Source organism: Echiichthys vipera (assembly GCF_963691815.1).
Source record: "Echiichthys vipera genome assembly, chromosome: 20".
Taxonomy (NCBI): Eukaryota; Metazoa; Chordata; class Actinopteri; order Perciformes; family Trachinidae; genus Echiichthys; species Echiichthys vipera.
This window is the reverse complement of record NC_139845.1, coordinates 27,625,397-27,694,891: the sequence shown is the minus strand read 5'-3', so window position 1 is coordinate 27,694,891 and position 69,495 is coordinate 27,625,397.

Here is a 69,495-nt window from a genome sequence, read left to right as displayed (position 1 = left end):
GCTATCGAAAAGTGAAATCAACCACATATTCTTCATGGTTAGGCTGCTTTGCACATGTATTACTGGGAGATTTGTATGGGAAAGCTTCTGAAACGGAGTTACAATCGCTTCCATGCGAAGGTGGCTTTAAGCGTTTCAGAGCCTGAAAAGGCTGTAAATGAGGGTTTTGAAGCCTTTAACTGCTCCTTAATGCTGGAAACAACATTTCACCTGTAAATAGGCCAAATGCTATCGAAAAGTGAAATCAACCACATATTCTTCATGGTTAGGCTGCTTTGCACATGTATTACTGGGAGATTTGTATGGGAAAGCTTCTGAACCGGAGTTACAGTCGCTTCCATGCGAAGGTGGCTTTAAGCGTTTCAGAGCCTGAAAAGGCTGTAAATGAGGGTTTTGAAGCCTTTAACTGCTCCTTAAGGCTGGAAACGACATTTCACCTGTAAATCGGCCAAATGCTATCGAAAAGTGAAATCAACCACATATTCTTCATGGTTAGGCTGCTTTGCACCTGTATTACTGGGAGATTTGTATGGGAAACCTTCTGAACCGGAGTTACAGTCGCTTCCATGCGAAGGTGGCTTTAAGCGTTTCAGAGCCTGAAAAGGCTGTTAATAAGGGTTTTGAAGCCTTTAACTGCTCCTTAAGGCTGGAAACGACATTTCACCTGTAAATCTGCCGAATGCTATCGAAAAGTGAAATCAACCACTTATTCTTCATGGTTAGGCTGCTTTGCACCTGTATTACTGGGAGATTTGTATGGGAAAGCTTCTGAACCGGAGTTACAGTCGATTCCATGCGAAGGTGGCTTTAAGCGTTTCAGAGCCTGAAAAGGCTGTAAATGAGGGTTTTGAAGCCCTTAACTGCTCCTTAAGGCTGGAAACGACATTTCACCTATAAATCGGCCCAATGCTATCGAAAAGTGAAATCAACCACATATTCTTCATGGTTAGGCTGCTTTGCACCTGTATTACTGGGAGATTTGTATGGGAAAGCTTCTGAACCGGAGTTACAGTCGCTTCCATGCGAAGGTGGCTTTAAGCGTTTCAGAGCCTGAAAAGGCTGTAAATGAGGGTTTTGAAGCCTTTAACTGCTCCTTAAGGCTGGAAACGACATTTCACCTGTAAATCGGCCAAATGCTATCGAAAAGTGAAATCAACCACATATTCTTCATGGTTAGGCTGCTTTGCACCTGTATTACTGGGAGATTTGTATGGGAAAGCTTCAGAACCGGAGTTACAGTCGCTTCCATGCGAAGGTGGCTTTAACCGTTTCAGAGCCTGAAAAGGCTGTAAATGAGGGTTTTGAAGCCTTTAACTGCTCCTTAAGGCTGGAAACAACATTTCACCTGTAAATCGGCCGAATGCTATCGAAAAGTGAAATCAACCACATATTCTTCACGGTTAGGCTGCTTTGCACCTGTATTACTGGGAGATTTGTGTGGGACAGCTTCTGAACCGGAGTTACAGTCGCTTCCATGCGAAGGTGGCTTTAAGCGTTTCAGAGCCTGAAAAGGCTGTAAATGAGGGTTTTGAAGCCTTTAACTGCTCCTTAAGGCTGGAAACAACATTTCACCTGTAAATCGGCCAAATGCTATCGAAAAGTGAAATCAACCACATATTCTTCATGGTTAGGCTGCTTTGCACCTGTATTACTGGGAGATTTGTATGGGAAAGCTTCTGAAACGGAGTTACAGTCGCTTCCATGCGAAGGTGGCTTTAAGCGTTTCAGAGCCTGAAAAGGCTGTAAATGAGGGTTTTGAAGCCTTTAACTGCTCCTTAATGCTGGAAACGACATTTCACCTGTAAATAGGCCAAATGCTATCGAAAAGTGAAATCAACCACATATTCTTCATGGTTAGGCTGCTTTGCACATGTATTACTGGGAGATTTGTATGGGAAAGCTTCTGAAGCGGAGTTACAGTCGCTTCCATGCGAAGGTGGCTTTAAGCGTTTCAGAGCCTGAAAAGGCTGTAAATGAGGGTTTTGAAGCCTATAACTGCTCCTTAAGGCTGGAAACGACATTTCACCTGTAAATCGGCCGAATGCTATCGAAAAGTGAAATCAACCACATATTCTTCACGGTTAGGCTGCTTTGCACCTGTATTACTGGGAGATTTGTATGGGAAAGCTTCTGAACCGGAGTTACAGTCGCTTCCATGCGAAGGTGGCTTTAAGCGTTTCAGAGCCTGAAAAGGCTGTAAATGAGGGTTTTGAAGCCTTTAACTGCTCCTTAAGGCTGGAAACGACATTTCACCTGTAAATCGGCCAAATGCTATCGAAAAGTGAAATCAACCACATATTCTTCATGGTTAGGCTGCTTTGCACCTGTATTACTGGGAGATTTGTATGGGAAACCTTCTGAACCGGAGTTACAGTCGCTTCCATGCGAAGGTGGCTTTAAGCGTTTCAGAGCCTGAAAAGGCTGTTAATAAGGGTTTTGAAGCCTTTAACTGCTCCTTAAGGCTGGAAACGACATTTCACCTGTAAATCTGCCGAATGCTATCGAAAAGTGAAATCAACCACATATTCTTCATGGTTAGGCTGCTTTGCACCTGTATTACTGGGAGATTTGTATGGGAAAGCTTCTGAACCGGAGTTACAGTCGCTTCCATGCGAAGGTGGCTTTAAGCGTTTCAGAGCCTGAAAAGGCTGTAAATGAGGGTTTTGAAGCCCTTAACTGCTCCTTAAGGCTGGAAACGACATTTCACCTGTAAATCGGCCCAATGCTATCGAAAAGTGAAATCAACCACATATTCTTCATGGTTAGGCTGCTTTGCACCTGTATTACTGGGAGATTTGTATGGGAAAGCTTCTGAACCGGAGTTACAGTCGCTTCCATGCGAAGGTGGCTTTAAGCGTTTCAGAGCCTGAAAAGGCTGTAAATGAGGGTTTTGAAGCCTTTAACTGCTCCTTAAGGCTGGAAACGACATTTCACCTGTAAATCGGCCGAATGCTATCGAAAAGTGACATCAACCACATATTCTTCATGGTTAGGCTGCTTTGCACCTGTATTACTGGGAGATTTGTATGGGAAAGCTTCTGAACCGGAGTAACAGTCGCTTCCATGCGAAGGTGGCTTTAAGCGTTTCAGAGACTGAAAAGGCTATAAATGAGGGTTTTGAAGCTTTTAACTGCTCCTTAAGGCTGGAAACGACATTTCACCTGTAAATCGGCCGAATGCTATCGAAAAGTGAAATCAACCACATATTCTTCATGGTTAGGCTGCTTTGCACCTGTATTACTGGGAGATTTGTATGGGAAAGCTTCTGAACCAGAGTTACAGTCGCTTCCATGCGAAGGTGGCTTTAAGCGTTTCAGAGCCTGAAAAGGCTGTAAATGAGGGTTTTGAAGCCTTTAACTGCTCCTTAAGGCTGGAAACGACATTTCACCTGTAAATCAGCCGAATGCTATCGAAAAGTGAAATCAACCACATATTCTTCATGGTTGGGCTGCTTTGCACCTGTATTACTGGGAGATTTGTATGGGAAAGCTTCTGAACCGGAGTTACAGTCGCTTCCATGCGAAGGTGGCTTTAAGCGTTTCAGAGCCTGAAAAGGCTGTAAATGAGGGCCTTGAAGCCTTTAACTGCTCCTTAAGGCTGGAAACGACATTTCACCTGTAAATCGGCCAAATGCTATCGAAAAGTGAAATCAACCACATATTCTTCATGGTTAGGCTGCTTTGCACCTGTATTACTGGGAGATTTGTGTGGGAAAGCTTCTGAACCGGAGTTACAGTCGCTTCCATGCGAAGGTGGCTTTAAGCGTTTCAGAGCCTGAAAAGGCTGTAAATGAGGGTTTTGAAGCCTTTAACTGCTCCTTAAGGCTGGAAACGACATTTCACCTGTAAATCGGCCAAATGCTATCGAAAAGTGAAATCAACCACATATTCTTCATGGTTAGGCTGCTTTGCACCTGTATTACTGGGAGATTTGTATGGGAAAGCTTCTGAACCGGAGTTACAGTCGCTTCCATGCGAAGGTGGCTTTAAGCGTTTCAGAGCCTGAAAAGGCTGTAAATGAGGGTTTTGAAGCCTTTAACTGCTCCTTAAGGCTGGAAACGACATTTCACCTGTAAATCGGCCAAATGCTATCGAAAAGTGAAATCAACCACATATTCTTCATGGTTAGGCTGCTTTGCACCTGTATTACTGGGAGATTTGTATGGGAAAGCTTCTGAACCGGAGTTACAGTCGCTTCCATGCGAAGGTGGCTTTAAGCGTTTCAGAGCCTGAAAAGGCTGTAAATGAGGGTTTTGAAGCCTTTAACTGCTCCTTAAGGCTGGAAACGACATTTCACCTGTAAATCGGCCAAATGCTATCGAAAAGTGAAATCAACCACATATTCTTCATGGTTAGGCTGCTTTGCACCTGTATTACTGGGAGATTTGTATGGGAAAGCTTCTGAACCGGAGTTACAGTCGCTTCCATGCGAAGGTGGCTTTAAGCGTTTCAGAGCCTGAAAAGGCTGTAAATGAGGGTTTTGAAGCCTTTAACTGCTCCTTAAGGCTGGAAACGACATTTCACCTGTAAATCGGCCAAATGCTATCGAAAAGTGAAATCAACCACATATTCTTCATGGTTAGGCTGCTTTGCACCTGTATTACTGGGAGATTTGTATGGGAAAGCTTCTGAACCGGAGTTACAGTCGCTTCCATGCGAAGGTGGCTTTAAGCGTTTCAGAGCCTGAAAAGGCTGTAAATGAGGGTTTTGAAGCTTTTAACTGCTCCTTAAGGCTGGAAACGACATTTCACCTGTAAATCGGCCGAATGCTATCGAAAAGTGAAATCAACCACATATTCTTCATGGTTAGGCTGCTTTGCACCTGTATTACTGGGAGATTTGTATGGGAAAGCTTCTGAACCAGAGTTACAGTCGCTTCCATGCGAAGGTGGCTTTAAGCGTTTCAGAGCCTGAAAAGGCTGTAAATGAGGGTTTTGAAGCCTTTAACTGCTCCTTAAGGCTGGAAACGACATTTCACCTGTAAATCGGCCGAATGCTATCGAAAAGTGAAATCAACCACATATTCTTCACGGTTAGGCTGCTTTGCACCTGTATTACTGGGAGATTTGTATGGGAAAGCTTCTGAACCGGAGTTACAGTCGCTTCCATGCGAAGGTGGCTTTAAGCGTTTCAGAGCCTGAAAAGGCTGTAAATGAGGGTTTTGAAGCCTTTAACTGCTCCTTAAGGCTGGAAACGACATTTCACCTGTAAATCGGCCAAATGCTATCGAAAAGTGAAATCAACCACATATTCTTCATGGTTAGGCTGCTTTGCACCTGTATTACTGGGAGATTTGTATGGGAAAGCTTCTGAACCGGAGTTACAGTCGCTTCCATGCGAAGGTGGCTTTAAGCGTTTCAGAGCCTGAAAAGGCTGTAAATGAGGGTTTTGAAGCCTTTAACTGCTCCTTAAGGCTGGAAACGACATTTCACCTGTAAATCGGCCAAATGCTATCGAAAAGTGAAATCAACCACATATTCTTCATGGTTAGGCTGTTTTGCACCTGTATTACTGGGAGATTTGTATGGGAAAGCTTCTGAACCGGAGTTACAGTCGCTTCCATGCGAAGGTGGCTTTAAGCGTTTCAGAGCCTGAAAAGGCTGTAAATGAGGGTTTTGAAGCCTTTAACTGCTCCTTAAGGCTGGAAATGACATTTCACCTGTAAATCGGCCAAATGCTATCGAAAAGTGAAATCAACCACATATTCTTCATGGTTAGGCTGCTTTGCACCTGTATTACTGGGAGATTTGTATGGGAAAGCTTCTGAACCGGAGTTACAGTTGCTTCCATGCGAAGGTGGCTTTAAGCGTTTCAGAGCCTGAAAAGGCTGTAAATAAGGGTTTTGAAGCCTTTAACTGCTCCTTAAGGCTGGAAACGACATTTCACCTGTAAATCTGCCGAATGCTATCGAAAAGTGAAATCAACCACATATTCTTCATGGTTAGGCTGCTTTGCACCTGTATTACTGGGAGATTTGTGTTGGAAAGCTTCTGAACCGGAGTTACAGTCGCTTCCATGCGAAGGTGGCTTTAAGCGTTTCAGAGCCTGAAAAGGCTGTAAATGAGGGTTTTGAAGCCTTTAACTGCTCTTTAAGGCTGGAAACAACATTTCACCTGTAAATCGGCCAAATGCTATCGAAAAGTGAAATCAACCACATATTCTTCATGGTTAGGCTGCTTTGCACCTGTATTACTGGGAGATTTGTATGGGAAAGCTTCTGAACCGGAGTTACAGTCGCTTCCATGCGAAGGTGGCTTTAAGCGTTTCAGAGCCTGAAAAGGCTGTAAATGAGGGTTTTGAAGCCTTTAACTGCTCCTTAAGGCTGGAAACGACATTTCACCTGTAAATCGGCCAAATGCTATCGAAAAGTGAAATCAACCACATATTCTTCATGGTTAGGCTGTTTTGCACCTGTATTACTGGGAGATTTTTATGGGAAAGCTTCTGAACCGGAGTTACAGTCGCTTCCATGCGAAGGTGGCTTTAAGCGTTTCAGAGCCTGAAAAAGCTGTAAATGGGGGTTTTGAAGCCTTTAACTGCTCTTTAAGGCTGGAAACAACATTTCACCTGTAAATCGGCCAAATGCTATCGAAAAGTGAAATCAACCACATATTCTTCATGGTTAGGCTGCTTTGCACATGTATTACTGGGAGATTTGTATGGGAAAGCTTCTGAACCGGAGTTACAGTCGCTTCCATGCGAAGGTGGCTTTAAGCGTTTCAGAGCCTGAAAAGGCTGTAAATGAGGGTTTTGAAGCCTTTAACTGCTCCTTAAGGCTGGAAACGACATTTCACCTGTAAATCGGCCAAATGCTATCGAAAAGTGAAATCAACCACATATTCTTCATGGTTAGGCTGCTTTGCACCTGTATTACTGGGAGATTTGTATGGGAAAGCTTCTGAACCGGAGTTACAGTCGCTTCCATGCGAAGGTGGCTTTAAGCGTTTCAGAGCCTAAAAAGGCTGTAAATGAGGGTTTTGAAGCCTTTAACTGCTCCTTAAGGCTGGAAACGACATATCACCTGTAAATCGGCCGAATGCTATCGAAAAGTGAAATCAACCACATATTCTTCATGGTTAGGCTACTTTGCACCTGTATTACTGAGAGATTTGTATGGGAAAGATTCTGAACAGGAGTCACAGTCGCTTCCATGCGAAGGTGGCTTTAAGCGTTTCAGAGCCTGAAAAGGCTTTAAATGAGGGTTTTGAAGCCTTTAACTGCTCCTTAAGGCTGGAAACGACATTTCACCTGTAAATCGGCCGAATGCTATCGAAAAGTGAAATCAACCACATATTCTTCACGGTTAGGCTGCTTTGCACCTGTATTACTGGGAGATTTGTATGGGAAAGCTTCTGAACCGGAGTTACAGTCGCTTCCATGCGAAGGTGGCTTTAAGCGTTTCAGAGCCTGAAAAGGCTGTAAATGAGGGTTTTGAAGCCTTTAACTGCTCCTTAAGGCTGGAAACGACATTTCACCTGTAAATCGGCCAAATGCTATCGAAAAGTGAAATCAACCACATATTCTTCACGGTTAGGCTGCTTTGCACCTGTATTACTGGGAGATTTGTATGGGAAAGCTTCTGAACCGGAGTTACAGCCGATTCCATGCGAAGGTGGCTTTAAGCGTTTCAGAGCCTGAAAAGGCTGTAAATGAGGGTTTTGAAGCCTTTAACTGCTCCTTAAGGCTGGAAACGACATTTCACCTGTAAATCGGCCAAATGCTATCGAAAAGTGAAATCAACCACATATTCTTCATGGTTAGGCTGCTTTGCACCTGTATTACTGGGAGATTTGTATGGGAAAGCTTCTGAACCGGAGTTACAGTCGCTTCCATGCGAAGGTGGCTTTAAGCGTTTCAGAGCCTGAAAAGGCTGTAAATGAGGGTTTTGAAGCCTTTAACTGCTCCTTAAGGCTGGAAACGACATTTCACCTGTAAATCGGCCAAATGCTATCGAAAAGTGAAATCAACCACATATTCTTCATGGTTAGGCTGTTTTGCACCTGTATTACTGGGAGATTTTTATGGGAAAGCTTCTGAACCGGAGTTACAGTCGCTTCCATGCGAAGGTGGCTTTAAGCGTTTCAGAGCCTAAAAAAGGCTGTAAATGAGGGTTTTGAAGCCTTTAACTGCTCCTTAAGGCTGGAAATGACATTTCACCTGTAAATCGGCCAAATGCTATCGAAAAGTGAAATCAACCACATATTCTTCATGGTTAGGCTGCTTTGCACCTGTATTACTGGGAGATTTGTATGGGAAAGCTTCTGAACCGGAGTTACAGTCGCTTCCATGCGAAGGTGGCTTTAAGCGTTTCAGAGCCTGAAAAGGCTGTAAATAAGGGTTTTGAAGCCTTTAACTGCTCCTTAAGGCTGGAAACGACATTTCACCTGTAAATCTGCCGAATGCTATCGAAAAGTGAAATCAACCACATATTCTTCATGGTTAGGCTGCTTTGCACCTGTATTACTGGGAGATTTGTGTGGGAAAGCTTCTGAACCGGAGTTAAAGTCGCTTCCATGGGAAGGTGGCTTTAAGCGTTTCAGAGCCTGAAAAGGCTGTAAATGAGGGTTTTGAAGCCTTTAACTGCTCCTTAAGGCTGGAAATGACATTTCACCTGTAAATAGGCCAAATGCTATCGAAAAGTGAAATCAACCACATATTCTTCATGGTTAGGCTGCTTTGCACCTGTATTACTGGGAGATTTGTATGGGAAAGCTTCTGAACCGGAGTTACAGTTGCTTCCATGCGAAGGTGGCTTTAAGCGTTTCAGAGCCTGAAAAGGCTGTAAATGAGGGTTTTGAAGCCTTTAACTGCTCCTTAAGGCTGGAAACGACATTTCACCTGTAAATCTGCCGAATGCTATCGAAAAGTGAAATCAACCACATATTCTTCATGGTTAGGCTGCTTTGCACCTGTATTACTGGGAGATTTGTGTGGGAAAGCTTCTGAACCGGAGTTACAGTCGCTTCCATGCGAAGGTGGCTTTAAGCGTTTCAGAGCCTGAAAAGGCTGTAAATGAGGGTTTTGAAGCCTTTAACTGCTCTTTAAGGCTGGAAACAACATTTCACCTGTAAATCGGCCAAATGCTATCGAAAAGTGAAATCAACCACATATTCTTCATGGTTAGGCTGCTTTGCACATGTATTACTGGGAGATTTGTATGGGAAAGCTTCTGAACCGGAGTTACAGTCGCTTCCATGCGAAGGTGGCTTTAAGCGTTTCAGAGCCTGAAAAGGCTGTAAATGAGGGTTTTGAAGCCTTTAACTGCTCCTTAAGGCTGGAAACGACATTTCACCTGTAAATCGGCCGAATGCTATCGAAAAGTGAAATCAACCACATATTCTTCATGGTTAGGCTGCTTTGCACCTGTATTACTGGGAGATTTGTATGGGAAAGCTTCTGAACCGGAGTTACAGTCGCTTCCATGCGAAGGTGGCTTTAAGCGTTTCAGAGCCTAAAAAGGCTGTAAATGAGGGTTTTGAAGCCTTTAACTGCTCCTTAAGGCTGGAAACGACATATCACCTGTAAATCGGCCGAATGCTATCGAAAAGTGAAATCAACCACATATTCTTCATGGTTAGGCTACTTTGCACCTGTATTACTGGGAGATTTGTATGGGAAAGATTCTGAACAGGAGTTACAGTCGCTTCCATGCGAAGGTGGCTTTAAGCGTTTCAGAGCCTGAAAAGGCTTTAAATGAGGGTTTTGAAGCCTTTAACTGCTCCTTAAGGCTGGAAACGACATTTCACCTGTAAATCGGCCGAATGCTATCGAAAAGTGAAATCAACCACATATTCTTCACGGTTAGGCTGCTTTGCACCTGTATTACTGGGAGATTTGTATGGGAAAGCTTCTGAACCGGAGTTACAGTCGCTTCCATGCGAAGGTGGCTTTAAGCGTTTCAGAGCCTGAAAAGGCTGTAAATGAGGGTTTTGAAGCCTTTAACTGCTCCTTAAGGCTGGAAACGACATTTCACCTGTAAATCGGCCGAATGCTATCGAAAAGTGAAATCAACCACATATTCTTCACGGTTAGGCTGCTTTGCACCTGTATTACTGGGAGATTTGTATGGGAAAGCTTCTGAACCGGAGTTACAGCCGATTCCATGCGAAGGTGGCTTTAAGCGTTTCAGAGCCTGAAAAGGCTGTAAATGAGGGTTTTGAAGCCTTTAACTGCTCCTTAAGGCTGGAAACGACATTTCACCTGTAAATCGGCCAAATGCTATCGAAAAGTGAAATCAACCACATATTCTTCATGGTTAGGCTGCTTTGCACCTGTATTACTGGGAGATTTGTATGGGAAAGCTTCTGAACCGGAGTTACAGTCGCTTCCATGCGAAGGTGGCTTTAAGCGTTTCAGAGCCTGAAAAGGCTGTAAATGAGGGTTTTGAAGCCTTTAACTGCTCCTTAAGGCTGGAAACGACATTTCACCTGTAAATCGGCCAAATGCTATCGAAAAGTGAAATCAACCACATATTCTTCATGGTTAGGCTGCTTTGCACATGTATTACTGGGAGATTTGTATGGGAAAGCTTCTGAACCGGAGTTACAGTCGCTTCCATGCGAAGGTGGCTTTAAGCGTTTCAGAGCCTGAAAAGGCTGTAAATGAGGGTTTTGAAGCCTTTAACTGCTCCTTAAGGCTGGAAACGACATTTCACCTGTAAATCGGCCGAATGCTATCGAAAAGTGAAATCAACCACATATTCTTCATGGTTAGGCTGCTTTGCACCTGTATTACTGGGAGATTTGTATGGGAAAGCTTCTGAACCGGAGTTACAGTCGCTTCCATGCGAAGGTGGCTTTAAGCGTTTCAGAGCCTAAAAAGGCTGTAAATGAGGGTTTTGAAGCCTTTAACTGCTCCTTAAGGCTGGAAACGACATATCACCTGTAAATCGGCCGAATGCTATCGAAAAGTGAAATCAACCACATATTCTTCATGGTTAGGCTACTTTGCACCTGTATTACTGGGAGATTTGTATGGGAAAGATTCTGAACAGGAGTTACAGTCGCTTCCATGCGAAGGTGGCTTTAAGCGTTTCAGAGCCTGAAAAGGCTTTAAATGAGGGTTTTGAAGCCTTTAACTGCTCCTTAAGGCTGGAAACGACATTTCACCTGTAAATCGGCCGAATGCTATCGAAAAGTGAAATCAACCACATATTCTTCACGGTTAGGCTGCTTTGCACCTGTATTACTGGGAGATTTGTATGGGAAAGCTTCTGAACCGGAGTTACAGTCGCTTCCATGCGAAGGTGGCTTTAAGCGTTTCAGAGCCTGAAAAGGCTGTAAATGAGGGTTTTGAAGCCTTTAACTGCTCCTTAAGGCTGGAAACGACATTTCACCTGTAAATCGGCCGAATGCTATCGAAAAGTGAAATCAACCACATATTCTTCACGGTTAGGCTGCTTTGCACCTGTATTACTGGGAGATTTGTATGGGAAAGCTTCTGAACCGGAGTTACAGCCGATTCCATGCGAAGGTGGCTTTAAGCGTTTCAGAGCCTGAAAAGGCTGTAAATGAGGGTTTTGAAGCCTTTAACTGCTCCTTAAGGCTGGAAACGACATTTCACCTGTAAATCGGCCAAATGCTATCGAAAAGTGAAATCAACCACATATTCTTCATGGTTAGGCTGCTTTGCACCTGTATTACTGGGAGATTTGTATGGGAAAGCTTCTGAACCGGAGTTACAGTCGCTTCCATGCGAAGGTGGCTTTAAGCGTTTCAGAGCCTGAAAAGGCTGTAAATGAGGGTTTTGAAGCCTTTAACTGCTCCTTAAGGCTGGAAACGACATTTCACCTGTAAATCGGCCAAATGCTATCGAAAAGTGAAATCAACCACATATTCTTCATGGTTAGGCTGTTTTGCACCTGTATTACTGGGAGATTTTTATGGGAAAGCTTCTGAACCGGAGTTACAGTCGCTTCCATGCGAAGGTGGCTTTAAGCGTTTCAGAGCCTGAAAAGGCTGTAAATGAGGGTTTTGAAGCCTTTAACTGCTCCTTAAGGCTGGAAACGACATTTCACCTGTAAATCGGCCGAATGCTATCGAAAAGCGAAATCAACCACATATTCTTCATGGTTAGGCTGCTTTGCACCTGTATTACTGGGAGATTTGTATGGGAAAGCTTCTGAACCGGAGTTACAGTCGCTTCCATGCGAAGGTGGCTTTAAGCGTTTCAGAGCCTGAAAAGGCTGTAAATGAGGGTTTTGAAGCCTTTAACTGCTCCTTAAGGCTGGAAACGACATTTCACCTGTAAATCGGCCAAATGCTATCGAAAAGTGAAATCAACCACATATTCTTCATGGTTAGGCTGCTTTGCACCTGTATTACTGGGAGATTTGTATGGGAAAGCTTCTGAACCGGAGTTACAGTCGCTTCCATGCGAAGGTGGCTTTAAGCGTTCCAGAGCCTGAAAAGGCTGTAAATGAGGGTTTCGAAGCCTTTAACTGCTTCTTAAGGCTGGAAACGACATTTCACCTGTAAATCGGCCGAATGCTATCGAAAAGTGAAATCAACCACATATTCTTCATGGTTAGGCTGCTTTGCACCTGTATTACTGGGAGATTTGTATGGGAAAGCTTCTGAACCGGAGTTACAGTCGCTTCCATGCGAAGCTGGCTTTAAGCGTTTCAGAGCCTAAAAAGGCTGTAAATGAGGGTTTTGAAGCCTTTAACTGCTCCTTAAGGCTGGAAACGACATATCACCTGTAAATCGGCCGAATGCTATCGAAAAGTGAAATCAACCACATATTCTTCATGGTTAGGCTACTTTGCACCTGTATTACTGGGAGATTTGTATGGGAAAGATTCTGAACAGGAGTTACAGTCGCTTCCATGCGAAGGTGGCTTTAAGCGTTTCAGAGCCTGAAAAGGCTGTAAATGAGGGTTTTGAAGCCTTTAACTGCTCCTTAAGGCTGGAAACGACATTTCACCTGTAAATCGGCCAAATGCTATCGAAAAGTGAAATCAACCACATATTCTTCACGGTTAGGCTGCTTTGCACCTGTATTACTGGGAGATTTGTATGGGAAAGCTTCTGAAGCGGAGTTACAGGCGATTCCATGCGAAGGTGGCTTTAAGCGTTTCAGAGCCTGAAAAGGCTGTAAATGAGGGTTTTGAAGCCTTTAACTGCTCCTTAAGGCTGGAAACGACATTTCACCTGTAAATCGGCCAAATGCTATCGAAAAGTGAAATCAACCACATATTCTTCATGGTTAGGCTGCTTTGCACCTGTATTACTGGGAGATTTGTATGGGAAAGCTTCTGAACCGGAGTTACAGTCGCTTCCATGCGAAGGTGGCTTTAAGCGTTTCAGAGCCTGAAAAGGCTGTAAATGAGGGTTTTGAAGCCTTTAACTGCTCCTTAAGGCTGGAAACGACATTTCACCTGTAAATCGGCCAAATGCTATCGAAAAGTGAAATCAACCACATATTCTTCATGGTTAGGCTGTTTTGCACCTGTATTACTGGGAGATTTTTATGGGAAAGCTTCTGAACCGGAGTTACAGTCGCTTCCATGCGAAGGTGGCTTTAAGCGTTTCAGAGCCTGAAAAGGCTGTAAATGAGGGTTTTGAAGCCTTTAACTGCTCCTTAAGGCTGGAAACGACATTTCACCTGTAAATCGGCCGAATGCTATCGAAAAGTGAAATCAACCACATATTCTTCACGGTTAGGCTGCTTTGCACCTGTATTACTGGGAGATTTGTATGGGAAAGCTTCTGAACCGGAGTTACAGCCGATTCCATGCGAAGGTGGCTTTAAGCGTTTCAGAGCCTGAAAAGGCTGTAAATGAGGGTTTTGAAGCCTTTAACTGCTCCTTAAGGCTGGAAACGACATTTCACCTGTAAATCGGCCAAATGCTATCGAAAAGTGAAATCAACCACATATTCTTCATGGTTAGGCTGCTTTGCACCTGTATTACTGGGAGATTTGTATGGGAAAGCTTCTGAACCGGAGTTACAGTCGCTTCCATGCGAAGGTGGCTTTAAGCGTTTCAGAGCCTGAAAAGGCTGTAAATGAGGGTTTTGAAGCCTTTAACTGCTCCTTAAGGCTGGAAACGACATTTCACCTGTAAATCGGCCAAATGCTATCGAAAAGTGAAATCAACCACATATTCTTCATGGTTAGGCTGTTTTGCACCTGTATTACTGGGAGATTTTTATGGGAAAGCTTCTGAACCGGAGTTACAGTCGCTTCCATGCGAAGGTGGCTTTAAGCGTTTCAGAGCCTGAAAAGGCTGTAAATGAGGGTTTTGAAGCCTTTAACTGCTCCTTAAGGCTGGAAATGACATTTCACCTGTAAATCGGCCAAATGCTATCGAAAAGCGAAATCAACCACATATTCTTCATGGTTAGGCTGCTTTGCACCTGTATTACTGGGAGATTTGTATGGGAAAGCTTCTGAACCGGAGTTACAGTCGCTTCCATGCGAAGGTGGCTTTAAGCGTTTCAGAGCCTGAAAAGGCTGTAAATAAGGGTTTTGAAGCCTTTAACTGCTCCTTAAGGCTGGAAACGACATTTCACCTGTAAATCTGCCGAATGCTATCGAAAAGTGAAATCAACCACATATTCTTCATGGTTAGGCTGCTTTGCACCTGTATTACTGGGAGATTTGTATGGGAAAGCTTCTGAACCGGAGTTACAGTCGCTTCCATGCGAAGGTGGCTTTAAGCGTTTCAGAGCCTGAAAAGGCTGTAAATGAGGGTTTTGAAGCCTTTAAGTCATTTGTTTTATCATATTTTTGTGGTGTTTTGATCTTTTTTTGGTCGTTTTGTCATGTTTTAGTGGTGTTTTCATCTGTTTTTAGTCGTTTTGTCATGTTCCTTTGGAGTTTTGCGTCTGTTTTTAGTCTATTCATCATGTTTTTGTGGAGTTTTGCGTCTGTTTTTAGTCGTTTCATCACGTTTTTGTGGTGTTTTCGTCTTTTTTTAGTTGTTTTATCATGTTTTTGTGGTGTTTTAATCTGTCTTTAGACGTTTTATCACGTTTTTGCGGTGTTTTCATCTGTTTTTAGTCGTTTCATAATGTTTTTGTGGAGTGTTTCGTCTGTTTTTAGTCGTTTTGTCATGTTTTTGTGGAGTCTTGGTTTGTTTGTAGTCGTTTTGTCAGTTTCTTTGGTGTTTTCATCTGTTTTTAGTCGTTTCATCACGTTTTTGTTGAGTTTTGCATCTGTTTTTAGTTGTTTCATCACGGTTTTGTGGTGTTTTCATCTGTTTTAAGTGGTTTCATCACGTTTTTGTGGTGTTTTCATCTGTTTTTAGTTTTTTTTGCGGTGTCTTGCGTCTGTTTTTTGTCGTTTCATCACGTTTTTGTGGTGTGTTTCTTCTGTTTTTAGTTGTTTTATCACGTTTTTGTGGTGTTTTCATCTGTTTCTAGTCATTTTTGTCATGTTTTTGTGGTGCTTTCATCTGTTTGAGTGGTTTCATCATATATGTGGTGTTTCAGTCTGTTGTTAGTCGTTTCATCACATTTTTGTTGGTGTTTTCGTCTGTTTTTAGTCGTTTTGTCAAGTTTTAGTGCTATTTTAATCAGTTTTTAGTCGTTTTGTCATGTTTCTGTGGTGTTTTCGTCTGTTTTAAGTCGTTTCATCACATATTTGTGGGGTTTTCGTCTGTTTTCATTTGTTTTATCATATTTTTGTGGAGTCTTGGTCTGTTTCTAGTCGTTTCATCACGTTTTTGTGGTGTTTTCGTCTGTTTTTAGTCGTTTTGCCATGTTTTTGTGGTGTTTTGCGTCTGTTTTAAGTCGTTTCATCACATATTCGTGGTGTTTTTGTCTGTTTTTAGTCGTTTCATCACGTCTTTGTGGTGTTTTGATATGTTTTTAGTTGTTTTGTCATGTTTTTGTGGAGTTTTGCGTCTTTTTTCAGTCGTTTCATCACTTTTTTGTGGAGTTTTGCGTCTGTTTTTAGTCGTTTCATCACTTTTTTGTGGTGTTTTCGTCTGTTTTTATTTGTTTTATCATATTTTTGTGGTGTTTTGATCTTTTTTTGGTCGTTTTTCATGTTTTTGTGGTGTTTTCATACGTTTTTAGTCGTTTTGTCATGTTTTTGGTGGTGTTTTCGTATGTTTTTAGTCGTTTCATCACGTTTTTGTGGTGTTTTCATCTGTGTTTAGTCGTTTTTATAATGTTTTTGTGGAGTTTTGCGTCTGTTTTTAGTCCTTTTGTCAGGTTTTTGTGGTGTTGTCTGTTTTTAATCGTTTTGTCACGTTTTAGTGGTGTTTTCATCTGTTTTTAGTCGTTTTGTCATGTTCCTTTGGAGTTTTGCGTCTGTTTTTAGTCTATTCATCATGTTTTTGTGGAGTTTTGCGTCTGTTTTTAGTCGTTTCATCACGTTTTTGTGGTGTTTTCGTCTTTTTTTAGTTGTTTTATCATGTTTTTGTGGTGTTTTAATCTGTTTTTAGTCATTTTTGTCATGTTTTTGTGGTGTTTCCATCTGTTTTTAGTCTATTCATCATGTTTTTGTGGAGTTTTGCGTCTGTTTTTAGTCGTTTCATCACGTTTTTGTGGTGTTTTCGTCTTTTTTTAGTTGTTTTATCATGTTTTTGTGGTGTTTTAATCTGTTTTTAGTCATTTTTGTCATGTTTTTGTGGTGTTTCCATCTGTTTTTAGTCGTTTCATCACGTTTTTGTGGTGTTTTCATCTGTTTTTAGTCATTTTTGTCATGTTTTTGTGGTGTTTTCATCTGTTTTAAGTCGTTTCATAACGTATTTGTGGTGTTTTTGTCTGATTTTAGTCGTTTCATCACGTATTTGTGGTGTTTTCGTCCTTTTTTTAGTCGTTTTGTCACGTTTTAGTGGTATTTTAAACAGTTTTTAGTCGTTTTGTCATGTTTCTGTGGAATTTTTCGGCAGTTTTTAGTCGTTTCATCACGTTTTTGTGGTGTTTTCGTCTGTTTTTAGTTGTTTTGTCATGTTTTTGTGGTGTTTTCGTCTGTTTTAAGTCGTTTCATCACATATTTGTGGGGTTTTCGTCTGTTTTCATTTGTTTTATCATATTTTTGTGGAGTCTTGGTCTGTTTCTAGTCGTTTCATCACGTTTTTGTGGTGTTTTCGTCTGTTTTTAGTCGTTTTGCCATGTTTTTGTGGTGTTTTGCGTCTGTTTTAAGTCGTTTCATCACATATTCGTGGTGTTTTTGTCTGTTTTTAGTCGTTTCATCACGTCTTTGTGGTGTTTTGATATATTTTTAGTTGTTTTGTCATGTTTTTGTGGAGTTTTGCGTCTTTTTTCAGTCGTTTCATCACTTTTTTGTGGAGTTTTGCGTCTGTTTTTAGTCGTTTCATCACTTTTTTGTGGTGTTTTCGTCTGTTTTTATTTGTTTTATCATATTTTTGTGGTGTTTTGAACTTTTTTTGGTCGTTTTTCATGTTTTTGTGGTGTTTTCATACGTTTTTAGTCGTTTTGTCATGTTTTTGGTGGTGTTTTCGTATGTTTTTAGTCGTTTCATCACGTTTTTGTGGTGTTTTCATCTGTGTTTAGTCGTTTTTATAATGTTTTTGTGGAGTTTTGCGTCTGTTTTTAGTCCTTTTGTCACGTTTTTGTGGTGTTGTCTGTTTTTAATCGTTTTGTCACGTTTTAGTGGTGTTTTCATCTGTTTTTAGTTGTTTTGTCATGTTCCTTTGGAGTTTTGCGTCTGTTTTTAGTCTATTCATCATGTTTTTGTGGAGTTTTGCGTCTGTTTTTAGTCGTTTCATCACGTTTTTGTGGTGTTTTCGTCTTTTTTTAGTTGTTTTATCATGTTTTTGTGGTGTTTTAATCTGTTTTTAGTCATTTTTGTCATGTTTTTGTGGTGTTTCCATCTGTTTTTAGTCGTTTCATCACGTTTTTGTGGTGTTTTCATCTGTTTTTAGTCATTTTTGTCATGTTTTTGTGGTGTTTTTATCTGTTTTAAGTCGTTTCATAACGTATTTGTGGTGTTTTCGTCTGATTTTAGTTGTTTCATCACGTTTTTGTTGGTGTTTTCATCTGTTTTTAGTCGTTTTGTCACGTTTTAGTGGAGTTTTCGTCTGTTTTTAGTCGTTTTGCCAAGTTTTTGTGGTGTTTAAGTCGTTTTAAGTCATTTGTTTTATCTTATTTTTGTGTTTTAAGTCATTTGTTTTATCATATTTTTGTGGTGTTTTGATCTTTTTTTGGTCGTTTTGTCATGTTTTAGTGGTGTTTTCATCTGTTTTTAGTCGTTTTGTCATGTTCCTTTGGAGTTTTGCGTGTGTTTTTAGTCTATTCATCATGTTTTTGTGGAGTTTTGCGTCAGTTTTTAGTCGTTTCATCACGTTTTTGTGGTGTTTTCGTCTTTTTTTAGTTGTTTTATCATGTTTTTGTGGTGTTTTAATCTGTCTTTAGACGTTTCATCATGTTTTTGCGGTGTTTTCATCTGTTTTTAGTCGTTTCATAATGTTTTTGTGGAGTTTTGCGTCAGTTTTTAGTCGTTTTGTCATGTTTTTGTGGAGTCTTGGTCTGTTTCTAGTCGTTTTGTCAGGTTTTTTTGGTGTTTTCATCTGTTTTTAGTCGTTTCATCACGTTTTTGTTGAGTTTTGCATCTGTTTTTAGTTGTTTCATCACGGTTTTGTGGTGTTTTCATCTGTTTTAAGTGGTTTCATCACGTTTTTGTGGTAGTTTCATCTGTTTTTAGTTTTTTTTGCGGTGTCTTGCGTCTGTTTTTTGTCGTTTCATCACGTTTTTGTGGTGTGTTTCTTCTGTTTTTAGTTGTCTTATCACGTTTTGTGGTGTGTTTCGTCTGTTTTTAGTTGTTTTATCACGTTTTTGTGGTGTTTTCATCTGTTTCTAGTCATTTTTGTCATGTTTTTGTGGTGCTTTCATCTGTTTGAGTGGTTTCATCATATATGTGGTGTTTCAGTCTGTTGTTAGTCGTTTCATCACATTTTTGTTGGTGTTTTCGTCTGTTTTTAGTCGTTTTGTCAAGTTTTAGTGCTATTTTAATCAGTTTTTAGTCGTTTTGTCATGTTTTTGTGGTGTTTTCGTCTGTTTTAAGTCGTTTCATCACATATTTGTGGGGTTTTCGTCTGTTTTCATTTGTTTTATCATATTTTTGTGGAGTCTTGGTCTGTTTCTAGTCGTTTCATCACGTTTTTGTGGTGTTTTCGTCTGTTTTTAGTCGTTTTGCCATGTTTTTGTGGTGTTTTGCGTCTGTTTTAAGTCGTTTCATCACATATTCGTGGTGTTTTTGTCTGTTTTTAGTCGTTTCATCACGTCTTTGTGGTGTTTTGATATGTTTTTAGTTGTTTTGTCATGTTTTTGTGGAGTTTTGCGTCTTTTTTCAGTCGTTTCATCACTTTTTTGTGGAGTTTTGCGTCTGTTTTTAGTCGTTTCATCACTTTTTTGTGGTGTTTTCGTCTGTTTTTATTTGTTTTATCATATTTTTGTGGTGTTTTGATCTTTTTTTGGTCGTTTTTCATGTTTTTGTGGTGTTTTCATACGTTTTTAGTCGTTTTGTCATGTTTTTGGTGGTGTTTTCGTATGTTTTTAGTCGTTTCATCACGTTTTTGTGGTGTTTTCATCTGTGTTTAGTCGTTTTTATAATGTTTTTGTGGAGTTTTGCGTCTGTTTTTAGTCCTTTTGTCAGGTTTTTGTGGTGTTGTCTGTTTTTAATCGTTTTGTCACGTTTTAGTGGTGTTTTCATCTGTTTTTAGTCGTTTTGTCATGTTCCTTTGGAGTTTTGCGTCTGTTTTTAGTCTATTCATCATGTTTTTGTGGAGTTTTGCGTCTGTTTTTAGTCGTTTCATCACGTTTTTGTGGTGTTTTCGTCTTTTTTTAGTTGTTTTATCATGTTTTTGTGGTGTTTTAATCTGTTTTTAGTCATTTTTGTCATGTTTTTGTGGTGTTTCCATCTGTTTTTAGTCGTTTCATCACGTTTTTGTGGTGTTTTCATCTGTTTTTAGTCATTTTTGTCATGTTTTTGTGGTGTTTTCATCTGTTTTAAGTCGTTTCATAACGTATTTGTGGTGTTTTTGTCTGATTTTAGTCGTTTCATCACGTATTTGTGGTGTTTTCGTCCTTTTTTTAGTCGTTTTGTCACGTTTTAGTGGTATTTTAAACAGTTTTTAGTCGTTTTGTCATGTTTCTGTGGAATTTTTCGGCAGTTTTTAGTCGTTTCATCACGTTTTTGTGGTGTTTTCGTCTGTTTTTAGTTGTTTTGTCATGTTTTTGTGGTGTTTTCGTCTGTTTTAAGTCGTTTCATCACATATTTGTGGGGTTTTCGTCTGTTTTCATTTGTTTTATCATATTTTTGTGGAGTCTTGGTCTGTTTCTAGTCGTTTCATCACGTTTTTGTGGTGTTTTCGTCTGTTTTTAGTCGTTTTGCCATGTTTTTGTGGTGTTTTGCGTCTGTTTTAAGTCGTTTCATCACATATTCGTGGTGTTTTTGTCTGTTTTTAGTCGTTTCATCACGTCTTTGTGGTGTTTTGATATATTTTTAGTTGTTTTGTCATGTTTTTGTGGAGTTTTGCGTCTTTTTTCAGTCGTTTCATCACTTTTTTGTGGAGTTTTGCGTCTGTTTTTAGTCGTTTCATCACTTTTTTGTGGTGTTTTCGTCTGTTTTTATTTGTTTTATCATATTTTTGTGGTGTTTTGAACTTTTTTTGGTCGTTTTTCATGTTTTTGTGGTGTTTTCATACGTTTTTAGTCGTTTTGTCATGTTTTTGGTGGTGTTTTCGTATGTTTTTAGTCGTTTCATCACGTTTTTGTGGTGTTTTCATCTGTGTTTAGTCGTTTTTATAATGTTTTTGTGGAGTTTTGCGTCTGTTTTTAGTCCTTTTGTCACGTTTTTGTGGTGTTGTCTGTTTTTAATCGTTTTGTCACGTTTTAGTGGTGTTTTCATCTGTTTTTAGTTGTTTTGTCATGTTCCTTTGGAGTTTTGCGTCTGTTTTTAGTCTATTCATCATGTTTTTGTGGAGTTTTGCGTCTGTTTTTAGTTGTTTCATCACGTTTTTGTGGTGTTTTCGTCTTTTTTTAGTTGTTTTATCATGTTTTTGTGGTGTTTTAATCTGTTTTTAGTCATTTTTGTCATGTTTTTGTGGTGTTTCCATCTGTTTTTAGTCGTTTCATCACGTTTTTGTGGTGTTTTCATCTGTTTTTAGTCATTTTTGTCATGTTTTTGTGGTGTTTTTATCTGTTTTAAGTCGTTTCATAACGTATTTGTGGTGTTTTCGTCTGATTTTAGTTGTTTCATCACGTTTTTGTTGGTGTTTTCATCTGTTTTTAGTCGTTTTGTCACGTTTTAGTGGAGTTTTCGTCTGTTTTTAGTCGTTTTGCCAAGTTTTTGTGGTGTTTAAGTCGTTTTAAGTCATTTGTTTTATCTTATTTTTGTGTTTTAAGTCATTTGTTTTATCATATTTTTGTGATGTTTTGATCTTTTTTTGGTCGTTTTGTCATGTTTTAGTGGTGTTTTCATCTGTTTTTAGTCGTTTTGTCATGTTCCTTTGGAGTTTTGCGTGTGTTTTTAGTCTATTCATCATGTTTTTGTGGAGTTTTGCGTCAGTTTTTAGTCGTTTCATCACGTTTTTGTGGTGTTTTCGTCTTTTTTTAGTTGTTTTATCATGTTTTTGTGGTGTTTTAATCTGTCTTTAGACGTTTCATCATGTTTTTGCGGTGTTTTCATCTGTTTTTAGTCGTTTCATAATGTTTTTGTGGAGTTTTGCGTCAGTTTTTAGTCGTTTTGTCATGTTTTTGTGGAGTCTTGGTCTGTTTCTAGTCGTTTTGTCAGGTTTTTTTGGTGTTTTCATCTGTTTTTAGTCGTTTCATCACGTTTTTGTTGAGTTTTGCATCTGTTTTTAGTTGTTTCATCACGGTTTTGTGGTGTTTTCATCTGTTTTAAGTGGTTTCATCACGTTTTTGTGGTAGTTTCATCTGTTTTTAGTTTTTTTTGCGGTGTCTTGCGTCTGTTTTTTGTCGTTTCATCACGTTTTTGTGGTGTGTTTCTTCTGTTTTTAGTTGTCTTATCACGTTTTGTGGTGTGTTTCGTCTGTTTTTAGTTGTTTTATCACGTTTTTGTGGTGTTTTCATCTGTTTCTAGTCATTTTTGTCATGTTTTTGTGGTGCTTTCATCTGTTTGAGTGGTTTCATCATATATGTGGTGTTTCAGTCTGTTGTTAGTCGTTTCATCACATTTTTGTTGGTGTTTTCGTCTGTTTTTAGTCGTTTTGTCAAGTTTTAGTGCTATTTTAATCAGTTTTTAGTCGTTTTGTCATGTTTTTGTGGTGTTTTCGTCTGTTTTAAGTCGTTTCATCACATATTTGTGGGGTTTTCGTCTGTTTTCATTTGTTTTATCATATTTTTGTGGAGTCTTGGTCTGTTTCTAGTCGTTTCATCACGTTTTTGTGGTGTTTTCGTCTGTTTTTAGTCGTTTTGCCATGTTTTTGTGGTGTTTTGCGTCTGTTTTAAGTCGTTTCATCACATATTCGTGGTGTTTTTGTCTGTTTTTAGTCGTTTCATCACGTCTTTGTGGTGTTTTGATATGTTTTTAGTTGTTTTGTCATGTTTTTGTGGAGTTTTGCGTCTTTTTTCAGTCGTTTCATCACTTTTTTGTGGAGTTTTGCGTCTGTTTTTAGTCGTTTCATCACTTTTTTGTGGTGTTTTCGTCTGTTTTTATTTGTTTTATCATATTTTTGTGGTGTTTTGATCTTGTTTTGGTCGTTTTTCATGTTTTTGTGGTGTTTTCATACGTTTTTAGTCGTTTTGTCATGTTTTTGGTGGTGTTTTCGTATGTTTTTAGTCGTTTCATCACGTTTTTGTGGTGTTTTCATCTGTGTTTAGTCGTTTTTATAATGTTTTTGTGGAGTTTTGCGTCTGTTTTTAGTCCTTTTGTCAGGTTTTTGTGGTGTTGTCTGTTTTTAATCGTTTTGTCACGTTTTAGTGGTGTTTTCATCTGTTTTTAGTCGTTTTGTCATGTTCCTTTGGAGTTTTGCGTCTGTTTTTAGTCTATTCATCATGTTTTTGTGGAGTTTTGCGTCTGTTTTTAGTCGTTTCATCACGTTTTTGTGGTGTTTTCGTCTTTTTTTAGTTGTTTTATCATGTTTTTGTGGTGTTTTAATCTGTTTTTAGTCATTTTTGTCATGTTTTTGTGGTGTTTCCATCTGTTTTTAGTCGTTTCATCACGTTTTTGTGGTGTTTTCATCTGTTTTTAGTCATTTTTGTCATGTTTTTGTGGTGTTTTCATCTGTTTTAAGTCGTTTCATAACGTATTTGTGGTGTTTTTGTCTGATTTTAGTCGTTTCATCACGTTTTTGTTGGTGTTTTCGTCCTTTTTTTAGTCGTTTTGTCACGTTTTAGTGGTATTTTAAACAGTTTTTAGTCGTTTTGTCATGTTTCTGTGGAATTTTTCGTCAGTTTTTAGTCGTTTCATCACGTTTTTGTGGTGTTTTCGTCTGTTTTTAATCGTTTTGCCATGTTTTTGTGGTGTTTTGCGTCTGTTTTAAGTCGTTTCATCACATATTTGTGGTGTTTTTGTCTGTTTTTAGTCGTTTCATCACGTCTTTGTGGTGTTTTCATCTGTTTTTAGTATTTTTGTCATGTTTTTGCGGTGTCTTGCGTCTGTTTTTTGTCGTTTCATCACGTTTTTGTGGTGTGTTTCGTCTCTTTTTAGTTGTCTTATCACGTTTTTGTGGTGTTTTCATCTGTTTTTAGTCATTTTTGTCATGTTTTTGTGGTGTTTTCATCTGTTTTAAGTCGTTTCATAACGTATTTGTGGTGTTTTCGTCTGATTTTAGTCATTTCATCACGTTTTTGTGGTGTTTTGATATGTTTTTAGTTGTTTTGTCATGTTTTTGTGGTGTTTTCATTTGTTTTTAGTCGTTTTGTCATGTTTTTGTGGAGTTTTGCGTCTGTTTTCAGTCGTTTCATCATGTTTTGTGGAGTTTTGCGTCTGTTTTTAGTCGTTTCATCACTTTTTTGTGGTCTTTTCGTCTGTTTTCATTTGTTTTATCATATTTTTGTGGTGTTTTCGTCTTTTTTTAGTTGTTTTATCATGTTTTTGTGGTGTTTTAATCTGTTTTTAGACGTTTCATCACGTTTTTGCGCAGTTTTCATCTGTTTTTAGTCGTTTTGTCATGTTCCTTTGGAGTTTTGCGTCTGTTTTTAGTCTATTCATCATGTTTTTGTGGAGTTTTGCATCTGTTTTTAGTCGTTTCATCACGTTTTTGTGGTGTTTTCGTCTTTTTTTAGTTGTTTTATCATGTTTTTGTGGTGTTTTAATCTGTCTTTAGACGTTTCATCATGTTTTTGCGGTGTTTTCATCTTTTTTCAGTCGTTTCATCACTTTTTTGTGGAGTTTTGCGTCAGTTTTTAGTCGTTTTGTCATGTTTTTGTGGAGTCTTGGTCTGTTTCTAGTCGTTTTGTCAGGTTTTTTTGGTGTTTTCATCTGTTTTTAGTCGTTTCATCACGTTTTTGTTGAGTTTTGCATCTGTTTTTAGTTGTTTCATCACGGTTTTGTGGTGTTTTCATCTGTTTTAAGTGGTTTCATCACGTTTTTGTGGTAGTTTCATCTGTTTTTAGTTTTTTTTGCGGTGTCTTGCGTCTGTTTTTTGTCGTTTCATCACGTTTTTGTGGTGTGTTTCTTCTGTTTTTAGTTGTCTTATAATGTTTTGTGGTGTGTTTCGTCTGTTTTTAGTTGTTTTATCACGTTTTTGTGGTGTTTTCATCTGTTTCTAGTCATTATTGTCATGTTTTTGTGGTGCTTTCATCTGTTTGAGTGGTTTCATCATATATGTGGTGTTTCAGTCTGTTGTTAGTCGTTTCATCACATTTTTTTTGGTGTTTTCGTCTGTTTTTAGTCGTTTTGTCAAGTTTTAGTGCTATTTTAATCAGTTTTTAGTCGTTTTGTCATGTTTTTGTGGTGTTTTCGTCTGTTTTAAGTCGTTTCATCACATATTTGTGGGGTTTTCGTCTGTTTTCATTTGTTTTATCATATTTTTGTGGAGTCTTGGTCTGTTTCTAGTCGTTTCATCACGTTTTTGTGGTGTTTTCGTCTGTTTTTAGTCGTTTTGCCATGTTTTTGTGGTGTTTTGCGTCTGTTTTAAGTCGTTTCATCACATATTCGTGGTGTTTTTGTCTGTTTTTAGTCGTTTCATCACGTCTTTGTGGTGTTTTGATATGTTTTTAGTTGTTTTGTCATGTTTTTGTGGTGTTTTGCGTCTGTTTTAAGTCGTTTCATCACATATTCGTGGTGTTTTTGTCTGTTTTTAGTCGTTTCATCACGTCTTTGTGGTGTTTTGATATATTTTTAGTTGTTTTGTCATGTTTTTGTGGAGTTTTGCGTCTTTTTTCAGTCGTTTCATCACTTTTTTGTGGAGTTTTGCGTCTGTTTTTAGTCGTTTCATCACTTTTTTGTGGTGTTTTCGTCTGTTTTTATTTGTTTTATCATATTTTTGTGGTGTTTTGATCTTTTTTTGGTCGTTTTTCATGTTTTTGTGGTGTTTTCATACGTTTTTAGTCGTTTTGTCATGTTTTTGGTGGTGTTTTCGTATGTTTTTAGTCGTTTCATCACGTTTTTGTGGTGTTTTCATCTGTGTTTAGTCGTTTTTATAATGTTTTTGTGGAGTTTTGCGTCTGTTTTTAGTCCTTTTGTCACGTTTTTGTGGTGTTGTCTGTTTTTAATCGTTTTGTCACGTTTTAGTGGTGTTTTCATCTGTTTTTAGTCGTTTTGTCATGTTCCTTTGGAGTTTTGCGTCTGTTTTTAGTCCATTCATCATGTTTTTGTGGAGTTTTGCGTCTGTTTTTAGTCGTTTCATCACGTTTTTGTGGTGTTTTCGTCTTTTTTTAGTTGTTTTATCATGTTTTTGTGGTGTTTTAATCTGTTTTTAGTCATTTTTGTCATGTTTTTGTGGTGTTTCCATCTGTTTTTAGTCGTTTCATCACGTTTTTGTGGTGTTTTCATCTGTTTTTAGTCATTTTTGTCATGTTTTTGTGGTGTTTTTATCTGTTTTAAGTCGTTTCATAACGTATTTGTGGTGTTTTCGTCTGATTTTAGTTGTTTCATCACGTTTTTGTTGGTGTTTTCATCTGTTTTTAGTCGTTTTGTCACGTTTTAGTGGAGTTTTCGTCTGTTTTTAGTCGTTTTGCCAAGTTTTTGTGGTGTTTAAGTCGTTTTAAGTCATTTGTTTTATCTTATTTTTGTGTTTTAAGTCATTTGTTTTATCATATTTTTGTGGTGTTTTGATCTTTTTTTGGTCGTTTTGTCATGTTTTAGTGGTGTTTTCATCTGTTTTTAGTCGTTTTGTCATGTTCCTTTGGAGTTTTGCGTGTGTTTTTAGTCTATTCTTCATGTTTTTGTGGAGTTTTGCGTCTGTTTTTAGTCGTTTCATCACGTTTTTGTGGTGTTTTCGTCTTTTTTTAGTTGTTTTATCATGTTTTTGTGGTGTTTTAATCTGTCTTTAGACGTTTCATCATGTTTTTGCGGTGTTTTCATCTGTTTTTAGTCGTTTCATAATGTTTTTGTGGAGTTTTGCGTCAGTTTTTAGTCGTTTTGTCATGTTTTTGTGGAGTCTTGGTCTGTTTCTAGTCGTTTTGTCAGGTTTTTTTGGTGTTTTCATCTGTTTTTAGTCGTTTCATCACGTTTTTGTTGAGTTTTGCATCTGTTTTTAGTTGTTTCATCACGGTTTTGTGGTGTTTTCATCTGTTTTAAGTGGTTTCATCACGTTTTTGTGGTAGTTTCATCTGTTTTTAGTTTTTTTTGCGGTGTCTTGCGTCTGTTTTTTGTCGTTTCATCACGTTTTTGTGGTGTGTTTCTTCTGTTTTTAGTTGTCTTATCACGTTTTAGTGGAGTTTTCGTCTGTTTTTAGTCGTTTTGCCAAGTTTTTGTGGTGTTTAAGTCGTTTTAAGTCATTTGTTTTATCTTATTTTTGTGTTTTAAGTCATTTGTTTTATCATATTTTTGTGGTGTTTTGATCTTTTTTTGGTCGTTTTGTCATGTTTTAGTGGTGTTTTCATCTGTTTTTAGTCGTTTTGTCATGTTCCTTTGGAGTTTTGCGTCTGTTTTTAGTCTATTCATCATGTTTTTGTGGAGTTTTGCGTCTGTTTTTAGTCGTTTCATCACGTTTTTGTGGTGTTTTCGTCTTTTTTTAGTTGTTTTATCATGTTTTTGTGGTGTTTTAATCTGTCTTTAGACGTTTCATCATGTTTTTGCGGTGTTTTCATCTGTTTTTAGTCGTTTCATAATGTTTTTGTGGAGTTTTGCGTCAGTTTTTAGTCGTTTTGTCATGTTTTTGTGGAGTCTTGGTCTGTTTCTAGTCGTTTTGTCAGGTTTTTTTGGTGTTTTCATCTGTTTTTAGTCGTTTCATCACGTTTTTGTTGAGTTTTGCATCTGTTTTTAGTTGTTTCATCACGGTTTTGTGGTGTTTTCATCTGTTTTAAGTGGTTTCATCACGTTTTTGTGGTAGTTTCATCTGTTTTTAGTTTTTTTTGCGGTGTCTTGCGTCTGTTTTTTGTCGTTTCATCACGTTTTTGTGGTGTGTTTCTTCTGTTTTTAGTTGTCTTATCACGTTTTGTGGTGTGTTTCGTCTGTTTTTAGTTGTTTTATCACGTTTTTGTGGTGTTTTCATCTGTTTCTAGTCATTTTTGTCATGTTTTTGTGGTGCTTTCATCTGTTTGAGTGGTTTCATCATATATGTGGTGTTTCAGTCTGTTGTTAGTCGTTTCATCACATTTTTGTTGGTGTTTTCGTCTGTTTTTAGTCGTTTTGTCAAGTTTTAGTGCTATTTTAATCAGTTTTTAGTCGTTTTGTCATGTTTTTGTGGTGTTTTCGTCTGTTTTAAGTCGTTTCATCACATATTTGTGGGGTTTTCGTCTGTTTTCATTTGTTTTATCATATTTTTGTGGAGTCTTGGTCTGTTTCTAGTCGTTTCATCACGTTTTTGTGGTGTTTTCGTCTGTTTTTAGTCGTTTTGCCATGTTTTTGTGGTGTTTTGCGTCTGTTTTAAGTCGTTTCATCACATATTCGTGGTGTTTTTGTCTGTTTTTAGTCGTTTCATCACGTCTTTGTGGTGTTTTGATATGTTTTTAGTTGTTTTGTCATGTTTTTGTGGAGTTTTGCGTCTTTTTTCAGTCGTTTCATCACTTTTTTGTGGAGTTTTGCGTCTGTTTTTAGTCGTTTCATCACTTTTTTGTGGTGTTTTCGTCTGTTTTTATTTGTTTTATCATATTTTTGTGGTGTTTTGATCTTTTTTTGGTCGTTTTTCATGTTTTTGTGGTGTTTTCATACGTTTTTAGTCGTTTTGTCATGTTTTTGGTGGTGTTTTCGTATGTTTTTAGTCGTTTCATCATGTTTTTGTGGTGTTTTCATCTGTGTTTAGTCGTTTTTATAATGTTTTTGTGGAGTTTTGCGTCTGTTTTTAGTCCTTTTGTCAGGTTTTTGTGGTGTTGTCTGTTTTTAATCGTTTTGTCACGTTTTAGTGGTGTTTTCATCTGTTTTTAGTCGTTTTGTCATGTTCCTTTGGAGTTTTGCGTCTGTTTTTAGTCTATTCATCATGTTTTTGTGGAGTTTTGCGTCTGTTTTTAGTCGTTTCATCACGTTTTTGTGGTGTTTTCGTCTTTTTTTAGTTGTTTTATCATGTTTTTGTGGTGTTTTAATCTGTTTTTAGTCATTTTTGTCATGTTTTTGTGGTGTTTCCATCTGTTTTTAGTCGTTTCATCACGTTTTTGTGGTGTTTTCATCTGTTTTTAGTCATTTTTGTCATGTTTTTGTGGTGTTTTCATCTGTTTTAAGTCGTTTCATAACGTATTTGTGGTGTTTTTGTCTGATTTTAGTCGTTTCATCACGTTTTTGTTGGTGTTTTCGTCCTTTTTTTAGTCGTTTTGTCACGTTTTAGTGGTATTTTAAACAGTTTTTAGTCGTTTTGTCATGTTTCTGTGGAATTTTTCGTCAGTTTTTAGTCGTTTCATCACGTTTTTGTGGTGTTTTCGTCTGTTTTTAATCGTTTTGCCATGTTTTTGTGGTGTTTTGCGTCTGTTTTAAGTCGTTTCATCACATATTTGTGGTGTTTTTGTCTGTTTTTAGTCGTTTCATCACGTCTTTGTGGTGTTTTCATCTGTTTTTAGTATTTTTGTCATGTTTTTGCGGTGTCTTGCGTCTGTTTTTTGTCGTTTCATCACGTTTTTGTGGTGTGTTTCGTCTGTTTTTAGTTGTCTTATCACGTTTTTGTGGTGTTTTCATCTGTTTTTAGTCATTTTTGTCATGTTTTTGTGGTGTTTTCATCTGTTTTAAGTCGTTTCATAACGTATTTGTGGTGTTTTCGTCTGATTTTAGTCATTTCATCACGTTTTTGTGGTGTTTTGATATGTTTTTAGTTGTTTTGTCATGTTTTTGTGGTGTTTTCATTTGTTTTTAGTCGTTTTGTCATGTTTTTGTGGAGTTTTGCGTCTGTTTTCAGTCGTTTCATCATGTTTTGTGGAGTTTTGCGTCTGTTTTTAGTCGTTTCATCACTTTTTTGTGGTCTTTTCGTCTGTTTTCATTTGTTTTATCATATTTTTGTGGTGTTTTCGTCTTTTTTTAGTTGTTTTATCATGTTTTTGTGGTGTTTTAATCTGTTTTTAGACGTTTCATCACGTTTTTGCGCAGTTTTCATCTGTTTTTAGTCGTTTTGTCATGTTCCTTTGGAGTTTTGCGTCTGTTTTTAGTCTATTCATCATGTTTTTGTGGAGTTTTGCGTCTGTTTTTAGTCGTTTCATCACGTTTTTGTGGTGTTTTCGTCTTTTTTTAGTTGTTTTATCATGTTTTTGTGGTGTTTTATTCTGTCTTTAGACGTTTCATCATGTTTTTGCGGTGTTTTCATCTGTTTTTAGTCGTTTCATAATGTTTTTGTGGAGTTTTGCGTCAGTTTTTAGTCGTTTTGTCATGTTTTTGTGGAGTCTTGGTCTGTTTCTAGTCGTTTTGTCAGGTTTTTTTGGTGTTTTCATCTGTTTCTAGTCATTTTTGTCATGTTTTTGTGGTGCTTTCATCTGTTTGAGTGGTTTCATCATATATGTGGTGTTTCAGTCTGTTGTTAGTCGTTTCATCACATTTTTGTTGGTGTTTTCGTCTGTTTTTAGTCGTTTTGTCAAGTTTTAGTGCTATTTTAATCAGTTTTTAGTCGTTTTGTCATGTTTTTGTGGTGTTTTCGTCTGTTTTAAGTCGTTTCATCACATATTTGTGGGGTTTTCGTCTGTTTTCATTTGTTTTATCATATTTTTGTGGAGTCTTGGTCTGTTTCTAGTCGTTTCATCACGTTTTTGTGGTGTTTTCGTCTGTTTTTAGTCGTTTTGCCATGTTTTTGTGGTGTTTTGCGTCTGTTTTAAGTCGTTTCATCACATATTCGTGGTGTTTTTGTCTGTTTTTAGTCGTTTCATCACGTCTTTGTGGTGTTTTGATATGTTTTTAGTTGTTTTGTCATGTTTTGTGGAGTTTTGCGTCTTTTTTCAGTCGTTTCATCACTTTTTTGTGGAGTTTTGCGTCTGTTTTTAGTCGTTTCATCACTTTTTTGTGGTGTTTTCGTCTGTTTTTATTTGTTTTTATAATGTTTTTGTGGAGTTTTGCGTCTGTTTTTAGTCCTTTTGTCACGTTTTTGTGGTGTTGTCTGTTTTTAATCGTTTTGTCACGTTTTAGTGGTGTTTTCATCTGTTTTTAGTCGTTTTGTCATGTTCCTTTGGAGTTTTGCGTCTGTTTTTAGTCTATTCATCATGTTTTTGTGGAGTTTTGCGTCTGTTTTTAGTCGTTTCATCACGTTTTTGTGGTGTTTTCGTCTTTTTTTAGTTGTTTTATCATGTTTTTGTGGTGTTTTAATCTGTTTTTAGTCATTTTTGTCATGTTTTTGTGGTGTTTCCATCTGTTTTTAGTCGTTTCATCACGTTTTTGTGGTGTTTTCATCTGTTTTTAGTCATTTTTGTCATGTTTTTGTGGTGTTTTCATCTGTTTTAAGTCGTTTCATAACGTATTTGTGGTGTTTTTGTCTGATTTTAGTCGTTTCATCACGTTTTTGTTGGTGTTTTCGTCCTTTTTTTAGTCGTTTTGTCACGTTTTAGTGGTATTTTAAACAGTTTTTAGTCGTTTTGTCATGTTTCTGTGGAATTTTTCGTCAGTTTTTAGTCGTTTCATCACGTTTTTGTGGTGTTTTCGTCTGTTTTTAATCGTTTTGCCATGTTTTTGTGGTGTTTTGCGTCTGTTTTAAGTCGTTTCATCACATATTTGTGGTGTTTTTGTCTGTTTTTAGTCGTTTCATCACGTCTTTGTGGTGTTTTCATCTGTTTTTAGTATTTTTGTCATGTTTTTGCGGTGTCTTGCGTCTGTTTTTTGTCGTTTCATCACGTTTTTGTGGTGTGTTTCGTCTGTTTTTAGTTGTCTTATCACGTTTTTGTGGTGTTTTCATCTGTTTTTAGTCATTTTTGTCATGTTTTTGTGGTGTTTTCATCTGTTTTAAGTCGTTTCATAACGTATTTGTGGTGTTTTCGTCTGATTTTAGTCATTTCATCACGTTTTTGTGGTGTTTTGATATGTTTTTAGTTGTTTTGTCATGTTTTTGTGGTGTTTTCATTTGTTTTTAGTCGTTTTGTCATGTTTTTGTGGAGTTTTGCGTCTGTTTTCAGTCGTTTCATCATGTTTTGTGGAGTTTTGCGTCTGTTTTTAGTCGTTTCATCACTTTTTTGTGGTCTTTTCGTCTGTTTTCATTTGTTTTATCATATTTTTGTGGTGTTTTCGTCTTTTTTTAGTTGTTTTATCATGTTTTTGTGGTGTTTTAATCTGTTTTTAGACGTTTCATCACGTTTTTGCGCAGTTTTCATCTGTTTTTAGTCGTTTTGTCATGTTCCTTTGGAGTTTTGCGTCTGTTTTTAGTCTATTCATCATGTTTTTGTGGAGTTTTGCGTCTGTTTTTAGTCGTTTCATCACGTTTTTGTGGTGTTTTCGTCTTTTTTTAGTTGTTTTATCATGTTTTTGTGGTGTTTTAATCTGTCTTTAGACGTTTCATCATGTTTTTGCGGTGTTTTCATCTGTTTTTAGTCGTTTCATAATGTTTTTGTGGAGTTTTGCGTCAGTTTTTAGTCGTTTTGTCATGTTTTTGTGGAGTCTTGGTCTGTTTCTAGTCGTTTTGTCAGGTTTTTTTGGTGTTTTCATCTGTTTTTAGTCGTTTCATCACGTTTTTGTTGAGTTTTGCATCTGTTTTTAGTTGTTTCATCACGGTTTTGTGGTGTTTTCATCTGTTTTAAGTGGTTTCATCACGTTTTTGTGGTAGTTTCATCTGTTTTTAGTTTTTTTTGCGGTGTCTTGCGTCTGTTTTTTGTCGTTTCATCACGTTTTTGTGGTGTGTTTCTTCTGTTTTTAGTTGTCTTATCACGTTTTGTGTTGTGTTTCGTCTGTTTTTAGTTGTTTTATCACGTTTTTGTGGTGTTTTCATCTGTTTCTAGTCATTTTTGTCATGTTTTTGTGGTGCTTTCATCTGTTTGAGTGGTTTCATCATATATGTGGTGTTTCAGTCTGTTGTTAGTCGTTTCATCACATTTTTGTTGGTGTTTTAGTCTGTTTTTAGTCGTTTTGTCAAGTTTTAGTGCTATTTTAATCAGTTTTTAGTCGTTTTGTCATGTTTTTGTGGTGTTTTCGTCTGTTTTAAGTCGTTTCATCACATATTTGTGGGGTTTTCGTCTGTTTTCATTTGTTTTATCATATTTTTGTGGAGTCTTGGTCTGTTTCTAGTCGTTTCATCACGTTTTTGTGGTGTTTTCGTCTGTTTTTAGTCGTTTTGCCATGTTTTTGTGGTGTTTTGCGTCTGTTTTAAGTCGTTTCATCACATATTCGTGGTGTTTTTGTCTGTTTTTTGTCGTTTCATCACGTCTTTGTGGTGTTTTGATATGTTTTTAGTTGTTTTGTCATGTTTTTGTGGAGTTTTGCGTCTTTTTTCAGTCGTTTCATCACTTTTTTGTGGAGTTTTGCGTCTGTTTTTAGTCGTTTCATCACTTTTTTGTGGTGTTTTCGTCTGTTTTTATTTGTTTTATCATATTTTTGTGGTGTTTTGATCTTTTTTTGGTCGTTTTTCATGTTTTTGTGGTGTTTTCATACGTTTTTAGTCGTTTTGTCATGTTTTTGGTGGTGTTTCTGTATGTTTTTAGTCGTTTCATCACGTTTTTGTGGTGTTTTCATCTGTGTTTAGTCGTTTTTATAATGTTTTTGTGGAGTTTTGCGTCTGTTTTTAGTCCTTTTGTCACGTTTTTGTGGTGTTGTCTGTTTTTAATCGTTTTGTCACGTTTTAGTGGTGTTTTCATCTGTTTTTAGTCGTTTTGTCATGTTCCTTTGGAGTTTTGCGTCTGTTTTTAGTCTATTCATCATGTTTTTGTGGAGTTTTGCGTCTGTTTTTAGTCGTTTCATCACGTTTTTGTGGTGTTTTCGTCTTTTTTTAGTTGTTTTATCATGTTTTTGTGGTGTTTTAATCTGTCTTTAGACGTTTTATCACGTTTTTGCGGTGTTTTCATCTGTTTTTAGTCGTTTCATAATGTTTTTGTGGAGTGTTTCGTCTGTTTTTAGTCGTTTTGTCATGTTTTTGTGGAGTCTTGGTTTGTTTGTAGTCGTTTTGTCAGTTTCTTTGGTGTTTTAATCTGTTTTTAGACGTTTCATCACGTTTTTGCGCAGTTTTCATCTGTTTTTAGTCGTTTTGTCATGTTCCTTTGGAGTTTTGCGTCTGTTTTTAGTCTATTCATCATGTTTTTGTGGAGTTTTGCGTCTGTTTTTAGTCGTTTCATCACGTTTTTGTGGTGTTTTCGTCTTTTTTTAGTTGTTTTATCATGTTTTTGTGGTGTTTTAATCTGTCTTTAGACGTTTCATCATGTTTTTGCGGTGTTTTCATCTGTTTTTAGTCGTTTCATAATGTTTTTGTGGAGTTTTGCGTCAGTTTTTAGTCGTTTTGTCATGTTTTTGTGGAGTCTTGGTCTGTTTCTAGTCGTTTTGTCAGGTTTTTTTGGTGTTTTCATCTGTTTCTAGTCATTTTTGTCATGTTTTTGTGGTGCTTTCATCTGTTTGAGTGGTTTCATCATATATGTGGTGTTTCAGTCTGTTGTTAGTCGTTTCATCACATTTTTGTTGGTGTTTTCGTCTGTTTTTAGTCGTTTTGTCAAGTTTTAGTGCTATTTTAATCAGTTTTTAGTCGTTTTGTCATGTTTTTGTGGTGTTTTCGTCTGTTTTAAGTCGTTTCATCACATATTTGTGGGGTTTTCGTCTGTTTTCATTTGTTTTATCATATTTTTGTGGAGTCTTGGTCTGTTTCTAGTCGTTTCATCACGTTTTTGTGGTGTTTTCGTCTGTTTTTAGTCGTTTTGCCATGTTTTTGTGGTGTTTTGCGTCTGTTTTAAGTCGTTTCATCACATATTCGTGGTGTTTTTGTCTGTTTTTAGTCGTTTCATCACGTCTTTGTGGTGTTTTGATATGTTTTTAGTTGTTTTGTCATGTTTTTGTGGAGTTTTGCGTCTTTTTTCAGTCGTTTCATCACTTTTTTGTGGAGTTTTGCGTCTGTTTTTAGTCGTTTCATCACTTTTTTGTGGTGTTTTCGTCTGTTTTTATTTGTTTTTATAATGTTTTTGTGGAGTTTTGCGTCTGTTTTTAGTCCTTTTGTCACGTTTTTGTGGTGTTGTCTGTTTTTAATCGTTTTGTCACGTTTTAGTGGTGTTTTCATCTGTTTTTAGTCGTTTTGTCATGTTCCTTTGGAGTTTTGCGTCTGTTTTTAGTCTATTCATCATGTTTTTGTGGAGTTTTGCGTCTGTTTTTAGTCGTTTCATCACGTTTTTGTGGTGTTTTCGTCTTTTTTTAGTTGTTTTATCATGTTTTTGTGGTGTTTTAATCTGTTTTTAGTCATTTTTGTCATGTTTTTGTGGTGTTTCCATCTGTTTTTAGTCGTTTCATCACGTTTTTGTGGTGTTTTCATCTGTTTTTAGTCATTTTTGTCATGTTTTTGTGGTGTTTTCATCTGTTTTAAGTCGTTTCATAACGTATTTGTGGTGTTTTTGTCTGATTTTAGTCGTTTCATCACGTTTTTGTTGGTGTTTTCGTCCTTTTTTTAGTCGTTTTGTCACGTTTTAGTGGTATTTTAAACAGTTTTTAGTCGTTTTGTCATGTTTCTGTGGAATTTTTCGTCAGTTTTTAGTCGTTTCATCACGTTTTTGTGGTGTTTTCGTCTGTTTTTAATCGTTTTGCCATGTTTTTGTGGTGTTTTGCGTCTGTTTTAAGTCGTTTCATCACATATTTGTGGTGTTTTTGTCTGTTTTTAGTCGTTTCATCACGTCTTTGTGGTGTTTTCATCTGTTTTTAGTATTTTTGTCATGTTTTTGCGGTGTCTTGCGTCTGTTTTTTGTCGTTTCATCACGTTTTTGTGGTGTGTTTCGTCTGTTTTTAGTTGTCTTATCACGTTTTTGTGGTGTTTTCATCTGTTTTTAGTCATTTTTGTCATGTTTTTGTGGTGTTTTCATCTGTTTTAAGTCGTTTCATAACGTATTTGTGGTGTTTTCGTCTGATTTTAGTCATTTCATCACGTTTTTGTGGTGTTTTGATATGTTTTTAGTTGTTTTGTCATGTTTTTGTGGTGTTTTCATTTGTTTTTAGTCGTTTTGTCATGTTTTTGTGGAGTTTTGCGTCTGTTTTCAGTCGTTTCATCATGTTTTGTGGAGTTTTGCGTCTGTTTTTAGTCGTTTCATCACTTTTTTGTGGTCTTTTCGTCTGTTTTCATTTGTTTTATCATATTTTTGTGGTGTTTTCGTCTTTTTTTAGTTGTTTTATCATGTTTTTGTGGTGTTTTAATCTGTTTTTAGACGTTTCATCACGTTTTTGCGCAGTTTTCATCTGTTTTTAGTCGTTTTGTCATGTTCCTTTGGAGTTTTGCGTCTGTTTTTAGTCTATTCATCATGTTTTTGTGGAGTTTTGCGTCTGTTTTTAGTCGTTTCATCACGTTTTTGTGGTGTTTTCGTCTTTTTTTAGTTGTTTTATCATGTTTTTGTGGTGTTTTAATCTGTCTTTAGACGTTTCATCATGTTTTTGCGGTGTTTTCATCTGTTTTTAGTCGTTTCATAATGTTTTTGTGGAGTTTTGCGTCAGTTTTTAGTCGTTTTGTCATGTTTTTGTGGAGTCTTGGTCTGTTTCTAGTCGTTTTGTCAGGTTTTTTTGGTGTTTTCATCTGTTTCTAGTCATTTTTGTCATGTTTTTGTGGTGCTTTCATCTGTTTGAGTGGTTTCATCATATATGTGGTGTTTCAGTCTGTTGTTAGTCGTTTCATCACATTTTTGTTGGTGTTTTCGTCTGTTTTTAGTCGTTTTGTCAAGTTTTAGTGCTATTTTAATCAGTTTTTAGTCGTTTTGTCATGTTTTTGTGGTGTTTTCGTCTGTTTTAAGTCGTTTCATCACATATTTGTGGGGTTTTCGTCTGTTTTCATTTGTTTTATCATATTTTTGTGGAGTCTTGGTCTGTTTCTAGTCGTTTCATCACGTTTTTGTGGTGTTTTCGTCTGTTTTTAGTCGTTTTGCCATGTTTTTGTGGTGTTTTGCGTCTGTTTTAAGTCGTTTCATCACATATTCGTGGTGTTTTTGTCTGTTTTTAGTCGTTTCATCACGTCTTTGTGGTGTTTTGATATGTTTTTAGTTGTTTTGTCATGTTTTTGTGGAGTTTTGCGTCTTTTTTCAGTCGTTTCATCACTTTTTTGTGGAGTTTTGCGTCTGTTTTTAGTCGTTTCATCACTTTTTTGTGGTGTTTTCGTCTGTTTTTATTTGTTTTTATAATGTTTTTGTGGAGTTTTGCGTCTGTTTTTAGTCCTTTTGTCACGTTTTTGTGGTGTTGTCTGTTTTTAATCGTTTTGTCACGTTTTAGTGGTGTTTTCATCTGTTTTTAGTCGTTTTGTCATGTTCCTTTGGAGTTTTGCGTCTGTTTTCAGTCGTTTCATCATGTTTTGTGGAGTTTTGCGTCTGTTTTTAGTCGTTTCATCACTTTTTTGTGGTCTTTTCGTCTGTTTTCATTTGTTTTATCATATTTTTGTGGTGTTTTCGTCTTTTTTTAGTTGTTTTATCATGTTTTTGTGGTGTTTTAATCTGTTTTTAGACGTTTCATCACGTTTTTGCGCAGTTTTCATCTGTTTTTAGTCGTTTTGTCATGTTCCTTTGGAGTTTTGCGTCTGTTTTTAGTCTATTCATCATGTTTTTGTGGAGTTTTGCGTCTGTTTTTAGTCGTTTCATCACGTTTTTGTGGTGTTTTCGTCTTTTTTTAGTTGTTTTATCATGTTTTTGTGGTGTTTTAATCTGTCTTTAGACGTTTCATCATGTTTTTGCGGTGTTTTCATCTGTTTTTAGTCGTTTCATAATGTTTTTGTGGAGTTTTGCGTCAGTTTTTAGTCGTTTTGTCATGTTTTTGTGGAGTCTTGGTCTGTTTCTAGTCGTTTTGTCAGGTTTTTTTGGTGTTTTCATCTGTTTCTAGTCATTTTTGTCATGTTTTTGTGGTGCTTTCATCTGTTTGAGTGGTTTCATCATATATGTGGTGTTTCAGTCTGTTGTTAGTCGTTTCATCACATTTTTGTTGGTGTTTTCGTCTGTTTTTAGTCGTTTTGTCAAGTTTTAGTGCTATTTTAATCAGTTTTTAGTCGTTTTGTCATGTTTTTGTGGTGTTTTCGTCTGTTTTAAGTCGTTTCATCACATATTTGTGGGGTTTTCGTCTGTTTTCATTTGTTTTATCATATTTTTGTGGAGTCTTGGTCTGTTTCTAGTCGTTTCATCACGTTTTTGTGGTGTTTTCGTCTGTTTTTAGTCGTTTTGCCATGTTTTTGTGGTGTTTTGCGTCTGTTTTAAGTCGTTTCATCACATATTCGTGGTGTTTTTGTCTGTTTTTAGTCGTTTCATCACGTCTTTGTGGTGTTTTGATATGTTTTTAGTTGTTTTGTCATGTTTTTGTGGAGTTTTGCGTCTTTTTTCAGTCGTTTCATCACTTTTTTGTGGAGTTTTGCGTCTGTTTTTAGTCGTTTCATCACTTTTTTGTGGTGTTTTCGTCTGTTTTTATTTGTTTTTATAATGTTTTTGTGGAGTTTTGCGTCTGTTTTTAGTCCTTTTGTCACGTTTTTGTGGTGTTGTCTGTTTTTAATCGTTTTGTCACGTTTTAGTGGTGTTTTCATCTGTTTTTAGTCGTTTTGTCATGTTCCTTTGGAGTTTTGCGTCTGTTTTTAGTCTATTCATCATGTTTTTGTGGAGTTTTGCGTCTGTTTTTAGTCGTTTCATCACATTTTTGTTGTGTTTTCGTCTTTTTTTAGTTGTTTTATCATGTTTTTGTGGTGTTTTAATCTGTTTTTAGTCATTTTTGTCATGTTTTTGTGGTGTTTCCATCTGTTTTTAGTCGTTTCATCACGTTTTTGTGGTGTTTTCATCTGTTTTTAGTCATTTTTGTCATGTTTTTGTGGTGTTTTCATCTGTTTTAAGTCGTTTCATAACGTATTTGTGGTGTTTTTGTCTGATTTTAGTCGTTTCATCACGTTTTTGTTGGTGTTTTCGTCCTTTTTTTAGTCGTTTTGTCACGTTTTAGTGGTATTTTAAACAGTTTTTAGTCGTTTTGTCATGTTTCTGTGGAATTTTTCGTCAGTTTTTAGTCGTTTCATCACGTTTTTGTGGTGTTTTCGTCTGTTTTTAATCGTTTTGCCATGTTTTTGTGGTGTTTTGCGTCTGTTTTAAGTCGTTTCATCACATATTTGTGGTGTTTTTGTCTGTTTTTAGTCGTTTCATCACGTCTTTGTGGTGTTTTCATCTGTTTTTAGTATTTTTGTCATGTTTTTGCGGTGTCTTGCGTCTGTTTTTTGTCGTTTCATCACGTTTTTGTGGTGTGTTTCGTCTGTTTTTAGTTGTCTTATCACGTTTTTGTGGTGTTTTCATCTGTTTTTAGTCATTTTTGTCATGTTTTTGTGGTGTTTTCATCTGTTTTAAGTCGTTTCATAACGTATTTGTGGTGTTTTCGTCTGATTTTAGTCATTTCATCACGTTTTTGTGGTGTTTTGATATGTTTTTAGTTGTTTTGTCATGTTTTTGTGGTGTTTTCATTTGTTTTTAGTCGTTTTGTCATGTTTTTGTGGAGTTTTGCGTCTGTTTTCAGTCGTTTCATCATGTTTTGTGGAGTTTTGCGTCTGTTTTTAGTCGTTTCATCACTTTTTTGTGGTCTTTTCGTCTGTTTTCATTTGTTTTATCATATTTTTGTGGTGTTTTCGTCTTTTTTTAGTTGTTTTATCATGTTTTTGTGGTGTTTTAATCTGTTTTTAGACGTTTCATCACGTTTTTGCGCAGTTTTCATCTGTTTTTAGTCGTTTTGTCATGTTCCTTTGGAGTTTTGCGTCTGTTTTTAGTCTATTCATCATGTTTTTGTGGAGTTTTGCGTCTGTTTTTAGTCGTTTCATCACGTTTTTGTGGTGTTTTCGTCTTTTTTTAGTTGTTTTATCATGTTTTTGTGGTGTTTTAATCTGTCTTTAGACGTTTCATCATGTTTTTGCGGTGTTTTCATCTGTTTTTAGTCGTTTCATAATGTTTTTGTGGAGTTTTGCGTCAGTTTTTAGTCGTTTTGTCATGTTTTTGTGGAGTCTTGGTCTGTTTCTAGTCGTTTTGTCAGGTTTTTTTGGTGTTTTCATCTGTTTTTAGTCGTTTCATCACGTTTTTGTTGAGTTTTGCATCTGTTTTTAGTTGTTTCATCACGGTTTTGTGGTGTTTTCATCTGTTTTAAGTGGTTTCATCACGTTTTTGTGGTAGTTTCATCTGTTTTTAGTTTTTTTTGCGGTGTCTTGCGTCTGTTTTTTGTCGTTTCATCACGTTTTTGTGGTGTGTTTCTTCTGTTTATAGTTGTCTTATCACGTTTTGTGGTGTGTTTCGTCTGTTTTTAGTTGTTTTATCACGTTTTTGTGGTGTTTTCATCTGTTTCTAGTCATTTTTGTCATGTTTTTGTGGTGCTTTCATCTGTTTGAGTGGTTTCATCATATATGTGGTGTTTCAGTCTGTTGTTAGTCGTTTCATCACATTTTTGTTGGTGTTTTAGTCTGTTTTTAGTCGTTTTGTCAAGTTTTAGTGCTATTTTAATCAGTTTTTAGTCGTTTTGTCATGTTTTTGTGGTGTTTTCGTCTGTTTTAAGTCGTTTCATCACATATTTGTGGGGTTTTCGTCTGTTTTCATTTGTTTTATCATATTTTTGTGGAGTCTTGGTCTGTTTCTAGTCGTTTCATCACGTTTTTGTGGTGTTTTCGTCTGTTTTTAGTCGTTTTGCCATGTTTTTGTGGTGTTTTGCGTCTGTTTTAAGTCGTTTCATCACATATTCGTGGTGTTTTTGTCTGTTTTTAGTCGTTTCATCACGTCTTTGTGGTGTTTTGATATGTTTTTAGTTGTTTTGTCATGTTTTTGTGGAGTTTTGCGTCTTTTTTCAGTCGTTTCATCACTTTTTTGTGGAGTTTTGCGTCTGTTTTTAGTCGTTTCATCACTTTTTTGTGGTGTTTTCGTCTGTTTTTATTTGTTTTATCATATTTTTGTGGTGTTTTGATCTTTTTTTGGTCGTTTTTCATGTTTTTGTGGTGTTTTCATACGTTTTTAGTCGTTTTGTCATGTTTTTGGTGGTGTTTCTGTATGTTTTTAGTCGTTTCATCACGTTTTTGTGGTGTTTTCATCTGTGTTTAGTCGTTTTTATAATGTTTTTGTGGAGTTTTGCGTCTGTTTTTAGTCCTTTTGTCACGTTTTTGTGGTGTTGTCTGTTTTTAATCGTTTTGTCACGTTTTAGTGGTGTTTTCATCTGTTTTTAGTCGTTTTGTCATGTTCCTTTGGAGTTTTGCGTCTGTTTTTAGTCTATTCATCATGTTTTTGTGGAGTTTTGCGTCTGTTTTTAGTCGTTTCATCACGTTTTTGTGGTGTTTTCGTCTTTTTTTAGTTGTTTTATCATGTTTTTGTGGTGTTTTAATCTGTCTTTAGACGTTTTATCACGTTTTTGCGGTGTTTTCATCTGTTTTTAGTCGTTTCATAATGTTTTTGTGGAGTGTTTCGTCTGTTTTTAGTCGTTTTGTCATGTTTTTGTGGAGTCTTGGTTTGTTTGTAGTCGTTTTGTCAGTTTCTTTGGTGTTTTCATCTGTTTTTAGTCGTTTCATCACGTTTTTGTTGAGTTTTGCATCTGTTTTTAGTTGTTTCATCACGGTTTTGTGGTGTTTTCATCTGTTTTAAGTGGTTTCATCACGTTTTTGTGGTAGTTTCATCTGTTTTTAGTTTTTTTTGCGGTGTCTTGCGTCTGTTTTTTGTCGTTTCATCACGTTTTTGTGGTGTGTTTCTTCTGTTTTTAGTTGTCTTATCACGTTTTGTGTTGTGTTTCGTCTGTTTTTAGTTGTTTTATCACGTTTTTGTGGTGTTTTCATCTGTTTCTAGTCATTTTTGTCATGTTTTTGTGGTGCTTTCATCTGTTTGAGTGGTTTCATCATATATGTGGTGTTTCAGTCTGTTGTTAGTCGTTTCATCACATTTTTGTTGGTGTTTTAGTCTGTTTTTAGTCGTTTTGTCAAGTTTTAGTGCTATTTTAATCAGTTTTTAGTCGTTTTGTCATGTTTTTGTGGTGTTTTCGTCTGTTTTAAGTCGTTTCATCACATATTTGTGGGGTTTTCGTCTGTTTTCATTTGTTTTATCATATTTTTGTGGAGTCTTGGTCTGTTTCTAGTCGTTTCATCACGTTTTTGTGGTGTTTTCGTCTGTTTTTAGTCGTTTTGCCATGTTTTTGTGGTGTTTTGCGTCTGTTTTAAGTCGTTTCATCACATATTCGTGGTGTTTTTGTCTGTTTTCTGTCGTTTTGTCATGTTCCTTTGGAGTTTTGCGTCTGTTTTTAGTCTATTCATCATGTTTTTGTGGAGTTTTGCGTCTGTTTTTAGTCGTTTCATCACATTTTTGTTGTGTTTTCGTCTTTTTTTAGTTGTTTTATCATGTTTTTGTGGTGTTTTAATCTGTTTTTAGTCATTTTTGTCATGTTTTTGTGGTGTTTCCATCTGTTTTTAGTCGTTTCATCACGTTTTTGTGGTGTTTTCATCTGTTTTTAGTCATTTTTGTCATGTTTTTGTGGTGTTTTCATCTGTTTTAAGTCGTTTCATAACGTATTTGTGGTGTTTTTGTCTGATTTTAGTCGTTTCATCACGTTTTTGTTGGTGTTTTCGTCCTTTTTTTAGTCGTTTTGTCACGTTTTAGTGGTATTTTAAACAGTTTTTAGTCGTTTTGTCATGTTTCTGTGGAATTTTTCGTCAGTTTTTAGTCGTTTCATCACGTTTTTGTGGTGTTTTCGTCTGTTTTTAATCGTTTTGCCATGTTTTTGTGGTGTTTTGCGTCTGTTTTAAGTCGTTTCATCACATATTTGTGGTGTTTTTGTCTGTTTTTAGTCGTTTCATCACGTCTTTGTGGTGTTTTCATCTGTTTTTAGTATTTTTGTCATGTTTTTGCGGTGTCTTGCGTCTGTTTTTTGTCGTTTCATCACGTTTTTGTGGTGTGTTTCGTCTGTTTTTAGTTGTCTTATCACGTTTTTGTGGTGTTTTCATCTGTTTTTAGTCATTTTTGTCATGTTTTTGTGGTGTTTTCATCTGTTTTAAGTCGTTTCATAACGTATTTGTGGTGTTTTCGTCTGATTTTAGTCATTTCATCACGTTTTTGTGGTGTTTTGATATGTTTTTAGTTGTTTTGTCATGTTTTTGTGGTGTTTTCATTTGTTTTTAGTCGTTTTGTCATGTTTTTGTGGAGTTTTGCGTCTGTTTTCAGTCGTTTCATCATGTTTTGTGGAGTTTTGCGTCTGTTTTTAGTCGTTTCATCACTTTTTTGTGGTCTTTTCGTCTGTTTTCATTTGTTTTATCATATTTTTGTGGTGTTTTCGTCTTTTTTTAGTTGTTTTATCATGTTTTTGTGGTGTTTTAATCTGTTTTTAGACGTTTCATCACGTTTTTGCGCAGTTTTCATCTGTTTTTAGTCGTTTTGTCATGTTCCTTTGGAGTTTTGCGTCTGTTTTTAGTCTATTCATCATGTTTTTGTGGAGTTTTGCGTCTGTTTTTAGTCGTTTCATCACGTTTTTGTGGTGTTTTCGTCTTTTTTTAGTTGTTTTATCATGTTTTTGTGGTGTTTTAATCTGTCTTTAGACGTTTCATCATGTTTTTGCGGTGTTTTCATCTGTTTTTAGTCGTTTCATAATGTTTTTGTGGAGTTTTGCGTCAGTTTTTAGTCGTTTTGTCATGTTTTTGTGGAGTCTTGGTCTGTTTCTAGTCGTTTTGTCAGGTTTTTTTGGTGTTTTCATCTGTTTTTAGTCGTTTCATCACGTTTTTGTTGAGTTTTGCATCTGTTTTTAGTTGTTTCATCACGGTTTTGTGGTGTTTTCATCTGTTTTAAGTGGTTTCATCACGTTTTTGTGGTAGTTTCATCTGTTTTTAGTTTTTTTTGCGGTGTCTTGCGTCTGTTTTTTGTCGTTTCATCACGTTTTTGTGGTGTGTTTCTTCTGTTTATAGTTGTCTTATCACGTTTTGTGGTGTGTTTCGTCTGTTTTTAGTTGTTTTATCACGTTTTTGTGGTGTTTTCATCTGTTTCTAGTCATTTTTGTCATGTTTTTGTGGTGCTTTCATCTGTTTGAGTGGTTTCATCATATATGTGGTGTTTCAGTCTGTTGTTAGTCGTTTCATCACATTTTTGTTGGTGTTTTAGTCTGTTTTTAGTCGTTTTGTCAAGTTTTAGTGCTATTTTAATCAGTTTTTAGTCGTTTTGTCATGTTTTTGTGGTGTTTTCGTCTGTTTTAAGTCGTTTCATCACATATTTGTGGGGTTTTCGTCTGTTTTCATTTGTTTTATCATATTTTTGTGGAGTCTTGGTCTGTTTCTAGTCGTTTCATCACGTTTTTGTGGTGTTTTCGTCTGTTTTTAGTCGTTTTGCCATGTTTTTGTGGTGTTTTGCGTCTGTTTTAAGTCGTTTCATCACATATTCGTGGTGTTTTTGTCTGTTTTTAGTCGTTTCATCACGTCTTTGTGGTGTTTTGATATGTTTTTAGTTGTTTTGTCATGTTTTTGTGGAGTTTTGCGTCTTTTTTCAGTCGTTTCATCACTTTTTTGTGGAGTTTTGCGTCTGTTTTTAGTCGTTTCATCACTTTTTTGTGGTGTTTTCGTCTGTTTTTATTTGTTTTATCATATTTTTGTGGTGTTTTGATCTTTTTTTGGTCGTTTTTCATGTTTTTGTGGTGTTTTCATACGTTTTTAGTCGTTTTGTCATGTTTTTGGTGGTGTTTTCGTATGTTTTTAGTCGTTTCATCACGTTTTTGTGGTGTTTTCATCTGTGTTTAATCGTTTTTATAATGTTTTTGTGGAGTTTTGCGTCTGTTTTTAGTCCTTTTGTCACGTTTTTGTGGTGTTGTCTGTTTTTAATCGTTTTGTCACGTTTTAGTGGTGTTTTCATCTGTTTTTAGTCGTTTTGTCATGTTCCTTTGGAGTTTTGCGTCTGTTTTTAGTCGTTTCATCACGTTTTTGTGGTGTTTTCGTCTTTTTTTAGTTGTTTTATCATGTTTTTGTGGTGTTTTAATCTGTTTTTAGTCATTTTTGTCATGTTTTTGTGGTGTTTCCATCTGTTTTTAGTCGTTTCATCACGTTTTTGTGGTGTTTTCATCTGTTTTTAGTCATTTTTGTCATGTTTTTGTGGTGTTTTCATCTGTTTTAAGTCGTTTCATAACGTATTTGTGGTGTTTTTGTCTGATTTTAGTCGTTTCATCACGTATTTGTGGTGTTTTCGTCCTTTTTTTAGTCGTTTTGTCACGTTTTAGTGGTATTTTAAACAGTTTTTAGTCGTTTTGTCATGTTTCTGTGGAATTTTTCGGCAGTTTTTAGTCGTTTCATCACGTTTTTGTGGTGTTTTCGTCTGTTTTTAGTTGTTTTGTCATGTTTTTGTGGTGTTTTCGTCTGTTTTAAGTCGTTTCATCACATATTTGTGGGGTTTTCGTCTGTTTTCATTTGTTTTATCATATTTTTGTGGAGTCTTGGTCTGTTTCTAGTCGTTTCATCACGTTTTTGTGGTGTTTTCGTCTGTTTTTAGTCGTTTTGCCATGTTTTTGTGGTGTTTTGCGTCTGTTTTAAGTCGTTTCATCACATATTCGTGGTGTTTTTGTCTGTTTTTAGTCGTTTCATCACGTCTTTGTGGTGTTTTGATATATTTTTAGTTGTTTTGTCATGTTTTTGTGGAGTTTTGCGTCTTTTTTCAGTCGTTTCATCACTTTTTTGTGGAGTTTTGCGTCTGTTTTTAGTCGTTTCATCACTTTTTTGTGGTGTTTTCGTCTGTTTTTATTTGTTTTATCATATTTTTGTGGTGTTTTGAACTTTTTTTGGTCGTTTTTCATGTTTTTGTGGTGTTTTCATACGTTTTTAGTCGTTTTGTCATGTTTTTGGTGGTGTTTTCGTCTTTTTTTAGTTGTTTTATCATGTTTTTGTGGTGTTTTAATCTGTTTTTAGTCATTTTTGTCATGTTTTTGTGGTGTTTCCATCTGTTTTTAGTCGTTTCATCACGTTTTTGTGGTGTTTTCATCTGTTTTTAGTCATTTTTGTCATGTTTTTGTGGTGTTTTTATCTGTTTTAAGTCGTTTCATAACGTATTTGTGGTGTTTTCGTCTGATTTTAGTTGTTTCATCACGTTTTTGTTGGTGTTTTCATCTGTTTTTAGTCGTTTTGTCACGTTTTAGTGGAGTTTTCGTCTGTTTTTAGTCGTTTTGCCAAGTTTTTGTGGTGTTTAAGTCGTTTTAAGTCATTTGTTTTATCTTATTTTTGTGTTTTAAGTCATTTGTTTTATCATATTTTTGTGGTGTTTTGATCTTTTTTTGGTCGTTTTGTCATGTTTTAGTGGTGTTTTCATCTGTTTTTAGTCGTTTTGTCATGTTCCTTTGGAGTTTTGCGTGTGTTTTTAGTCTATTCATCATGTTTTTGTGGAGTTTTGCGTCTGTTTTTAGTCGTTTCATCACGTTTTTGTGGTGTTTTCGTCTTTTTTTAGTTGTTTTATCATGTTTTTGTGGTGTTTTAATCTGTCTTTAGACGTTTCATCATGTTTTTGCGGTGTTTTCATCTGTTTTTAGTCGTTTCATAATGTTTTTGTGGAGTTTTGCGTCAGTTTTTAGTCGTTTTGTCATGTTTTTGTGGAGTCTTGGTCTGTTTCTAGTCGTTTTGTCAGGTTTTTTTGGTGTTTTCATCTGTTTTTAGTCGTTTCATCACGTTTTTGTTGAGTTTTGCATCTGTTTTTAGTTGTTTCATCACGGTTTTGTGGTGTTTTCATCTGTTTTAAGTGGTTTCATCACGTTTTTGTGGTAGTTTCATCTGTTTTTAGTTTTTTTTGCGGTGTCTTGCGTCTGTTTTTTGTCGTTTCATCACGTTTTTGTGGTGTGTTTCTTCTGTTTTTAGTTGTCTTATCACGTTTTGTGGTGTGTTTCGTCTGTTTTTAGTTGTTTTATCACTTTTTTGTGGTGTTTTCATCTGTTTCTAGTCATTTTTGTCATGTTTTTGTGGTGCTTTCATCTGTTTGAGTGGTTTCATCATATATGTGGTGTTTCAGTCTGTTGTTAGTCGTTTCATCACATTTTTGTTGGTGTTTTCGTCTGTTTTTAGTCGTTTTGTCAAGTTTTAGTGCTATTTTAATCAGTTTTTAGTCGTTTTGTCATGTTTTTGTGGTGTTTTCGTCTGTTTTAAGTCGTTTCATCACATATTTGTGGGGTTTTCGTCTGTTTTCATTTGTTTTATCATATTTTTGTGGAGTCTTGGTCTGTTTCTAGTCGTTTCATCACGTTTTTGTGGTGTTTTCGTCTGTTTTTAGTCGTTTTGCCATGTTTTTGTGGTGTTTTGCGTCTGTTTTAAGTCGTTTCATCACATATTCGTGGTGTTTTTGTCTGTTTTTAGTCGTTTCATCACGTCTTTGTGGTGTTTTGATATGTTTTTAGTTGTTTTGTCATGTTTTTGTGGAGTTTTGCGTCTTTTTTCAGTCGTTTCATCACTTTTTTGTGGAGTTTTGCGTCTGTTTTTAGTCGTTTCATCACTTTTTTGTGGTGTTTTCGTCTGTTTTTATTTGTTTTATTATATTTTTGTGGTGTTTTGATCTTTTTTTGGTCGTTTTTCATGTTTTTGTGGTGTTTTCATACGTTTTTTGTCGTTTTGTCATGTTTTTGGTGGTGTTTTCGTATGTTTTTAGTCGTTTCATCACGTTTTTGTGGTGTTTTCATCTGTGTTTAGTCGTTTTTATAATGTTTTTGTGGAGTTTTGCGTCTGTTTTTAGTCCTTTTGTCAGGTTTTTGTGGTGTTGTCTGTTTTTAATCGTTTTGTCACGTTTTAGTGGTGTTTTCATCTGTTTTTAGTCGTTTTGTCATGTTCCTTTGGAGTTTTGCGTCTGTTTTTAGTCTATTCATCATGTTTTTGTGGAGTTTTGCGTCTGTTTTTAGTCGTTTCATCACGTTTTTGTGGTGTTTTCGTCTTTTTTTAGTTGTTTTATCATGTTTTTGTGGTGTTTTAATCTGTTTTTAGTCATTTTTGTCATGTTTTTGTGGTGTTTCCATCTGTTTTTAGTCGTTTCATCACGTTTTTGTGGTGTTTTCATCTGTTTTTAGTCATTTTTGTCATGTTTTTGTGGTGTTTTCATCTGTTTTAAGTCGTTTCATAACGTATTTGTGGTGTTTTTGTCTGATTTTAGTCGTTTCATCACGTTTTTGTTGGTGTTTTCGTCCTTTTTTTAGTCGTTTTGTCACGTTTTAGTGGTATTTTAAACAGTTTTTAGTCGTTTTGTCATGTTTCTGTGGAATTTTTCGTCAGTTTTTAGTCGTTTCATCACGTTTTTGTGGTGTTTTCGTCTGTTTTTAATCGTTTTGCCATGTTTTTGTGGTGTTTTGCGTCTGTTTTAAGTCGTTTCATCACATATTTGTGGTGTTTTTGTCTGTTTTTAGTCGTTTCATCACGTCTTTGTGGTGTTTTCATCTGTTTTTAGTATTTTTGTCATGTTTTTGCGGTGTCTTGCGTCTGTTTTTTGTCGTTTCATCACGTTTTTGTGGTGTGTTTCGTCTGTTTTTAGTTGTCTTATCACGTTTTTGTGGTGTTTTCATCTGTTTTTAGTCATTTTTGTCATGTTTTTGTGGTGTTTTCATCTGTTTTAAGTCGTTTCATAACGTATTTGTGGTGTTTTCGTCTGATTTTAGTCATTTCATCACGTTTTTGTGGTGTTTTGATATGTTTTTAGTTGTTTTGTCATGTTTTTGTGGTGTTTTCATTTGTTTTTAGTCGTTTTGTCATGTTTTTGTGGAGTTTTGCGTCTGTTTTCAGTCGTTTCATCATGTTTTGTGGAGTTTTGCGTCTGTTTTTAGTCGTTTCATCACTTTTTTGTGGTCTTTTCGTCTGTTTTCATTTGTTTTATCATATTTTTGTGGTGTTTTCGTCTTTTTTTAGTTGTTTTATCATGTTTTTGTGGTGTTTTAATCTGTTTTTAGACGTTTCATCACGTTTTTGCGCAGTTTTCATCTGTTTTTAGTCGTCTTGTCATGTTCCTTTGGAGTTTTGCGTCTGTTTTTAGTCTATTCATCATGTTTTTGTGGAGTTTTGCGTCTGTTTTTAGTCGTTTCATCACGTTTTTGTGGTGTTTTCGTCTTTTTTTAGTTGTTTTATCATGTTTTTGTGGTGTTTTAATCTGTTTTTAGTCATTTTTGTCATGTTTTTGTGGTGTTTCCATCTGTTTTTAGTCGTTTCATCACGTTTTTGTGGTGTTTTCATCTGTTTTTAGTCATTTTTGTCATGTTTTTGTGGTGTTTTCATCTGTTTTAAGTCGTTTCATAACGTATTTGTGGTGTTTTTGTCTGATTTTAGTCGTTTCATCACGTATTTGTGGTGTTTTCGTCCTTTTTTTAGTCGTTTTGTCACGTTTTAGTGGTATTTTAAACAGTTTTTAGTCGTTTTGTCATGTTTCTGTGGAATTTTTCGGCAGTTTTTAGTCGTTTCATCACGTTTTTGTGGTGTTTTCGTCTGTTTTTAGTCGTTTTGTCATGTTTTTGTGGTGTTTTCGTCTGTTTTAAGTCGTTTCATCACATATTTGTGGGGTTTTCGTCTGTTTTCATTTGTTTTATCATATTTTTGTGGAGTCTTGGTCTGTTTCTAGTCGTTTCATCACGTTTTTGTGGTGTTTTCGTCTGTTTTTAGTCGTTTTGCCATGTTTTTGTGGTGTTTTGCGTCTGTTTTAAGTCGTTTCATCACATATTCGTGGTGTTTTTGTCTGTTTTTAGTCGTTTCATCACGTCTTTGTGGTGTTTTGATATATTTTTAGTTGTTTTGTCATGTTTTTGTGGAGTTTTGCGTCTTTTTTCAGTCGTTTCATCACTTTTTTGTGGAGTTTTGCGTCTGTTTTTAGTCGTTTCATCACTTTTTTGTGGTGTTTTCGTCTGTTTTTATTTGTTTTATCATATTTTTGTGGTGTTTTGATCTTTTTTTGGTCGTTTTTCATGTTTTTGTGGTGTTTTCATACGTTTTTAGTCGTTTTGTCATGTTTTTGGTGGTGTTTTCGTATGTTTTTAGTCGTTTCATCACGTTTTTGTGGTGTTTTCATCTGTGTTTAGTCGTTTTTATAATGTTTTTGTGGAGTTTTGCGTCTGTTTTTAGTCCTTTTGTCACGTTTTTGTGGTGTTGTCTGTTTTTAATCGTTTTGTCACGTTTTAGTGGTGTTTTCATCTGTTTTTAGTCGTTTTGTCATGTTCCTTTGGAGTTTTGCGTCTGTTTTTAGTCTATTCATCATGTTTTTGTGGAGTTTTGCGTCTGTTTTTAGTCGTTTCATCACGTTTTTGTGGTGTTTTCGTCTTTTTTTAGTTGTTTTATCATGTTTTTGTGGTGTTTTAATCTGTTTTTAGTCATTTTTGTCATGTTTTTGTGGTGTTTCCATCTGTTTTTAGTCGTTTCATCACGTTTTTGTGGTGTTTTCATCTGTTTTTAGTCATTTTTGTCATGTTTTTGTGGTGTTTTCATCTGTTTTAAGTCGTTTCATAACGTATTTGTGGTGTTTTCGTCTGATTTTAGTTGTTTCATCACGTTTTTGTTGGTGTTTTCATCTGTTTTTAGTCGTTTTGTCACGTTTTAGTGGAGTTTTCGTCTGTTTTTAGTCGTTTTGCCAAGTTTTTGTGGTGTTTAAGTCGTTTTAAGTCATTTGTTTTATCTTATTTTTGTGTTTTAAGTCATTTGTTTTATCATATTTTTGTGGTGTTTTGATCTTTTTTTGGTCGTTTTGTCATGTTTTAGTGGTGTTTTCATCTGTTTTTAGTCGTTTTGTCATGTTCCTTTGGAGTTTTGCGTGTGTTTTTAGTCTATTCATCATGTTTTTGTGGAGTTTTGCGTCTGTTTTTAGTCGTTTCATCACGTTTTTGTGGTGTTTTCGTCTTTTTTTAGTTGTTTTATCATGTTTTTGTGGTGTTTTAATCTGTCTTTAGACGTTTCATCATGTTTTTGCGGTGTTTTCATCTGTTTTTAGTCGTTTCATAATGTTTTTGTGGAGTTTTGCGTCAGTTTTTAGTCGTTTTGTCATGTTTTTGTGGAGTCTTGGTCTGTTTCTAGTCGTTTTTTTAGGTTTTTTTGGTGTTTTCATCTGTTTTTAGTCGTTTCATCACGTTTTTGTTGAGTTTTGCATCTGTTTTTAGTTGTTTCATCACGGTTTTGTGGTGTTTTCATCTGTTTTAAGTGGTTTCATCACGTTTTTGTGGTAGTTTCATCTGTTTTTAGTTTTTTTTGCGGTGTCTTGCGTCTGTTTTTTGTCGTTTCATCACGTTTTTGTGGTGTGTTTCTTCTGTTTTTAGTTGTCTTATCACGTTTTGTGGTGTGTTTCGTCTGTTTTTAGTTGTTTTATCACGTTTTTGTGGTGTTTTCATCTGTTTCTAGTCATTTTTGTCATGTTTTTGTGGTGCTTTCATCTGTTTGAGTGGTTTCATCATATATGTGGTGTTTCAGTCTGTTGTTAGTCGTTTCATCACATTTTTGTTGGTGTTTTCGTCTGTTTTTAGTCGTTTTGTCAAGTTTTAGTGCTATTTTTATCAGTTTTTAGTCGTTTTGTCATGTTTCTGTGGAATTTTGCGTCCGTTTTTAGTCGTTTCATCACGTTTTTGTGGTGTTTTCGTCTGTTTTTAGTCGTTTTGTCATGTTTTTGTGGTGTTTTCGTCTGTTTTAAGTCGTTTCATCACATATTTGTGGGGTTTTCGTCTGTTTTCATTTGTTTTATCATATTTTTGTGGAGTCTTGGTCTGTTTCTAGTCGTTTCATCACGTTTTTGTGGTGTTTTCGTCTGTTTTTAGTCGTTTTGCCATGTTTTTGTGGTGTTTTGCGTCTGTTTTAAGTCGTTTCATCACATATTCGTGGTGTTTTTGTCTGTTTTTAGTCGTTTCATCACGTCTTTGTGGTGTTTTGATATGTTTTTAGTTGTTTTGTCATGTTTTTGTGGAGTTTTGCGTCTTTTTTCAGTCGTTTCATCACTTTTTTGTGGAGTTTTGCGTCTGTTTTTAGTCGTTTCATCACTTTTTTGTGGTGTTTTCGTCTGTTTTTATTTGTTTTATCATATTTTTGTGGTGTTTTGATCTTTTTTTGGTCGTTTTTCATGTTTTTGTGGTGTTTTCATACGTTTTTAGTCGTTTTGTCATGTTTTTGGTGGTGTTTTCGTATGTTTTTAGTCGTTTCATCACGTTTTTGTGGTGTTTTCATCTGTGTTTAGTCGTTTTTATAATGTTTTTGTGGAGTTTTGCGTCTGTTTTTAGTCCTTTTGTCACGTTTTTGTGGTGTTGTCTGTTTTTAATCGTTTTGTCATGTTTTAGTGGTGTTTTCATCTGTTTTTAGTCGTTTTGTCATGTTCCTTTGGAGTTTTGCGTCTGTTTTTAGTCTATTCATCATGTTTTTGTGGAGTTTTGCGTCTGTTTTTAGTCGTTTCATCACGTTTTTGTGGTGTTTTCGTCTTTTTTTAGTTGTTTTATCATGTTTTTGTGGTGTTTTAATCTGTCTTTAGACGTTTCATCATGTTTTTGCGGTGTTTTCATCTGTTTTTAGTCGTTTCATAATGTTTTTGTGGAGTTTTGCGTCAGTTTTTAGTCGTTTTGTCATGTTTTTGTGGAGTCTTGGTCTGTTTCTAGTCGTTTTGTCAGGTTTTTTTGGTGTTTTCATCTGTTTTTAGTCGTTTCATCACGTTTTTGTTGAGTTTTGCATCTGTTTTTAGTTGTTTCATCACGGTTTTGTGGTGTTTTCATCTGTTTTAAGTGGTTTCATCACGTTTTTGTGGTAGTTTCATCTGTTTTTAGTTTTTTTTGCGGTGTCTTGCGTCTGTTTTTTGTCGTTTCATCACGTTTTTGTGGTGTGTTTCTTCTGTTTTTAGTTGTCTTATCACGTTTTGTGGTGTGTTTCGTCTGTTTTTAGTTGTTTTATCACGTTTTTGTGGTGTTTTCATCTGTTTCTAGTCATTTTTGTCATGTTTTTGTGGTGCTTTCATCTGTTTGAGTGGTTTCATCATATATGTGGTGTTTCAGTCTGTTGTTAGTCGTTTCATCACATTTTTGTTGGTGTTTTCGTCTGTTTTTAGTCGTTTTGTCAAGTTTTAGTGCTATTTTTATCAGTTTTTAGTCGTTTTGTCATGTTTCTGTGGAATTTTGCGTCCGTTTTTAGTCGTTTCATCACGTTTTTGTGGTGTTTTCGTCTGTTTTTAGTCGTTTTGTCATGTTTTTGTGGTGTTTTCGTCTGTTTTAAGTCGTTTCATCACATATTTGTGGGGTTTTCGTCTGTTTTCATTTGTTTTATCATATTTTTGTGGAGTCTTGGTCTGTTTCTAGTCGTTTCATCACGTTTTTGTGGTGTTTTCGTCTGTTTTTAGTCGTTTTGCCATGTTTTTGTGGTGTTTTGCGTCTGTTTTAAGTCGTTTCATCACATATTCGTGGTGTTTTTGTCTGTTTTTAGTCGTTTCATCACGTCTTTGTGGTGTTTTGATATGTTTTTAGTTGTTTTGTCATGTTTTTGTGGAGTTTTGCGTCTTTTTTCAGTCGTTTCATCACTTTTTTGTGGAGTTTTGCGTCTGTTTTTAGTCGTTTCATCACTTTTTTGTGGTGTTTTCGTCTGTTTTTATTTGTTTTATCATATTTTTGTGGTGTTTTGATCTTTTTTTGGTCGTTTTTCATGTTTTTGTGGTGTTTTCATACGTTTTTAGTCGTTTTGTCATGTTTTTGGTGGTGTTTTCGTATGTTTTTAGTCGTTTCATCACGTTTTTGTGGTGTTTTCATCTGTGTTTAGTCGTTTTTATAATGTTTTTGTGGAGTTTCGCGTCTGTTTTTAGTCCTTTTGTCACGTTTTTGTGGTGTTGTCTGTTTTTAATCGTTTTGTCACGTTTTAGTGGTGTTTTCATCTGTTTTTAGTCGTTTTGTCATGTTCCTTTGGAGTTTTGCGTCTGTTTTTAGTCTATTCATCATGTTTTTGTGGAGTTTTGCGTCTGTTTTTAGTCGTTTCATCACGTTTTTGTGGTGTTTTCGTCTTTTTTTAGTTGTTTTATCATGTTTTTGTGGTGTTTTAATCTGTTTTTAGTCATTTTTGTCATGTTTTTGTGGTGTTTCCATCTGTTTTTAGTCGTTTCATCACGTTTTTGTGGTGTTTTCATCTGTTTTTAGTCATTTTTGTCATGTTTTTGTGGTGTTTTCATCTGTTTTAAGTCGTTTCATAACGTATTTGTGGTGTTTTTGTCTGATTTTAGTCGTTTCATCACGTTTTTGTTGGTGTTTTCGTCCTTTTTTTAGTCGTTTTGTCACGTTTTAGTGGTATTTTAAACAGTTTTTAGTCGTTTTGTCATGTTTCTGTGGAATTTTTCGTCAGTTTTTAGTCGTTTCATCACGTTTTTGTGGTGTTTTCGTCTGTTTTTAATCGTTTTGCCATGTTTTTGTGGTGTTTTGCGTCTGTTTTAAGTCGTTTCATCACATATTTGTGGTGTTTTTGTCTGTTTTTAGTCGTTTCATCACGTCTTTGTGGTGTTTTCATCTGTTTTTAGTATTTTTGTCATGTTTTTGCGGTGTCTTGCGTCTGTTTTTTGTCGTTTCATCACGTTTTTGTGGTGTGTTTCGTCTGTTTTTAGTTGTCTTATCACGTTTTTGTGGTGTTTTCATCTGTTTTTAGTCATTTTTGTCATGTTTTTGTGGTGTTTTCATCTGTTTTAAGTCGTTTCATAACGTATTTGTGGTGTTTTCGTCTGATTTTAGTCATTTCATCACGTTTTTGTGGTGTTTTGATACGTTTTTAGTTGTTTTGTCATGTTTTTGTGGTGTTTTCATTTGTTTTTAGTCGTTTTGTCATGTTTTTGTGGAGTTTTGCGTCTGTTTTCAGTCGTTTCATCATGTTTTGTGGAGTTTTGCGTCTGTTTTTAGTCGTTTCATCACTTTTTTGTGGTCTTTTCGTCTGTTTTCATTTGTTTTATCATATTTTTGTGGTGTTTTCGTCTTTTTTTAGTTGTTTTATCATGTTTTTGTGGTGTTTTAATCTGTTTTTAGACGTTTCATCACGTTTTTGCGCAGTTTTCATCTGTTTTTAGTCGTTTTGTCATGTTCCTTTGGAGTTTTGCGTCTGTTTTTAGTCTATTCATCATGTTTTTGTGGAGTTTTGCGTCTGTTTTTAGTCGTTTCATCACGTTTTTGTGGTGTTTTCGTCTTTTTTTAGTTGTTTTATCATGTTTTTGTGGTGTTTTAATCTGTTTTTAGTCATTTTTGTCATGTTTTTGTGGTGTTTCCATCTGTTTTTAGTCGTTTCATCACGTTTTTGTGGTGTTTTCATCTGTTTTTAGTCATTTTTGTCATGTTTTTGTGGTGTTTTCATCTGTTTTAAGTCGTTTCATAACGTATTTGTGGTGTTTTTGTCTGATGTTAGTCGTTTCATCACGTATTTGTGGTGTTTTCGTCCTTTTTTTAGTCGTTTTGTCACGTTTTAGTGGTATTTTAAACAGTTTTTAGTCGTTTTGTCATGTTTCTGTGGAATTTTTCGGCAGTTTTTAGTCGTTTCATCACATATTTGTGGGGTTTTCGTCTGTTTTCATTTGTTTTATCATATTTTTGTGGAGTCTTGGTCTGTTTCTAGTCGTTTCATCACGTTTTTGTGGTGTTTTCGTCTGTTTTTAGTCGTTTTGCCATGTTTTTGTGGTGTTTTGCGTCTGTTTTAAGTCGTTTCATCACATATTCGTGGTGTTTTTGTCTGTTTTTAGTCGTTTCATCACGTCTTTGTGGTGTTTTGATATATTTTTAGTTGTTTTGTCATGTTTTTGTGGAGTTTTGCGTCTTTTTTCAGTCGTTTCATCACTTTTTTGTGGAGTTTTGCGTCTGTTTTTAGTCGTTTCATCACTTTTTTGTGGTGTTTTCGTCTGTTTTTATTTGTTTTATCATATTTTTGTGGTGTTTTGATCTTTTTTTGGTCGTTTTTCATGTTTTTGTGGTGTTTTCATACGTTTTTAGTCGTTTTGTCATGTTTTTGGTGGTGTTTTCGTATGTTTTTAGTCGTTTCATCACGTTTTTGTGGTGTTTTCATCTGTGTTTAGTCGTTTTTATAATGTTTTTGTGGAGTTTTGCGTCTGTTTTTAGTCCTTTTGTCACGTTTTTGTGGTGTTGTCTGTTTTTAATCGTTTTGTCACGTTTTAGTGGTGTTTTCATCTGTTTTTAGTCGTTTTGTCATGTTTTTGTGGTGTTTTAATCTGTTTTTAGTCATTTTTGTCATGTTTTTGTGGTGTTTCCATCTGTTTTTAGTCGTTTCATCACGTTTTTGTGGTGTTTTCATCTGTTTTTAGTCATTTTTGTCATGTTTTTGTGGTGTTTTTATCTGTTTTAAGTCGTTTCATAACGTATTTGTGGTGTTTTCGTCTGATTTTAGTTGTTTCATCACGTTTTTGTTGGTGTTTTCATCTGTTTTTAGTCGTTTTGTCACGTTTTAGTGGAGTTTTCGTCTGTTTTTAGTCGTTTTGCCAAGTTTTTGTGGTGTTTAAGTCGTTTTAAGTCATTTGTTTTATCTTATTTTTGTGTTTTAAGTCATTTGTTTTATCATATTTTTGTGGTGTTTTGATCTTTTTTTGGTCGTTTTGTCATGTTTTAGTGGTGTTTTCATCTGTTTTTAGTCGTTTTGTCATGTTCCTTTGGAGTTTTGCGTGTGTTTTTAGTCTATTCATCATGTTTTTGTGGAGTTTTGCGTCTGTTTTTAGTCGTTTCATCACGTTTTTGTGGTGTTTTCGTCTTTTTTTAGTTGTTTTATCATGTTTTTGTGGTGTTTTAATCTGTCTTTAGACGTTTCATCATGTTTTTGCGGTGTTTTCATCTGTTTTTAGTCGTTTCATAATGTTTTTGTGGAGTTTTGCGTCAGTTTTTAGTCGTTTTGTCATGTTTTTGTGGAGTCTTGGTCTGTTTCTAGTCGTTTTGTCAGGTTTTTTTGGTGTTTTCATCTGTTTTTAGTCGTTTCATCACGTTTTTGTTGAGTTTTGCATCTGTTTTTAGTTGTTTCATCACGGTTTTGTGGTGTTTTCATCTGTTTTTAGTCGTTTCATCACGTTTTTGTTGGTGTTTTCGTCCTTTTTTTAGTCGTTTTGTCACGTTTTAGTGGTATTTTAAACAGTTTTTAGTCGTTTTGTCATGTTTCTGTGGAATTTTTCGTCAGTTTTTAGTCGTTTCATCACGTTTTCGTGGTGTTTTCGTCTGTTTTTAATCGTTTTGCCATGTTTTTGTGGTGTTTTGCGTCTGTTTTAAGTCGTTTCATCACATATTTGTGGTGTTTTTGTCTGTTTTTAGTCGTTTCATCACGTCTTTGTGGTGTTTTCATCTGTTTTTAGTTGTTTTGTCATGTTTTTGCGGTGTCTTGCGTCTGTTTTTTGTCGTTTCATCACGTTTTTGTGGTGTGTTTCGTCTGTTTTTAGTTGTCTTATCACGTTTTTGTGGTGTTTTCATCTGTTTTTAGTCATTTTTGTCATGTTTTTGTGGTGTTTTCATCTGTTTTAAGTCGTTTCATAACGTATTTGTGGTGTTTTCGTCTGATTTTAGTCGTTTCATCACGTTTTTGTGGTGTTTTGATATGTTTTTAGTTGTTTTGTCATGTTTTTGTGGTGTTTTCATTTGTTTTTAGTCGTTTTGTCATGTTTTTGTGGAGTTTTGCGTCTGTTTTCAGTCGTTTCATCATGTTTTGTGGAGTTTTGCGTCTGTTTTTAGTCGTTTCATCACTTTTTTGTGGTCTTTTCGTCTGTTTTCATTTGTTTTATCATATTTTTGTGGTGTTTTCGTCTTTTTTTAGTTGTTTTATCATGTTTTTGTGGTGTTTTAATCTGTTTTTAGACGTTTCATCACGTTTTTGCGCAGTTTTCATCTGTTTTTAGTCGTTTTGTCATGTTCCTTTGGAGTTTTGCGTCTGTTTTTAGTCTATTCATCATGTTTTTGTGGAGTTTTGCGTCTGTTTTTAGTCGTTTCATCACGTTTTTGTGGTGTTTTCGTCTTTTTTTAGTTGTTTTATCATGTTTTTGTGGTGTTTTAATCTGTTTTTAGTCATTTTTGTCATGTTTTTGTGGTGTTTCCATCTGTTTTTAGTCGTTTCATCACGTTTTTGTGGTGTTTTCATCTGTTTTTAGTCATTTTTGTCATGTTTTTGTGGTGTTTTCATCTGTTTTAAGTCGTTTCATAACGTATTTGTGGTGTTTTTGTCTGATTTTAGTCGTTTCATCACGTATTTGTGGTGTTTTCGTCCTTTTTTTAGTCGTTTTGTCACGTTTTAGTGGTATTTTAAACAGTTTTTAGTCGTTTTGTCATGTTTCTGTGGAATTTTTCGGCAGTTTTTAGTCGTTTCATCACGTTTTTGTGGTGTTTTCGTCTGTTTTTAGTCGTTTTGTCATGTTTTTGTGGTGTTTTCGTCTGTTTTAAGTCGTTTCATCACATATTTGTGGGGTTTTCGTCTGTTTTCATTTGTTTTATCATATTTTTGTGGAGTCTTGGTCTGTTTCTAGTCGTTTCATCACGTTTTTGTGGTGTTTTCGTCTGTTTTTAGTCGTTTTGCCATGTTTTTGTGGTGTTTTGCGTCTGTTTTAAGTCGTTTCATCACATATTCGTGGTGTTTTTGTCTGTTTTTAGTCGTTTCATCACGTCTTTGTGGTGTTTTGATATGTTTTTAGTTGTTTTATCATGTTTTTTTGGTGTTTTAATCTGTTTTTAGTCATTTTTGTCATGTTTTTGTGGTGTTTCCATCTGTTTTTAGTCGTTTCATCACGTTTTTGGGGTGTTTTCATCTGTTTTTAGTCATTTTTGTCATGTTTTTGTGGTGTTTTTATCTGTTTTAAGTCGTTTCATAACGTATTTGTGGTGTTTTCGTCTGATTTTAGTTGTTTCATCACGTTTTTGTTGGTGTTTTCATCTGTTTTTAGTCGTTTTGTCACGTTTTAGTGGAGTTTAAGTCGTTTTAAGTCATTTGTTTTATCTTATTTTTGTGTTTTAAGTCATTTGTTTTATCATATTTTTGTGGTGTTTTGATATTTTTTTGGTCGTTTTGTCATGTTTTAGTGGTGTTTTCATCTGTTTTTAGTTGTTTTGTCATGTTCCTTTGGAGTTTTGCGTGTGTTTTTAGTCTATTCATCATGTTTTTGTGGAGTTTTGCGTCTGTTTTTAGTCGTTTCATCACGTTTTTGTGGTGTTTTCGTCTTTTTTTAGTTGTTTTATCATGTTTTTGTGGTGTTTTAATCTGTCTTTAGGCGTTTCATCATGTTTTTGCGGTGTTTTCATCTGTTTTTAGTCGTTTCATAATGTTTTTGTGGAGTTTTGCGTCAGTTTTTAGTCGTTTTGTCATGTTTTTGTGGAGTCTTGGTCTGTTTCTAGTCGTTTTGTCAGGTTTTTTTGGTGTTTTCATCTGTTTTTAGTCGTTTCATCACGTTTTTGTTGAGTTTTGCATCTGTTTTTAGTTGTTTCATCACGGTTTTGTGGTGTTTTCATCTGTTTTAAGTGGTTTCATCACGTTTTTGTGGTAGTTTTATCTGTTTTTAGTTTTTTTTGCAGTGTCTTGCGTCTGTTTTTTGTCGTTTCATCACGTTTTTGTGGTGTGTTTCTTCTGTTTTTAGTTGTCTTATCACGTTTTGTGGTGTGTTTCGTCTGTTTTTAGTTGTTTTATCATGTTTTTGTGGTGTTTTCATCTGTTTCTAGTCATTTTTGTCATGTTTTTGTGGTGCTTTCATCTGTTTGAGTGGTTTCATCATATATGTGGTGTTTCAGTCTGTTGTTAGTCGTTTCATCACATTTTTGTTGGTGTTTTCGTCTGTTTTTAGTCGTTTTGTCAAGTTTTAGTGCTATTTTAATCAGTTTTTAGTCGTTTGTCATGTTTCTGTGGAATTTTGCGTCCGTTTTTAGTCGTTTCATCACGTTTTTGTGGTGTTTTCGTCTGTTTTTAGTCGTTTTGTCATGTTTTTGTGGTGTTTTCGTCTGTTTTAAGTCGTTTCATCACATATTTGTGGGGTTTTCGTCTGTTTTCATTTGTTTTATCATATTTTTGTGGAGTCTTGGTCTGTTTCTAGTCTTTTCATCACGTTTTTGTGGTGTTTTCGTCTGTTTTTAGTCGTTTTGCCATGTTTTTGTGGTGTTTTGCGTCTGTTTTAAGTCGTTTCATCACATATTCGTGGTGTTTTTGTCTGTTTTTAGTCGTTTCATCACGTCTTTGTGGTGTTTTGATATGTTTTTAGTTGTTTTGTCATGTTTTTGTGGAGTTTTGCGTCTTTTTTCAGTCGTTTCATCACTTTTTTGTGGAGTTTTGCGTCTGTTTTTAGTCGTTTCATCACTTTTTTGTGGTGTTTTCGTCTGTTTTTATTTGTTTTATCATATTTTTGTGGTGTTTTGATCTTTTTTTGGTCGTTTTTCATGTTTTTGTGGTGTTTTCATACGTTTTTAGTCGTTTTGTCATGTTTTTGGTGGTGTTTTCGTATGTTTTTAGTCGTTTCATCACGTTTTTGTGGTGTTTTCATCTGTGTTTAGTCGTTTTTATAATGTTTTTGTGGAGTTTTGCATCTGTTTTTAGTCCTTTTGTCACGTTTTTGTGGTGTTGTCTGTTTTTAATCGTTTTGTCACGTTTTAGTGGTGTTTTCATCTGTTTTTAGTCGTTTTGTCATGTTCCTTTGGAGTTTTGCGTCTGTTTTTAGTCTATTCATCATGTTTTTGTGGAGTTTTGCGTCTGTTTTTAGTCGTTTCATCACGTTTTTGTGGTGTTTTCGTCTTTTTTTAGTTGTTTTATCATATTTTTGTGGTGTTTTAATCTGTTTTTAGTCATTTTTGTCATGTTTTTGTGGTGTTTCCATCTGTTTTTAGTCGTTTCATCACGTTTTTGTGGTGTTTTCATCTGTTTTTAGTCATTTTTGTCATGTTTTTGTGGTGTTTTCATCTGTTTTAAGTCGTTTCATAACGTATTTGTGGTGTTTTTGTCTGATTTTAGTCGTTTCATCACGTTTTTGTTGGTGTTTTCGTCCTTTTTTTAGTCGTTTTGTCACGTTTTAGTGGTATTTTAAACAGTTTTTAGTCGTTTTGTCATGTTTCTGTGGAATTTTTCGTCAGTTTTTAGTCGTTTCATCACGTTTTTGTGGTGTTTTCGTCTGTTTTTAATCGTTTTGCCATGTTTTTGTGGTGTTTTGCGTCTGTTTTAAGTCGTTTCATCACATATTTGTGGTGTTTTTGTCTGTTTTTAGTCGTTTCATCACGTCTTTGTGGTGTTTTCATCTGTTTTTAGTATTTTTGTCATGTTTTTGCGGTGTCTTGCGTCTGTTTTTTGTCGTTTCATCACGTTTTTGTGGTGTGTTTCGTCTGTTTTTAGTTGTCTTATCACGTTTTTGTGGTGTTTTCATCTGTTTTTAGTCATTTTTGTCATGTTTTTGTGGTGTTTTCATCTGTTTTAAGTCGTTTCATAACGTATTTGTGGTGTTTTCGTCTGATTTTAGTCATTTCATCACGTTTTTGTGGTGTTTTGATATGTTTTTAGTTGTTTTGTCATGTTTTTGTGGTGTTTTCATTTGTTTTTAGTCGTTTTGTCATGTTTTTGTGGAGTTTTGCGTCTGTTTTCAGTCGTTTCATCATGTTTTGTGGAGTTTTGCGTCTGTTTTTAGTCGTTTCATAATGTTTTTGTGGAGTTTTGCGTCTGTTTTTAGTCGTTTTGTCATGTTTTTGTGGAGTCTTGGTCTGTTTGTAGTCGTTTTGTCAGTTTCTTTGGTGTTTTCATCTGTTTTTAGTCGTTTCATCACGTTTTTGTTGAGTTTTGCATCTGTTTTTAGTTGTTTCATCACGGTTTTGTGGTGTTTTCATCTGTTTTAAGTGGTTTCATCACGTTTTTGTGGTGTTTTCATCTGTTTTTAGTTTTTTTTGCGGTGTCTTGCGTCTGTTTTTTGTCGTTTCATCACGTTTTTGTGGTGTGTTTCTTCTGTTTTTAGTTGTCTTATCACGTTTTGTGGTGTTTTCATCTGTTTTTAGTCGTTTCATCACGTTTTTGTTGAGTTTTGCATCTGTTTTTAGTTGTTTCATCACGGTTTTGTGGTGTTTTCATCTGTTTTAAGTGGTTTCATCACGTTTTTGTGGTGTTTTCATCTGTTTTTAGTCGTTTCATCACGTTTTTGTGGTGTTTTCATCTGTTTTTAGTCATTTTTGTCATGTTTTTGTGGTGTTTTCATCTGTTTTAAGTCGTTTCATAACGTATTTGTGGTGTTTTTGTCTGATTTTAGTCGTTTCATCACGTTTTTCTTGGTGTTTTCATCTGTTTTTAGTCGTTTTGTCACGTTTTAGTGGAGTTTTTGTCTGTTTTTAGTCGTTTTGCCATGTTTTTGTGGTGTTTAAGTCGTTTTAAGTCATTTGTTTTATCATATTTTTGTGTTTTAAGTCATTTGTTTTATCATATTTTTGTGGTGTTTTGATCTTTTTTTGGTCGTTTTGTCATGTTTTAGTGGTGTTTTCATCTGTTTTTAGTCGTTTTGTCATGTTCCTTTGGAGTTTTGCGTCTGTTTTTAGTCTATTCATCATGTTTTTGTGGAGTTTTGCGTCTGTTTTTAGTCGTTTCATCACGTTTTTGTGGTGTTTTCTTCTTTTTTTAGTTGTTTTATCATTTTTTTGTGGTGTTTTAATCTGTCTTTAGACGTTTTATCACGTTTTTGCGGTGTTTTCATCTGTTTTTAGTCGTTTCATAATGTTTTTGTGGAGTTTTGCGTCTGTTTTTAGTCGTTTTGTCATGTTTTTGTGGAGTCTTGGTCTGTTTCTAGTCGTTTCATCACGTTTTTGTGGTGTTTTCGTCTTTTTTTAGTTGTTTTATCATGTTTTTGTGGTGTTTTAATTTGTCTTTAGACGTTTCATCACGTTTTTGCGGTGTTTTCATCTGTTTTTAGTCGTTTCATAATGTTTTTGTGGAGTTTTGCGTCTGTTTTTAGTCGTTTTGTCATGTTTTTGTGGAGTCTTGGTCTGTTTGTAGTCGTTTCATCACGTTTTTGTGGTGTTTTCGTCTGTTTTTAGTCGTTTTGTCATGTTCCTTTGGAGTTTTGCGTGTGTTTTTAGTCTATTCATCATGTTTTTGTGGAGTTTTGCGTCTGTTTTTAGTCGTTTCATCACGTTTTTGTGGTGTTTTCGTCTTTTTTTAGTTGTTTTATCATGTTTTTGTGGTGTTTTAATCTGTCTTTAGACGTTTCATCATGTTTTGCGGTGTTTTCATCTGTTTTTAGTCGTTTCATAATGTTTTTGTGGAGTTTTGCGTCAGTTTTTAGTCGTTTTGTCATGTTTTTGTGGAGTCTTGGTCTGTTTCTAGTCGTTTTGTCAGGTTTTTTTGGTGTTTTCATCTGTTTTTAGTCGTTTCATCACGTTTTTGTTGAGTTTTGCATCTGTTTTTAGTTGTTTCATCACGGTTTTGTGGTGTTTTCATCTGTTTTAAGTGGTTTCATCACGTTTTTGTGGTGTTTTCATCTGTTTTTAGTTTTTTTTGCGGTGTCTTGCGTCTGTTTTTTGTCGTTTCATCACGTTTTTGTGGTGTGTTTCTTCTGTTTTTAGTTGTCTTATCACGTTTTGTGGTGTGTTTCGTCTGTTTTTAGTTGTTTTATCACGTTTTTGTGGTGTTTTCATCTGTTTCTAGTCATTTTTGTCATGTTTCTGTGGTGCTTTCATCTGTTTGAGTGGTTTCATCATATATGTGGTGTTTCAGTCTGTTGTTAGTCGTTTCATCACATTTTTGTTGGTGTTTTCGTCTGTTTTTAGTCGTTTTGTCAAGTTTTAGTGCTATTTTAATCAGTTTTTAGTCGTTTTGTCATGTTTCTGTGGAATTTTGCGTCCGTTTTTAGTCGTTTCATCACGTTTTTGTGGTGTTTTCGTCTGTTTTTAGTCGTTTTGTCATGTTTTTTGTGGTGTTTTCGTCTGTTTTAAGTCGTTTCATCACATATTTGTGGGGTTTTCGTCTGTTTTCATTTGTTTTATCATATTTTTGTGGAGTCTTGGTCTGTTTCTAGTCGTTTCATCACGTTTTTGTGGTGTTTTCGTCTGTTTTTAGTCGTTTTGCCATGTTTTTGTGGTGTTTTGCGTCTGTTTTAAGTCGTTTCATCACGTTTTTGTGGTGTTTTCATCTGTTTTTAGTCATTTTTGTCATGTTTTTGTGGTGTTTTCATCTGTTTTAAGTCGTTTCATAACGTATTTGTGGTGTTTTTGTCTGATTTTAGTCGTTTCATCACGTTTTTCTTGGTGTTTTCATCTGTTTTTAGTCGTTTTGTCACGTTTTAGTGGAGTTTTTGTCTGTTTTTAGTCGTTTTGCCATGTTTTTGTGGTGTTTAAGTCGTTTTAAGTCATTTGTTTTATCATATTTTTGTGTTTTAAGTCATTTGTTTTATCATATTTTTGTGGTGTTTTGATCTTTTTTTGGTCGTTTTGTCATGTTTTAGTGGTGTTTTCATCTGTTTTTAGTCGTTTTGTCATGTTCCTTTGGAGTTTTGCGTCTGTTTTTAGTCTATTCATCATGTTTTTGTGGAGTTTTGCGTCTGTTTTTAGTCGCTTCATCACGTTTTTGTGGTGTTTTTGTCTTTTTTTAGTTGTTTTATCATTTTTTTGTGGTGTTTTAATCTGTCTTTAGACGTTTTATCACGTTTTTGCGGTGTTTTCATCTGTTTTTAGTCGTTTCATAATGTTTTTGTGGAGTTTTGCGTCTGTTTTTAGTCGTTTTGTCATGTTTTTGTGGAGTCTTGGTCTGTTTCTAGTCGTTTCATCACGTTTTTGTGGTGTTTTCGTCTTTTTTTAGTTGTTTTATCATGTTTTTGTGGTGTTTTAATTCGTCTTTAGACGTTTCATCACGTTTTTGCGGTGTTTTCATCTGTTTTTAGTCGTTTCATAATGTTTTTGTGGAGTTTTGCGTCTGTTTTTAGTCCTTTTGTCATGTTTTTGTGGAGTCTTGGTCTGTTTGTAGTCGTTTCATCACGTTTTTGTGGTGTTTTCGTCTGTTTTTAGTCGTTTTGTCATGTTCCTTTGGAGTTTTGCGTGTGTTTTTAGTCTATTCATCATGTTTTTGTGGAGTTTTGCGTCTGTTTTTAGTCGTTTCATCACGTTTTTGTGGTGTTTTCGTCTTTTTTTAGTTGTTTTATCATGTTTTTGTGGTGTTTTAATCTGTCTTTAGACGTTTCATCATGTTTTGCGGTGTTTTCATCTGTTTTTAGTCGTTTCATAATGTTTTTGTGGAGTTTTGCGTCAGTTTTTAGTCGTTTTGTCATGTTTTTGTGGAGTCTTGGTCTGTTTCTAGTCGTTTTGTCAGTTTCTTTGGTGTTTTCATCTGTTTTTAGTCGTTTCATCACGTTTTTGTTGAGTTTTGCATCTGTTTTTAGTTGTTTCATCACGGTTTTGTGGTGTTTTCATCTGTTTTAAGTGGTTTCATCACGTTTTTGTGGTGTTTTCATCTGTTTTTAGTTTTTTTTGCGGTGTCTTGCGTCTGTTTTTTGTCGTTTCATCACGTTTTTGTGGTGTGTTTCGTCTGTTTTTAGTTGTCTTATCACGTTTTGTGGTGTTTTCATCTGTTTTTAGTCGTTTCATCACGTTTTTGTTGAGTTTTGCATCTGTTTTTAGTTGTTTCATCACGGTTTTGTGGTGTTTTCATCTGTTCTAAGTGGTTTCATCACGTTTTTGTGGTGTTTTCATCTGTTTTTAGTCGTTTCATCACGTTTTTTTAGTGTTTTCATCTGTTTTTAGTCATTTTTGTCATGTTTTTGTGGTGTTTTCATCTGTTTTAAGTCGTTTCATAACGTATTTGTGGTGTTTTTGTCTGATTTTAGTCGTTTCATTACGTTTTTCTTGGTGTTTTCATCTGTTTTTAGTCGTTTTGTCACGTTTTAGTGGAGTTTTTGTCTGTTTTTAGTCGTTTTGCCATGTTTTTGTGGTGTTTAAGTCGTTTTAAGTCATTTGTTTTATCATATTTTTGTGTTTTAAGTCATTTGTTTTATCATATTTTTGTGGTGTTTTGATCTTTTTTTGGTCGTTTTGTCATGTTTTAGTGGTGTTTTCATCCGTTTTTAGTCGTTTTGTCATGTTCCTTTGGAGTTTTGCGTCTGTTTTTAGTCTATTCATCATGTTTTTGTGGAGTTTTGCGTCTGTTTTTAGTCGTTTCATCACGTTTTTGTGGTGTTTTTGTCTTTTTTTAGTTGTTTTATCATTTTTTTGTGGTGTTTTAATCTGTCTTTAGACGTTTTATCACGTTTTTGCGGTGTTTTCATCTGTTTTTAGTCGTTTCATTATGTTTTTGTGGAGTTTTGCGTCTGTTTTTAGTCGTTTTGTCATGTTTTTGTGGAGTCTTGGTCTGTTTCTAGTCGTTTCATCACGTTTTTGTGGTGTTTTCGTCTTTTTTTAGTTGTTTTATCATGTTTTTGTGGTGTTTTAATTCGTCTTTAGACGTTTCATCACGTTTTTGCGGTGTTTTCATCTGTTTTTAGTCATTTCGTAATGTTTTTGTGGAGTTTTCCGTCTGTTTTTAGTCGTTTTGTCATGTTTTTGTGGAGTCTTGGTCTGTTTGTAGTCTTTTCATCACGTTTTTGTGGTGTGTTTCGTCTGTTTTTAGTTGTCTTATCACTTTTTGTGGTGTTTTCATCTGTTTTTAGTCGTTTCATCACGTTTTTGTGGTGTTTTCATCTGTTTTTAGTCATTTTTGTCATGTTTTTGTGGTGTTTTCATCCGTTTTTAGTCATTTTTGTCATGTTTTTGTGGTGTTTTCATCTGTTTTAAGTTGTTTCATAACGTATTTGTGGTGTTTTCGTCTGATTTTAGTCGTTTCATCACGTTTTTGTTGGTGTTTTCGTCTGTTTTTAGTCGTTTCATCACGTTTTTGTGGTGTTTTCATCTGTTTTTAGTCATTTTTGTCATGTTTTTGTGGTGTTTTCATCTGTTTTAAGTCGTTTCATAACGTATTTGTGGTGTTTTTGTCTGATTTTAGTTGTTTCATCACGTTTTTGTTGGTGTTTTCATCTGTTTTTAGTCGTTTTGTCACGTTTTAGTGGAGTTTTCGTCTGTTTTTAGTCGTTTTGCCAAGTTTTTGTGGTGTTTAAGTCGTTTTAAATCATTTGTTTTATCTTATTTTTGTGTTTTAAGTCATTTGTTTTATCATATTTTTGTGGTGTTTTGATCTTTTTTTGGTCGTTTTGTCATGTTTTAGTGGTGTTTTCATCTGTTTTTAGTCGTTTTGTCATGTTCCTTTGGAGTTTTGCGTGTGTTTTTAGTCTATTCATCATGTTTTTGTGGAGTTTTCGTCTTTTTTTAGTTGTTTTATCATGTTTTTGTGGTGTTTTAATCTGTCTTTAGACGTTTTATCACGTTTTTGCGGTGTTTTCATCTGTTTTTAGTCGTTTCATAATGTTTTAGTGGAGTTTTGCGTCTGTTTTTAGTCGTTTTGTCATGTTTTTGTGGAGTCTTGGTCTGTTTCTAGTCGTTTCATCACGTTTTTGTGGTGTTTTCGTCTTTTTTTAGTTGTTTTATCATGTTTTTGTGGTGTTTTAATTCGTCTTTAGACGTTTCATCACGTTTTTGCGGTGTTTTCATCTGTTTTTAGTCGTTTCATAATGTTTTTGTGGAGTTTTGCGTCTGTTTTTAGTCGTTTTGTCATGTTTTTGTGGAGTGATGGTCTGTTTGTAGTCGTTTCATCACGTTTTTGTGGTGTGTTTCGTCTGTTTTTAGTTGTCTTATCACTTTTTGTGGTGTTTTCATCTGTTTTTAGTCGTTTCATCACGTTTTTGTGGTGTTTTCATCTGTTTTTAGTCATTTTTGTCATGTTTTTGTGGTGTTTTCATCTGTTTTTAGTCATTTTTGTCATGTTTTTGTGGTGTTTTCATCTGTTTTAAGTCGTTTCATAACGTATTTGTGGTGTTTTCGTCTGATTTTAGTCGTTTCATCACGTTTTTGTTGGTGTTTTCGTCTGTTTTTAGTCGTTTCATCACGTTTTTGTGGTGTTTTCATCTGTTTTTAGTCATTTTTGTCATGTTTTTGTGGTGTTTTCATCTGTTTTAAGTCGTTTCATAACGTATTTGTGGTGTTTTTGTCTGATTTTAGTTGTTTCATCACGTTTTTGTTGGTGTTTTCATCTGTTTTTAGTCGTTTTGTCACGTTTTAGTGGAGTTTTCGTCTGTTTTTAGTCGTTTTGCCAAGTTTTTGTGGTGTTTAAGTCGTTTTAAGTCATTTGTTTTATCTTATTTTTGTGTTTTAAGTCATTTGTTTTATCATATTTTTGTGGTGTTTTGATCTTTTTTTGGTCGTTTTGTCATGTTTTAGTGGTGTTTTCATCTGTTTTTAGTCGTTTTGTCATGTTCCTTTGGAGTTTTGCGTGTGTTTTTAGTCTATTCATCATGTTTTTGTGGAGTTTTGCGTCTGTCTTTAGACGTTTCATCATGTTTTTGCGGTGTTTTCATCTGTTTTTAGTCGTTTCATAATGTTTTTGTGGAGTTTTGCGTCAGTTTTTAGTCGTTTTGTCATGTTTTTGTGGAGTCTTGGTCTGTTTCTAGTCGTTTTGTCAGGTTTTTTTGGTGTTTTCATCTGTTTTTAGTCGTTTCATCACGTTTTTGTTGAGTTTTGCATCTGTTTTTAGTTGTTTCATCACGGTTTTGTGGTGTTTTCATCTGTTTTATGTGGTTTCATCACGTTTTTGTGGTGTTTTCATCTGTTTTTAGTTTTTTTTGCGGTGTATTGCGTCTGTTTTTTGTCGTTTCATCACGTTTTTGTGGTGTGTTTCTTCTGTTTTTAGTTGTCTTATCACGTTTTGTGGAGTTTTGCGTCTGTTTTTAGTCGTTTTGTCATGTTTTTGTGGTGTCTGTTTTTAATCGTTTTGTCACATTTTAGTGGTGTTTTCATCTGTTTTTAGTCGTTTTGTCATGTTCCTTTGGAGTTTTGCGTGTGTTTTTAGTCTATTCATCATGTTTTTGTGGAGTTTTGCGTCTGTTTTTAGTCGTTTCATCACGTTTTTGTGGTGTTTTCGTCTTTTTTTAGTTGTTTTATCATGTTTTTGTCGTGTTTTAATCTGTCTTTAGACGTTTCATCATGTTTTTGCGGTGTTTTCATCTGTTTTTAGTCGTTTCATAATGTTTTTGTGGAGTTTTGCGTCAGTTTTTAGTCGTTTTGTCATGTTTTTGTGGAGTCTTGGTCTGTTTCTAGTCGTTTTGTCAGGTTTTTTTGGTGTTTTCATCTGTTTTTAGTCGTTTCATCACGTTTTTGTTGAGTTTTGCATCTGTTTTTAGTTGTTTCATCACGGTTTTGTGGTGTTTTCATCTGTTTTAAGTGGTTTCATCACGTTTTTGTGGTGTTTTCATCTGTTTTTAGTTTTTTTTGCGGTGTCTTGCGTCTGTTTTTTGTCGTTTCATCACGTTTTTGTGGTGTGTTTCTTCTGTTTTTAGTTGTCTTATCACGTTTTGTGGTGTGTTTCGTCTGTTTTTAGTTGTTTTATCACGTTTTTGTGGTGTTTTCATCTGTTTCTAGTCATTTTTGTCATGTTTTTGTGGTGCTTTCATCTGTTTGAGTGGTTTCATCATATATGTGGTGTTTCAGTCTGTTGTTAGTCGTTTCATCACATTTTTGTTGGTGTTTTCGTCTGTTTTTAGTCGTTTTGTCAAGTTTTAGTGCTATTTTAATCAGTTTTTAGTCGTTTTGTCATGTTTCTGTGGAATTTTGCGTCCGTTTTTAGTCGTTTCATCACGTTTTTGTGGTGTTTTCGTCTGTTTTTAGTCGTTTTGTCATGTTTTTGTGGTGTTTTCGTCTGTTTTAAGTCGTTTCATCACATATTTGTGGGGTTTTCGTCTGTTTTCATTTGTTTTATCATATTTTTGTGGAGTCTTGGTCTGTTTCTAGTCGTTTCATCACGTTTTTGTGGTGTTTTCGTCTGTTTTTAGTCGTTTTGCCATGTTTTTGTGGTGTTTTGCGTCTGTTTTAAGTCGTTTCATCACATATTCGTGGTGTTTTTGTCTGTTTTTAGTCGTTTCATCACGTCTTTGTGGTGTTTTGATATGTTTTTAATTGTTTTGTCATGTTTTTGTGGAGTTTTGCGTCTTTTTTCAGTCGTTTCATCACTTTTTTGTGGAGTTTTGCG